The sequence below is a fragment of the Phyllostomus hastatus genome, unplaced genomic scaffold (genome assembly GCF_019186645.2).
Source record: "Phyllostomus hastatus isolate PE091 unplaced genomic scaffold, TTU_PhHast_1.1 phas_contig_113, whole genome shotgun sequence".
Taxonomy (NCBI): Eukaryota; Metazoa; Chordata; class Mammalia; order Chiroptera; family Phyllostomidae; genus Phyllostomus; species Phyllostomus hastatus.
In genome coordinates this window covers 7,111,581-7,183,669 of record NW_025333530.1, presented here as the reverse complement: position 1 = coordinate 7,183,669, position 72,089 = coordinate 7,111,581, and the positions used below count along the sequence as shown (strand labels likewise).

Sequence of the window (72,089 nt, the reverse complement as noted above, 5' to 3'; positions counted from 1 at the left end):
GATATAATACTCCTTGTCCTAACATTTAGTCTAGAAGTCTAGTATTTTCATTCTACGCTCTATCACTCATACAGGAGCCAGAGTTTTCAGGACAGCCCTACTTCAGAAGTTTTCTATCCTGGTGTCTCTATCTCACCCATGCCCTTGTCAGGCCACTCATCCTAAGTCTTGGTTAGGGAAATATGGTCATGAGTCACATCCTTTCCTTACAGCTTGATATTCATATAGGGCTGCTTATGGGGGAACTGTCAGAGAGCAGGAGGTGAGCCTGCTGCCTGCCTCCTAGCAGAGCTGTGTGTCCCCAGACAAATGCTGGGGGCGGGGGAACACCGAGAGTATGTGTCTTTTGTGATGTGACAGCTCTGTCATTTTGTTGCCATTTTCTACTGAGCCAACTCAGGAAGGGCCCGGGAGCAAGTGCCTGCAAAAAGTAAGAGAAACCAGCTACCTGCATTCAGGGCCCACACCTGACCCCCACAGCTGGTGGGTGACATTGGTTTGGGGTCCCTGAGTTGCCAGGGTATCCCTCTGAGGACTCCCTTCAAACCTCCCCTCAGACACAGTTACCAAACATGTTTTTCATCTTTATTAATCTGCTCCTCTTCTCATATTTCTCATGTCACAGCTGCATTGTTATCTGATGGGCTTGATGCCAGCTCTGTGAAGCCTGACAGTTACAAAGGGTGGATTAGCTGCAGAAGATTATTTATTAGGAAAAATCCTTTTTTATTCTTCTGTCCTTTTATGTGGAGTTAGCCATATCTTGCCTGGGTGAGATAAGAGAACTTTGTGAGCTGTGAGCAGAGGTCCAGTGTCTGGGTGATGGCAGTGCGGGGGCTGGCGACGATTCTCCCTGCCCGCTCTCGACCACCTCTCTTCCGGCCTCTCTTGGAGGATCCTGCTCAGTTTCACAGCTCAGAGAGGTTGTAACGTGGCTGCATGTCTCCAGAAAGAGAAGAATCTGTGTAGAGAAGTCATCATTTATAATTATTTTTCAATTTAGTACCTCCACTTTTCTGGGCTTTGTTTAACGTCATTAGAAGAGAAAAGACACGTTCCCTATGAAGAAGCTGCCAGTGAGGGAATTCTAGGTCTCCAAGGAAATCAACCCATTTTTGAGAAATCAATTTTGATTCTGCTTTTGAGATTTTGGTGGTAGGATTGCAAGTCAAAGTGTTTGTATTTGGCTACTGCAAGCCAGAGAAATGGGCTGATTGTGCCACACAGAGTCCCTGTGAGGTCCCAGAGGACATGCTCTGTTAGGGACATGCACTTTGAGTAAACTTGGAGGAAATGTCACTCTCATCCCAGCCTGGGAGCTGCCATGCCCGAGCTGCCTGAGCCTGCCAGCTCTGATGTAGCACGACGTGAGGCAGAGGGGTAGGGAAAAGGCCCTGGGCACTGGCCAAGAGGGTGACTGCTGATGGCAGTCATGGTCATCATCTGGAATTGGGCCAGCCTGGGCTCAGGGGGTAATGGGATAACTGACCAGTCAGGGTCTCCAGACCAAGAGTTGGGGTCCTTGGGATGTGGAGGGAAAATCACTGTCGGGACAGAAACCAAAGTATGAGACATTGGAGAAGAAGAGCCCCTGTCCACTCACCACCACTAGGAATCCAAGTCACCCGCTACGTCCTCACGACATTTGTCACACACGCTTCTGCTGAACTCTGTTGCGTGGTCTCCTGAGGTCTGGTGTGATTTTCAGAAGGGAAAGTGTCCTTTTAAAAATTTATTTTATTTTTTCATTTTTATTATTTTTTAATTTTAATTGTTGTTCAAGTACAGTTTTCTGCCTTTTACTCCCATCCCAGCCCATCCTCCCAGCCCTCCCCACCTCCCTCCTGCTTTTCTACCCCCACCCCTAGTTTTTGTCCATGTGTCCTTTATACTTGTTCCTGCAAACCCCTCCCCTTTCCCCCTGAAATTCCCTCCCCTCTCCCCTCTGGTCACTGTCAGCCTGTTCTCTATTTCAGTGTCTTTGGTTATATTTTGCTTGTTTGTTTGTTCTGTTGATTAGGTTCCTGTTAAAGGTGAGATCATATGGTGTTTGTCTTTCACTGCCTGGCTAGCTCCTACCCTTTGCAACAGCATGGATGGAACTGGAAAGTATCCTTTCAAAGAGAACAATAGGAGCTAGGATCTTGAGGAGATGTAACTGCTCACTATTTAGCCCTCCTTTAACATTTTTTAATTTCCCTTCCCTTCCCACTGGCCCTCTCTTCATGGTTTCTTGGCTATTTTCATTTGAACAGAACACCCCTTCCCTCTTTGGTGGGCTAGACAGTGGGCAAACCCTGCCTTAACTTACCTTCTTTCCCATCCCAGTGTGTTCCTCTTGACTTCCTGGTTTTGGAAAATGGCCCCTGACATTCTGTAAGTCACACAGGCTCCAGAGCCCAGATCAGTCTGACACTTTTCTTGCCCTACCTTCTGCACCCAGCTAGTTCACAAAATGAGTGTAGTTTACCTAGGTAGTACTTCTTCCATTTATACCTTACTTTTACTTCCCTGGGTTTTGGTCATCATCTTTCATCTAGGATACTACAGTAGCTTCCTGACTAGACTTTCCATGTTTTCCCCTTTCTTCTTAAGTTTGTCTTATAATCTGGGGTCAGATTAATCTTCCAAAAGGCTGTGATCATAACCTTTCAGTATTAAAATCTGTCACTAGCCACTATGCCAACCTGAAAATCCTCAAACTACTTAGAAGGGCAGAATTGGGGGTTCTCCAGTCTTCCTCTTCAGCCTTATTCTTGGAGGGACTGCAGGCTCCTCGCGGTGAGGGGCTTTGTATGTTTTGCTCACTGGTTTATCCTGTGATCAGCATAGAATCTGAATATAGCACATAGAAACTACCAACACACAGTGATGCCACTACTCCCTGCACACAAATGCTGCTGCTTTCTGTTAGGAATCCTTACTGCCTCCAAAAATGACCCTTCATTCTTCCTACCTCCACCACTGTACATGTTTTCCCTTGAATGCATATCCCATCATCTCTGTCTATTGTACTTCTACCAATGTTTTAAGGTCCAGCTCAAATTTTACCTCCTTCATGAAGCCCTCTGGGGTTTCCCAGAGGGACATGACCATCCTCTCTCTATACTGGTAGTCATGGCAGTTTGTATCCTCATACGGCACTCACCATAGTTTGTCTTTGTTGGAGGCCTTCTGATTTCTGGCTCTACTAAAGGGACCTTTTTTTATTCAGCTTTTTAAGCACCTACTGCAGTGTCTTTCTCTGGAAATACTAAGTAAATATTATTGAATTAATAAATGAATTCAAATGAATAAATGAATACCTACATGAGTGGTAATAAATATTTTATCTGTAAGCCAGGTTCATTAGTAACCACACAGCCTTACAGTTTAATGATGATGAATAACTCTGAGGCCAATTAGCTTTCATTTGAGCTGCTGCTGCTACTGGACTGATGAATGAACTCTCATAAATGTGAACAAATTAGCATTTGTTGTCTTACAGCAAAAATTACCTGAAGATGAATACAATGCCACGTGGTGAGGGCACTGGATTGTACAAACTTGGGCTGTGATGGGAGATGCTGTGAATTGGAACTGATGAAGACCTCCAGCATTCCCCCAGCTGACTGCTCTCCTGGATCCTCAGAGGATGCATTGCACAGTGGAAGGAGAGAAAGTTCTTTTTTTTTGGCAGGATCTCAGGCCTCAGAGGCTTCCTGGTTCCCAGGGTCCTTCCTCCTTAGGGTTTTAGCTCATAGCTCTGTCAGGTTACCTCATCCCTCTATGCCTCAGTTTCCTCCTCTGCTTAATGGGGGGTTGTAGTTGAGGATTAAATGGGATGACCAATGTCATGCACTTTGAAGACCAAGTATATTATATTGTTACTCATCTCGTATGAGGGACATCAACAGGTCCCTCAGAAGCTGTAGGCTTGTTCTCAGTTGCCTGAGGTGTGAGTGGTGGGCAAAGTGTCTAAGAATTCCTTTGTGATGGGGTAGGCCAGCTCTCTCGGGGGGGAAGTCAGCATGGGCATTTATTTGAGTTGCCTGGCACACATGATTCTTTGAGCTTGGTGCAGCAAGAACATTGGAACACCCCCAACAGTCTGGGCCAGTGCTGGTTGGAAGGCCTGGCCTGGGTGTCAGAACCTCAGGCAGAAGTTCTGTGGTTTCTGAGGAGCCCTGGCACTAATATAAAGGGATTTTCTTCAGAAGATCTTCCTGATAAAGCCTTCTTTATTTAGGAGTGGTGGATTGAGGGGAGCTGGAAGGTATTCATGGAACCTCGTTTCACAGATGGGTGACTAGAACAGAGACTCACCCACCCAGCAAAGCCTTCCTGGGCTTGCTGCCACAGCGAGCTGTCAGCAGGGGGAGCTCTGTCACTACAGTGCCTCCTCTTGCTGTACCTAGGGTGAGGGTCTGGGGGCGTGAAGACAGGTTTGAGCGGTGTCCAAAGGGGACTTTCTTCCATAGGTATACACTGAAGAGTAGCCAGGTCAAGGGTCAAGGACTGCAGGAGCCTCATTTGGAAAAGAAGTGGAAATCCACTGTGGCTGATGCTCAGGGTTTGGAAGTGTGCTCAGGTTAAGCCCACAAAGAAAATTCACAAATGTCCTCACTTAGTGTGTCTTGGTTAGGAAGAAAGGGATGAAGGGGTGTGATCTCCCTAAGACTAAAGCTGCCATAGCATCTACCTACTAGATTTGCCCTCCCTTCCTCCCTCACACAGTGCTTCCCTTGGGGGCTGGCTGCAATGGAGTCCCAACACGGAACCCGGAGTTCCCAAGTATGTCTTGTGCGAGTGCTTCATGCCCATGCCCACTGAGCAGCCCTTGAGGAGTTTCTCCCTTGGCCTGGCCCATCTGCTGCAGCCAAAGGCAGAAAGGTTCTAAATGAGAGTGTTTGCAAGTGGTAACAGGTTCTTCTGGACTCAGTTTTACTATCTTGCCATGCATCCGACCCCAGCCTCGGACTGGGAAGAGATGAGGATAAGAGGAAGGGCGACATCCCTCCATTCTAGAGTTTGTGGTGACATGTGGGCATTTAGGGAGAGAGATGTGTGTATGATGTGTGTCCCCAGGACTCTCTGGGTAGGGGCATGGGGTGAGCAGCATGAACGTTCATCTCCTGCAGGTCTTAGGTTCAGATGGGCCTGGTGTTTTTTTTCTTAGGAAGTCGCAGGGCTACTTCTTCCCCATCTGTTTCATGCTGGATGAAGTCCTGCACAGCCTGCGGACAGAATATTAAGATTGTAGTCAGTCCTACCTGTGTGAGAGTTGAGACTGCATGATGTGAGTCTAGGCTTTGGAGCTGGGGGAGGCAGGAGTGTGAGAGGCCGGGGCCAGAGCCATTGCTTGTGGGAAGGTAGGGAAGAAGCCGGGTGAAATGGGGACTGTGTGGTATGGTCTTGTCCCAACGCACTGTATCCTTACTGGTGACTTCTGAGACAAATCTCTGTGCCGTGGGCAGTAACACTGATATTGAAAATAGGCTACAGGAAGGGTGGTTGGCTCGGAGGTGAGGGAATGATTTGCTGGAGCTCTTTCTGAAGGTCTCTGGGACCAGGAGGACCCTCTCTGCCTCCTTCCTCTTTGGGGTCAGAGAAGAGACTTTCTGGCTAGGAGCAGCTTAGGAGAATCCTGGCAGATGGGGTTGGTGGTGGGGGGTAATTAGAGATGCCCTTTTGGTGAATGGAGAAGGGGCCGCCTTCCTGTTTGTGATGAAATTTTCAGTGAATCACAGAGTTTCAGAGATGGAGAAGGCTGACCCTCCTTCAGTAATTTTGTGTTCTGTAGTCCCATGAGGTTGACCTCACAGGTGCCAAGAAAAATCACTGCAACCTGCCACAGCTCCTCACCTTTTGTAGGCCTCAGAGTGTAGCAATGCTGCTGAAGCCAGCCTCACTTTCTCTCTCCTGCAGCCTAGGCAGTCTGGACCCTTTGCTGTGCAGACTCTATTTAATGTGTGGCTCAGCGGGAGCCCATGGGGTCGTCCTGCCCTTCTGCACACCCAAGTGCAAACCTAAACTTTATCTTTGCAAATCTCTTGGCTAGCTCTGCTCACTAGAGATAAAATAACCCTTGAGGTTAGAGTTTTCAGATCATGATGGACCCAGAAACAAGGTCAAGTCTCCCCACCTGCACCTGGGGAACATTAGGTAAGGGGGGCCTGAATGCTCAGGTTGTCATACCTAGTTATGTCATGTCTTCCTTTTCTGAGCCTTCCTATGACTTCCTACTGCTTGTACATAGAGCTTGAAACCCTTTAGAAAGTCTACAAGGCCCCACATAATATGGCCTCCTAACCTGACGAAAGATACTCTTCAGACTCATCTCACATCATGCTCTGAATTCCAGCTACTAGGGTTCTTTCAGTTTCTTGATTCTGTCATGCTCTTTTCAAACTCAAGGCTTTTGCATTTGTTGCTTCTTTTTCCTGGCTTGCTCTCTCCTCTCCATCCCATTCTTTTATCTATATAATTCCCACTCCTCCTTCAGAGGCCAACCTGGGTGTCACTTCTAAGGTAGCCTTCCCAGACCTCCCAGACTAGGTCCTATCATATGCTCTCAAAACCCATGAAAGCATTTACCACAATTATAAATACATTGAAATGTATAATTTGATTATTTTCTCTTTTCTCCCTAGAATGTGGGCTTTATGAGGCTAGGACTTATGAGTTTATCTTGTTCACCTCCCAGCATAGTGCCTACTAGAAATTAGATACTCAACAAATATGTGCTAAATGAGTGAGTGAATGAATGGGATCATCAGTTTGCCAGTGGAATCCCTCCCAACTTCCAGCAGACAGACTCAGATTGTGTTGGTGCTATTTTATGTTCTTACCCATCAAAGGGGAGAGTTGGGCTAAGGAGTTCTATATGCAGTACCTGTGATTTTTGAGGCTCAGCTCTTGTAAGATGCTTTCATCTTCTGTTTTATGTCCCCCTATAAAGGTAGGGTCCATTCCCTAACTATGTCTATTGCCTCCTTCCTCCCAATTCTTATCCTTCTGGTATTTGTGTGAAAAATGTGGCTTTCTCCAGGTAAAGCCCAGAATGCTACCTGGTCCAGGAAAGGCTGTTGGCTAATATCTCCTCAGTGACAATGCCAGAGCTAGGCTTCTTAGTTCGGCTTATGCTGCTACAGATGCAGTTTTAGAATGAAATTGAGGAGCAGCTCATTCGGACTGATTAGATGATTTGGGACAAAGCTTTAATATCTCCTTGGAGAAGTCAGCATCTGGTTTCTGCAAGTCCTCTGGGTCTTTGCACCTTGAGACCTGGCGTGGGGGTAGCAGACACACCTGCCTGTGAACTTGCCTTCCTCTAGAGACCTGGATGGCAGCTTACTGGCTGAGCTCTGTGTACCTCTAGGCCACTCCAGTTATCTGTGGTGGGTGCACTCCACTCCTAGCCACTCCTTCACCTGCCTGTCCTTGGGGTCCCCTTGCTGAGTCAGCAACATCCCCCTGCTGTCTTGGCATTGTGTAGCCAAGCAAAGCCAAGTCTGTTACAGTGAGTTGGTTGATTTGGAAGCTCACATCCTGTACTCTTTTCCAATGTGAAATCTAGCCAACTGGCACCCATTAATGAAGAACAACCCTGGGGATTGAGGCTGGTGAGGGCTCATGTCCCTGCACAAGCCAACAGCAGGGGCCATGCTGAAGGGAAGGCTGTCCTGCTGACAGGCTGCACTCTCTGCTCCATCTTGGTTCCTGTCTAGCAGCACATGGCTCTGGCTGGCAGTCAGCAATCCACTGCTGGTGCTTGTTAGTGGCTTGGCTCTCCTCCACCTCACCAGGGTATTTGAATCTTTTTCCTATGTTCTGCTTATAGGCTTGGGAAGCAAGCCAGTAGTTCCCTTGGAAATTGCCTTCATTGATGTTATTTACCATCCTAGTCCCAAGGGAGGCATGATTCTTTTTTTTTTCCACATTGACACTTTCTCTTGCTCTTGATTCAACTGCAGAAACCTCAGGTCATACCAGTTCTGTGGGGAGGGGAAGGGATGAAGGGGCACATACAAGAAATGGGGTTGGGTTGGTAACCAGTGCTGAAATCTCCAGACTTATAAGTCAGCCAGTAGGGAGATATCACAGGCCTTTCTTGGAACCTGGGTTGATTGGCTGTGGCTTATATCAGGAACCCTCTGGTGCTTCTGTGAGCACCCATGTTGATGACTTCTATTATGGGCAGAATTGTGTCTCTTTGCTCTCCCCACACTTCAGTTTATATGTTGAAAACCTAACCCCAGTACCTCAGAGTATGACTGCACTTAGAGATAGAGTCTTAAAAAAGGTAATTAAGGTAAAATGAGGTCATGAGAGGGCCTTAATCCAATATGACTGGTGTTCTTATGAGAAGAGGAGATTAAAGAAAAGATGGAGTGAAGGCACAGGGAGAAGGCAGGTATCTGCATGCCAATGAGAGGGGTCCTCAGAAGAAGCCAGTCCTACTGATCTTGATCTTAGACTTCCAGTCCCCAGAATTGCAAGATAATAATTATCTGTTGTTAAACAATCCAGTCTTTGTTATGGCCATTATAGCATGTGAATACTATCTTCTCCAGACATAGCAAAGGTTTGCAGAAAGGCCAAGAGAGCAGTAGCTGAGATGATCCCATTTTGACTGGTTTCAGGGGGTCTCAAGATTGGCAATATCCCTTTGGCTTCTCTAGTACTCTCCCCTTCCAGCAGCCACCAACTTCATCTTGTCTGTGTGTTTATCCAAATATCTACCATTATTGGGGGCTAATTAATAAAGTATTTCTGCTCTTATTTTATTTCCCCTTTGTGAAAACCTTATGATATAAGCTGCAGAATCTCACTGTCACCCAGCATGGTGAGGAAGAAAGACACTAAGCTTATTTCATGTCAACATGTAGGTGCCATGATAGGGGCCAGCAGAGGGATATAGGACCACAGAGAAAAACAGCCTGAGCCTGCCCGAGGAGGTCATGGAAGGCTTCTTGGGGATGATAGCACAGCTGGAAACCTGTTGCTTCTACAGGCAGAAACTTGGTCTTGTCACCTTCCTTCACCCATGGATTCTGACACAGTACTTTGCAAACAGTGAGTGTTCATGTAGTTTGTTGGGCAAATGACTCTCTCAAAGTAACTTCGAGCTTTATGATTCCATGATTCTGTAACCTCAGAGGCCCACAGCAGTCAGACACTGGAAGGTGCTACTGGCAGACGGTGTGAAGATGAACAGATATGAGGTTTGTAGTATGCAAAGTCATTTATGAGCAATTGAATTGGAAGTGAGGGAGGAGAGCATAATGAGCTTCCCTTCTTAGCGTTTCTGGGAGAATCCTCGGTATAACGATAGGAACCCAGCCAGTGCACCTGCCCCGTGTGCATGACCAGAGGCAACATCTCATTCTCCACAAAGCAAAGGTTGGTCAAGCTCCTCACAGCTGTTCCCCGTAGAGAGGAAAGCCCCTAAGTTCCCAGGCAGTGTAAACTGACCGTGTGTTTATAAAATATGCCCTGTGGCCCAAGAACATGAACAAGCCTCAGAAGCACAAACTGGCAGCTGCTCAGCAGGGATTCAAGATGCTTGAGAGCAGGGAGGAGTGTGGGAGCAAGAATGGTTGAATGCCAAATCAGTGTGGCTCTTGTCTGGAGAACACCCAAACGGATGTAAAACTGAAATTCAAAAAATAATAAACATACAAGCCTTTTGAAAACAAATTATGCCAGACATCTTTTAAAGCTGAGTGGTCGACCCCCAGAGAACACTATGAGGGAGTTGGTGCTGACCACCCAGCACCCAAAGAACTAGGGATGGCTTGTGTTCTCTGTCGGAAGGCTCCAAGGGTTTAGATGAAAACCCTTTCTGCCTGGCTGTTGAAAGATGGAACCGAAAGAGCCACTTGTGAGAGGACAAGAGATTGAGGAGGGCTGTCCCCTCCCTCTACAGACGGTGTGGGGCCTTCAGATGAGCTGTTTGTTTCACGCTGAGCTGAGCTCACCTGGGCAATGACCATGTGACAAGAATACCAACCTTGGTCCAGATCAGCAAAGAGCGGGCAGGAAGAGGAAGAGGAAGAGGAAGAGAAGCCAAGGCAGCCATGCGAAGCAGTGACTGGCAGAAATCTGGTCAGAACGGCTGGTTAATATTATGTTTAGTCCTTCAATTAGACTTGATAAAACTTTGACAAGGACAAGTTCTTGTAGTTAATCTCTTGGTCTGTAAAAAAAAAAAAGCTGACATAAGACAGAGTTGTTGGAATCACCAAAGTCTGTCCAAAATGTAGGCCCACCCTCCAGCTGCATGGGGACCTGAACCTCAGGTTAAATTAGCATATGGGAAATCATGTATACGCTGAAGTCCTCAAGAGCTTCCTGGGATTTGGGAAAGGCTGGGGGGCTAGTTTCCTTGAAAATCTACAGAAGAGAATTCACTGCAGGTCCAGTGAGGTTACTGATCAGGGGAAAACAATGACAATAGGAATAAAAATATTAATGACTAGTTATTGAGCACTTGATCTGCTCAGACACTGTGTTAGGCACACACAATATCTCATTTAATCCTATCAAGGAACATTATTATCCCTTTCTACATGTGAGAAAACGAGGTGCAGAAAAGTCAAATGACTTTGTCAAGTTCACAGAGTACATGGTGGAGCCAGAATACAAATCCAGGAGCTCTGAACCCAAAACCTGTGGTCACAGTGTCCTGCCATGGCAGACATCTTCTGTGCTTCTTGGGAGGTTCAGGGTGTGCTGGGATCTTGAACTAGAGCCAGAGTGTGTGCTCTGGATCTCCCTGAAGTACCCCCAGTTTATTCTATTCCATCGGCATGACTGATGGCTTCTCAAATCTGTTCTTCTGACCTGAACTCAGAAGCCAGAGTCCCCTAAGATCTGAGGGCCTTAAGTGAGGCACACATTACCTAGGACTAAATGTACTACTATATTCAGGTCAGAAAGAGAGATAGAGAGATAGAGATATATATATATATAGAGAGAGAGAGAACGCCTCAGTTCTTTCTATCTAGGGGCTTGGAAAGGAACCAACAGAATCCCTGTAGACTAAGTCTATACAACCTCATTTTTATGCCATCAGCAATACACAAACCTCTCCCTTCTCACACTCCCCAAGTCCTCGTGCCTTAATAGCTAGATATCCTAGGTTTCCCAGGATGGAAAATACCCTGAAGCTTAATAACAATGGAGACACCATACTTCATTGTATTTCTAACTTCTTGGCTTTTGGCTCCTCTATACCCTCTGCCCCCACCTCTGGACTGTACATCGATTCCTTCCAACTCTGGGGCCAGGTGCACTTTCATTCTGAAAGCCAGATTGGATGTATCTTGGGAGGCTGTTGGGCTGGCCATTTAGAGAGGCCATCCCTAGGTCACATGAGGCTAGAAGCCATACCTGTCTCCTTGTCTCACTATTTTTCACACCAGGGAAAGTGTAAAGAATCTCAATATTTCTCTCCTTTTCCTCTCCCTTTCCCTCCCTGCAACTCAGCCTGACCTCCGGGGCCTAACCTAAAGCCAGAAGGGCCTGATTCATGTTAAATGAAAAGAAAAATCTCTATTTTTAAATCCTCTGCCTTCTCAAGCCCTGCACACAGTGCTATCTTTTATACTTACTCTCTTTCACTTCTCAGTAAACATTAGCATCAAGGTGACTGGTTAAACCCCAATGAATAAAATGAGGGAGTCTGAAGAGGAATGAAGGAGAAGGCTTGGAGGGGTAAGGAGTGATCAGAATTAGGTTTCCCTCTTCTGGGGCTGGCAGAACACACTGTGAATCAGCAGACCAGTCACAGGGTTTCACTGAGTGGGGCTAATTCTGCACTCTGCACTGAAGGTGAGTCAGGTGGTTACCACCTCCAATTCAAGCTGAGTTCCGAAGGAGTTAGTCCATGTTGAGGCCACCTTGAAACTGTAGGCTGATTCAGAGCCAGGTAGGAAGCAGGTTTGTGTGCATAGCTGTTTATACCTTTTAGTTATTTCTGTCTCTCAAAGGATATATGACTTTATATTCTTTTGTCTTTCCAGGGCAGTCTGCTCCTTTCTCCCTAGGCCCCCAAATGACCCCCAGAGTTAGTTCTCTTTTAGTGCTCATCTCCCCTCATCCCCTAGGGCTGGTAAAAGTGGCAGCATCTTCTGCAACCTCAGGCTTGAGTCTCCCTCTGTGAGGTTCTGAATGCAGCCCATGCAGATCAGTTTTTCCTGGAGATCTTCTGAGAAGAAAGGGAAGCTCAGAGGCATTGATCTTTCCTGCATTCTGGGAAATAGCATTTTTTCTTTATTGCTGCTTTTAAGTGACCCATATCTCATTATAGATACTGACATGGGGTGAAATTCTGAGGAGACCCCTGAGAAATGGGAACTTGGTTGCTTGTTGCCTGTGAGGGTCAGTAGGAGAGAACCACAAGCCTGTCTACATCTTATCTCCTCAGGAAGGGGCAGGAAAACAACACAGCGAAACGGCTGCCCAGGCGAGAACCCCACCTTGTATCTTCACACCACACACCCACGTGTGGGGATATTGCCGTTTCTTATGAAGATGAAAGTGGAGGGTGAGGCACATCAGGGATTCCCTGAGCCCCCAGATGGGGAGGTTCACTGGGACAGTCTGGCCAGCCCATGGGGTAGCCCCACTTAGCAATTAGGACTGGTCACCTCCACCCTGACTGCTCTGCCTGGACAGGGCTTGAGGGGCCTGGGAAAAGCTGGGCTGCCCTCACACTCTGGAAGAGGCTACCCGTCATCAAAACCTGTTAAACGCATACTGTGTGTCTTCCTTGTGCTCTGGGGAGTCCAATTAAATACAAGATACTCCTGGGTCACATGGAACTTCAGAAAAACTGTGTGGAGAGGCCAACCACAAAAAAAGGAAAAGTTGAATAACACACAATACACACATATCACACACAAGAGCTGTTACAAGTGGTACCTGACTAATTGGCACATGAAAGATGAGTTCACTCTCATTTGCCCCCACACTGACATTTTGCTGAACAAATAGAGCAGAAGGATGGCACACTGCAGCTAGCTGAGCTGGGGGAGGGCTGGGGCCAGGGTGCTCAGAGTAGGCAGCATGTCATGGTGGGAACTGCCTCCACTTGTTCTCTGTAATAGAATCAGAAGGACTTGTTTCTGAAATGGATTCAGGGCAGACTTTGCCATGCTCCCAGAAGACCCTGGTTATATCTTCCTACAAGACATCAATTATACCTGCTCACAGCTGCCCCCTTTCTTTCCATCCCTACTGCAGGAGCTTCCTCCATTGTTCACTACGGCACACTTGGATGCATGCCAGCAGCGGCTTCTGTGTTAACGTCCAGGCCAGGCCACTCCTTTCTCGGGCCCTCAGGATGGATTTGCACTGAATTATCAACAAGCATTAAATTGGAAGCAAATTGGTTTGGGAACGAAGTCCCAGCTCTGTTGTGCGACTGTGACCATAGGCCTCAATTTTCTCATCTGTAATATGACTACAAAAAGGATATCTTTGAAGATTTTTTTAAATCCTCACTGGAGGATATACTGAGGTATAGAGAGAGAGAGAGAGAGGGGGAGAGATTGGTTGTGTCTTGTAAGTGTCCATACCAAAGATAGAACCCATGACCTAGGAACGTGCCCTGACCAGGGATCAAACCCACAATCTTTTGGTGTGTGGGACAACACTCAATCAACTTAACCACTTGGCCAGAGCAAGGATATTTTTATTGTAAGACTATGATGAGGATCCAAAGGGATTGTGAATGTGATGTGCCTGGTTTGTGCCTGGAGTCTACCACTGTGTGAAAATTCACCAAAGTCTATGTTAAAGCAGTCCTTCTTGAACGTGCATGTATATTCAAATCACCTGAGGATCTGGTTTAAAAATGCAGATTCAGATTCAGTAGAACTGGGAGTACCTGAAATTCTCTATTTCTGGCAAGTTCCCAGCTGATGCAGACGTATCTTGTCCAAGGACCACATTTTGAGTAGCAAGGTACCGAAGGACTTTATGATCAGTATCCCGCATTTCCCAGACTTTCTCTGGTGCCAGCCCTACTGTGTTTCTATTCCTTACTCTTGCCTTCTCTGTGTTTCAAACCTCCTGCCTTGTCTTTCTGGTCTCTATTTTGCCCACTCCTGTTGACTTTTTTGGCACTTTGGTCTACTTTCCCCCCTTACCTCTGACTCGACTCTTCTCTGTTACTGCCCTCTAGAGTAGCATCATTGCTCACACTGACTACTCCCTGCCCTCTTTGATGTTTCTGGCTAAGTCTCACAAGCTTTCTCATGAAAAGCTTGTGAGACTTTTCTTAAATTTCTTACAATTTGCCCGTGATCACCTTTGGTTAAAACCCATCACAATGTCTTTTTCCTCTGGGCTGCTAGGAAGCTCATCATTAAGTTTTGTGTTGAGTTTTAGCAGTAGTGTCTTCCCAAGTTTTCTGATCATATTAGTTTGCATGGGCCATCCTTTCCTCCTTTAATGACTTGGTTCTCAAAGAACTTATTTTTTGTTTTATTGTATATGTTGCCATTTGCTAGTTGAGTGATCTTGGATTTAAGCTCCCTGGGATTTAGCGTTATCCCCTGTGAAGTGGGGATAGTAATGGCAGCTACCTCATAAGATTTTGGGGAGGGTTAAATGAGTAAATATCTGTAAAGTCCTTGGAACAGTTTGCACATGGCAAGGACAACATGTCCAACATGAGTGTTATTTATTGTTGTTACTTTATAAAATGCCTCAAATCCTTTCTGAAATCGGCAAAACCATGTTGATGTTAATGTGGCAGACAATACATCATGAAACTATTGTATTACACTGGAATACTTGAATTATGGGATACCTGATAAGTTAGAAGTAAATTTAGAACAAACTAAACCAAATGCAGTGAATGGTAAACATTAGAGTATATGTTGCCTATATTCTAAAATTAGATACTTCCAAGATGGGTTGAAATGAAATGGAATTTTTCCTTTCTGACTCTGTGCCTTTAAACCAGAGCAGTCCACTGATGCATCACAAATGTGCTTATGCTGTCATGACTACAGCAATTTTCTTGAAACTTCTCACTTCTCTTTTGCCTTTGCTTGGCTTTCCAGTCCATTACAGTCCCTGACTCTTGGACCTCACCTCTCATAGCTGGCCCGACTCACTTCTTGAATCTAAAGATTAAGTTCAGCTGAACTGATTTAATACCTTCTCTGGCTTGTTGCATTTCGGTCTGCTTCAGGAAATCATCCCACTGGATTTCACTTCAACTCCTAGAACTTCATAAGATGGCTTTCTGGGGTTCTTGCCATTCCTACTCTATACACATGATTCACTCATTCATTCATTCACTCAATGGAATTTATTTTATATCTATTCTGGGCCAATCAGTGATATAAGGGCTAGGGAATACAGGAGTAAACAAAGTCCTGGCCCTCATGGAGCTTACATTTTATTTCATTTTTTATTTGCTTTTTAAAAATATGTTTTATTGATTATGCTATTACAGTTATCCCATTCCCCCTGCTTTTTTCCCTTCTGCCCTGCACACCCCCTCCCATCTGCATCCCCCCTCTTTAGTTCATGTCCATGGGTCTTACATACAAGATCTTTGGCTTCTATATTTCCTATACTATTCTTAAACTTCTCCTATTTTGTACCTACCATTTATGCTTTTCATTCTCTGTACCTTTTCCTCCTCTCCCCCCTCCCACTCCCCCACTGACAACCCTCCATGTGATCTCCATTTCTGTGATTCTGTCCCTGGTCTAATTGTTTGCTTAGTTTGTTTTTGTTTTTAAGATTCAGTTGTTAATAGGTTATTGTTCATATACTTGGTTATAGGTTATTGTTCTTTTACTGTTCATATTTTTTATCTTTTTTTTCTTAGATAAAGTCCATTTAACCTTTCATATAGTAAGGGCTGGGTAATGATGAACTCCTTTAACTTGACCTTATCTGGGAAGGACTTTATCTGCCCTTCCATTCTAAATGAAAGCTTTGTTGGATAGAGCAATATTGGATGTAGCTAGTCCTTGCCTTTCATGACTTGGAATACTTCTATCCAGCCTCTTCTTGCCTGCAAGTTTTCTTCTGAGAAAGCAGCCGATAGTCTTATGGGAACTCTTTTGTAGGTAACTGTCTTTTCTCTTGCTGCTTTTAAGATCCTCTCCTTATCTTTAATCTTGGCTAATGTAATTATGATGTGCCTTGGTGTGTTCTTCCTTGGGTTCAACCCCTTTGGGACTCTCTGGGCTTCTTGGACTTCCTGGAAGTCTATTTCCTTTGCCAGGCTGGGGAAGTTCTCCTTCTTTATTTATTCAAATATTTTTTCAATTTTTTGGTCTTGCTCTTCTCCTTCTGGCATCCCTATGATTCAGATGTTGGAATGTTTAAAGATGTCCTGGGGGTTCCTAGGCCTCTCTTCATTTTTCTGAATTCTTGTTTCGTCATTCTTTTCTGGTTGAATGTTTCTTCCTTCTCTTCCAAATCGTTGATTTGAGTCCTGGTTTCCTTCCTGTCACTGTTGGTTCCTTGTAGATTTTTCTTTATTTCACATAATTCGACTTTCATTGCTGCCTGGGTCTTTTTTTATGCTGTTGAAGTACCCAGTGAGTTCCTGGAGCATCCTGATAACCAGTGTTTTGAACTCTGCATCTGATAGGTGGCCTATCTCTTTGTCACTTAGTTGTATTTTTTCTGGAGCTTTGAACTGTTCTTTCATTTGGGCCATTTTTTTTTTTTTTGTCTTGAGGCGCCTATTATGTAGTAAAGGGTGGAGCCTTAGGTGTTCACCAGGGCAGGGCAATGCACGTTGCTACGTTGTGACACTGTATGTGGGGGAGGGGTCCAAGAGGGAACAATGCCACTTGTTCAGCTCTCTGCTGGTTTTCAGCCACTTCCCTGGCTACCCACAATCAAACTGGGCCATTTCTGGTGCTGATTCCTGGGTGAGTGAGTTTGTGTACATTCTAGGACCCTGTGGGTCTCTCCAATGAACTCTCCTGTGAGCCTGGGAGTTTCTCCTGCTGACTCAATCCATACAGATGTTTTCAGTCAGAGGCTGTGAGGCTTTTTTCCCTGTATTGGAACCCTGGGTTGTGCTGTCTGTCTTGCTCCCCAATTGTTCCTCCCGGTTTATCTGCATGCGAATGTGGTAACACCCGGCCTGCCAGCTGCAGCCTTGCCATGAGTCCTCTCCACCTGGCTGCCTGTCTCCACTCCTCCTACAGGTCTGGATGAATATTTCTTTAACTCCTTGGTTGTCACACTTCCATACAGTTCAGTTTTCTGTTAGTACTGGTTGTTTTTGTTTCTAAATTGTTGTGTCCTTATTTTGGTTGTGCAAGGAGACACAGTGTGTCTACCTATGCCTCCATCTTGGCTGGAAGTAAAAGGGGTACTTTTAAAATGTTTCTCTCTCCCACCATGTCTTTCATAACTCTTAGAAGAAATACTGCCTGATGAATGCCTTTATTTCCTATAACTCCAGCTGAAAAACATTTATGTAAATGCTTCTCTTTCTGCATTGGCATTATCCTGTCTCTTCTCTTGGTCAACTCTAATTCCCAGTTATTTTTCATAGCTCAACTCAGATGTCGCTGCATCTCATCCTGTCTACCTCCCTTGGCTATTGGGTGTCTCTCTTCTGTTCTTCCATAGTACCTATGTGTCCTCTATTGAGCAGGAATCCCATTGTCTTCCATATTTGTTTACTGGAAGGCCTCCCTCTCTAGAATGTAGGGATTCTATTTATTTCTAGTTATCTATATGTGCCCATGGCATGTAGTGTGTTCTCAGTAAATGTTTTTTTGAGAAATGAATGCATGCATGATGCCTACTTAGTTTGCCCTGAAGATGATATTGTTAGCTTCTGTTCCATCATTTCTGGTAGGGAAGAGTCTCCAGGTTGACTAGGCTGCCTTTGCACCTCCCAGCCTCAGGCAGGAAAGAACAAAAGCAGAGCTACTCTATTCTGAAATCCTCTCTCAGCTGGTGCAGGTGAGGTGTTGAGGATGGCTTCTGGAGGATGCAGGCCTGGCCTGGCCAGTCACAGGAGCTCCTGGTTTTCCTAGCAGCAAGCTTGCTCAACCACTCAGTCCTGCTTGGAACCTTCCCTGAGAGGCTCAGCAGCCTTTGCCCTCAGAATCTTTCCCCAGCAACAGTGAGTCAGGCACATGGGACTCTGAGTATGTTGTGATAGTTTGTATTTCAGCAGTGAAGATACCAAAGGAAGTAGGAGAATATAAGAGAGAGATGAGAAGAAGGGGGATGATTTCTTGCCTACTATCACTCCATCAGTCAGGTGTGGTCCAAGCTCCGGAGACATTGCACAATGATGTCATCCAGGACACCCATCTGGTCTACAACGTGAGTTTGGAGGCTTAAGACGTGTAAGGCTAAGTGTTATGTGAGCCTGGCATCCATCTCAGTGGGGGGCTTCAGCATTCATTCTCTTGCTCTGACAGAGCTTCTTGACTTAAGCACTGCTTTCCTGGCTGTAGAGGCCTCTGTGCCCCTCCCCATGCTAATTCCCACACACTTCACTTTTCCTGCCTTTCTGATCTGCATCAAAAGCCATGTGTCCTGAAGAATAAGGCACAGTGGTTAAAAATTGGTACCCTGCAGACAATCTGATCTGGGTGCAAATTCTGGCCCCACCATGAACTGCTGTGCAAGTTACTTATCCCCTCTGAGGATTTGTTTTCTCATCTAAAATGTGGCAAATATTATCCATTCATGGGGTTTTGTGAGGATTACATTAGATCAGTGATTTTCAACTGTTGTGCCACAAGAATTTTTAAAGCATGCAATACATAACTATTTAGTCAGGGGCACTGACTTTTTTTTTTACCTTAGATTGTCAAATAAAAAATTGACAACAGCCAACACAAAAATAGCATCTGGTGTGAATTATACCTTTTTTGTCAGATTAGCAAAAAATATATTTTTGTATGCTGCAGAATTTTAGTAATTAGTTTATGTGTGCTGTGAGATGAAAAAGGTTGAAAATTGCTGTTAGATAGTGCTTATAAAGGGGTTAGCATATTTTGAGTTTTCAACAAGTAGTGATTCTTACATTATTTTATAACTATATCTTTCTTGGACCAACCTTGTCAGAAATAATCACTGTCTCTTTGGTATTGCTATGGAATGTTTAATAATTATATAGTTATGTTATAATAACTATATGTAGTTATTTTATATAGTTATTATAAAATAAATATAATAAATATAGTTATTTTAATAATAGTATATATAATATGCTATGTATAAGCTATATGCTATATATGCATATTATATACTTATATATGGTATACTATATGTAGTGTGTATACTATATAGTATATGTATAGTATATACATATATAGTATATGTGTAGTATACTAGATGTAGTATATATTAATACTATGTTTAATATATATGAAATATATAATATAACAATTAAAATAGTAACAATAACTTTTATTAAAAGCTTATCCCATATAGACTTTGTTCCATGAGTTTTATATGTATTATTTCACTGAATCCTGACTATCCAAGGTATAATCATTATCCAAGTTCTACAGATGAAAAACTGAGGCGCAACAAAGTTAAGCACTTGCCTAAAGATATGAAATTAGTAAGAGGAAGAGCAGCATTTGAAATGAGGTAAGCTGACTCCAGTATTAAGAGTTATCTCTGTGTGGGCTTTTCAACCTTCCCTGGGCTGTGAGTCTCATGGTGCATTGCCTGTGTCTGATTCAACCTTGTAACCTCCCCGGAGCCTTGCTCCAGGTTTGCAGTGGTCTTAGAAAGCCTGTACAAAGCAGATGCCTTCAGAAAACATACCAGCTCTTGAGTAGCTAACAGTCTGGGAGGAAGGGTGCCAACTTCCTTGTCCCCAGCCCAGGGGTCCAGTTCCCAAAGCTCTGATCCCCTGCTTATTTCTGGTCCAACTCAATAGGCTATATTGGAGTCTGGCAGCAGATGGCAGATTTTCTTCCCCCCAGGAAAAAAGCACTTAGGGTATACAAGGCAAGCTATACTGAGACAAAATGATCACCAAGCTGATTAGAATAAGAGAAATAAAGGTTCATTTTGCAGCTAGGGACTGTATTTGAGGAGTGAGCAGAGGTAAGACACGGGCACAAGCATGGCATTAATGTTGTGGTGGTCAGCCAACAAAGCAGGATGATACCCAGGATACTATTTAAGAAAACAACCTATTTGAGCCAGTAGGGCCCTGCTGAGCCACCTGCCCTTGCCCCACACCAAGCATGGCAGGACCTGACTGTCCCCTGAAGATCACTATCTGCACCATCACCAAGAGATAAGAATGGTGTAGCAAAGTGAGCAAAAGAGTGTTAACAAACACTTAAGTCTTCTGATCTTAATTTTTCCCTTATCTAAAGTGAAGATAATAATACAACTCATCTCATGAATTTGTTGGGAGAAAGTGAAATATCATTCATTGTGGAGAGTGGTAAAGACACCTTATATCTGAAGAATGCTTTAATAATAAATAAATAAATAAATAAATAAATAAATAAATAACAATAATAGCAAAAATAACATCTAACCTACATATAGCATTTGCTATATGCCAGGAACTCTTCTAAGTGCTTTACGTATATTTAATCCTCATAAGAAGATTATGATAGGTAGTATTATGTCCATTTTATAGATGGAAAACTGAGACACAGAATGGTTAAATAAATTGTTCAAAGTCATGGAGCTAGTTACTAACACAGGAGGCATTCAAATGTAGACAATCTGGCTCCAAGTCTGTGCTCTTAAACACCAAGTGGTTAAAATGAATGTTAGCATGTGTATTTGTAAAGCATACCCACATCCATTGTTTTAAGTAATCCTCCCTGCTGGCCGAACAGGAGAGCTCCTTGGCACAGGGGAAATTGGGCCATTCTTCACTTTCAGCTGGGTCTGCCTCTTGAGGAAGTGCCTTGACTCTATTATAGATCCCAAACATTAGGAAATCTTGCCTGATGCTTACAGAAAACTATCAAGAGGATCATCTTTGTTTTATAGTTCAGATGGATAATCTCTTCAAACTCTCTGGATTTTCACTGTTCTGATGTCTCAGTGTTCATCAGAGTCCCCAGTAGCTGACCCTGACTGCCGTGGAGGTGCCTCAATAAATCAGATTATAGCCCTGGCCGGTGTGGCTCAGTTTGTTGGGCATCTTTCTGCAAACTGAATGGTTGCAGGTTCAATTTCCAGTAGGGGCACATGCCTAGATTGTGAGTTTGGTCCCAATTTGGGGAGTATGCAAGAGGTGACTAATTCATGTTTCTCTCTCCATTGATGTTTCTTTCCCTCCCTGTATAGAATCAATACAAGAAAAGAAAAATAAATAAATCAGACTATAAATATTTATTAGGCACCTACAACATGCCCAGTACTGTGCAGGGGCATGGGGAGAGGATGAATTAAAGAAGCAGTGGAAGCAAGGCGGGGAGGTGGGTTTGGCTGTGGGGGGAGTGGTGGGGAGAAAATGCAAACAATTGTAATTGAACAACAATAGAGTAATTAAAAAAAAAAGAAGCAGGATTATGGCGCCCATCCATAAAGAGTTAGAAGTGACTCGCTAAAAATTAATGCTGACAACTTTATTACCTGTGGTAGGAGACAAAGGAGGTTAGTTTTGATTGGATGGAATGTTGGGTGCTTCTCAAATTGCCTCCTCTGCAGCTGTTGGGTCTGTCCCAGAGTTAAATTCTCCACTGAGCTCTCTCCATTTTTCCCATGAATAACATTGGTAACAATGCAGGTAAAGGAGACTTTAGCCCACTAAAATCATTTCCCCTTTCCCCGTTAATGATAGGGCCATGGTGAAGAGAAAATGCTTCATTTCAGTTTTAGTCCATAATAATAGGAGTGCCTGGTAGAGAATAGTAGAAAATTTTGAGGTTGTGATTCTAAAGCATAAAAAGAGCAGAGTTAATTACCTTTGGCTTCCCAGACAGATTTCTATGTACACACTTGTGTTTCATCTTTGTAACTCGAGACTAGACTTTGAGAGTTTCTGAAGCAGGGAAATTATTCACACTGTGTTCAGAATCATGCTCCAATTAAAAGCTCATAGGAAGATGGACAGCAATACTGCTTGGGGATCCCACAAGAGAAGCCCTTCTCTGGACAGATGTTTATTTGGTAATTCAGAAGAGTAAAGGGATTCATTCTAAAATTTTTGCTTGGGGCTCTTAGGTCAAGTTCCACTCTACAGAGGGGCATTCAATTCCGTTAAATTTCTTCACCAAGTCAACACAAATTTCAATGTGGAAATGAGTATGTGGAGACATTTCCGTTGTGGTGTTTTTCTTTTTGTCGTTGGATAAAAACACAGTCAGACCTTTGTGCCTGGTGTGGATTCTGGAAGGCCATGGGAGGCAGAGTGGGAGGATCTCTAAGGCATCTCAGGTGAACATTTAGCACAAACACAGTGCATGCCAACTTGCCTTCAGGCTGGGAGACTGAGTTTCTCTGCAGCAGCCCTGCTCTTCCCACACAACTCGCCTGAAAGGAACTGGAAGGCATCCCCTTGGCTTATACATGAAGCTGATTCATTTATCCATTGAACAAATATTTGTTGGGTGTCAGCTAATGCCAAACCTACTGTAGGCACTGAGGATATGGCAGTGAACAAAAATAGGCAAAAATTCCTACCAATGTAAATTCATTTTCCCCCAGATTCACTTAATATTTTTATTGTGCTCTCTCTGGTTTTATGTATATATATTTTATATACATAGTCTGAGATTTTAAATATTGATCTTAGATTTCTCAGATTTATATATAATGATACATACTAAAATATAAATTTGATTTATAAAATATATAAGTATATCTTATTAGATTATAAAATCCAAAAATCAGGGACTGAGTTTATCTAATTATCTGTGGGCAAAGCCCAGAATAGCATCATTCATTCATTCATTCACTCATTCACTTAACACATACTCATACTGAATTAAGTGATAGGGATACAGTTATGAGCAAGACAGAAAATAGAAATTATAATGTAATTTAGTGAATATGAAGACAAAGATAGTGATGCCATGGTTTTTTGACATTTAATTCAGGTTTAATGATGTATGCATTTTAAAACTTACATTTGAAAAAATACATTCAAAGAGTAATGCCATGTTCATTACGAGGTGACACATTTTCACCATTAATGACTTTGTTCACCCTATGTACAGTTCTTTATCTTTTAGCCTTTTATTTTGAAGTAATTTTAGATTTATGAAAGTGTTGCAAAAATAAAGTACACTGGATAAAATAAAATAAAGTTTCTGCCATGGCTGGCGTAGCTCAGTGGATTGAGCTCGGGCTGTGAACCAAAGCATTGCAGGTTCGATTCCTAGTCAGAGCACATGCCTGGGTTGCAGGCCACAGCCCCCAGCAACTGCACATTGATGTTTCTTTCTCTCTCTTTCTCCCCCCTTCCCTCTCTAAAAATAAATAAAAATAAAATCTTAAAAATAAATAAAGTTCCTGGATACCTTTCACCCAGCTTCTCTTTATGTTAAGATCTTATATAACTATAGTACCTTTATCAAAGCTAAGAAAAACATTGGTATAATACTATTAACCAGATTATAGACTTCATTTGGATTTCACCAGTTTTTTTTCCATTAGTGTCTTTTTTCTGTTCCAAGATCCTATACAAGATACCCAGTTGCATGCAGCTATCATACTTCAGCTTCCTCCTATCTGTGACAAGTTCTCATTCTTTCCTTGTTTTGTTAACTTTGACAACTCAGAAGAGTATGAGTTAGGTGTTTTGTAGAATGTCCCTGAATTTGGGTTCGATGGCTTTTTATTGTTATTACACTGGGGCTTCGGATTTTGAGGAAAGAATGTCACAGAGGTGGAGTGCCCTTCTCATAGTTTTATATCAGGAATGTGTGACATTACATGATTTCTCACTGGTCATGTTGACCTTGGTCTCTAGGTTAAGGTGTCTGACAGGATTCTCTACTACAGTCATTTTCCCCCTTTATATGCTCTGTGTGACAGAAGTTAGTTACTGAATTTACACTCAAGGGGAGGATGGATTCAATTCTACCTCCTGGAAGAAGGCTTCCTTTGTTCTTGATTTTTTCCTCACTTATATATAACATATGAGTATTCGGGATTAAGGGCTTTATGGATCATATATAATTTCCCCTTTAAGTGATGTTAAAGTTATGTGAAAATTCATAAATTTAATCTGCTTGTACAGTACCTTATTCAGAAAACCTTCATCATTTAACATGAATGAGAGAGAGGGGCAGAGAGAGAGAGGGAGAGAGGGAGAGAGAAAGAGATTGATTTCTTTGGAGGGTTCTGAAGTTCTTGGAACTTGTAAATTAAATCCAGTACCACAGATGAAATAACCTTTTAAGTTTAACACAGTTGTAACAACTGCTTACTTTCTGCGTGTAAAGTAAGTGACTCAATAACAGTTCAAATCACGTAACTATGGAATCATAGGTAAAACATAAGAATTATTTGGTGCAGCCTCCTCAGTTTATACATGAGGAAATTGAGGCCCAGAGAGGAGGTGCTACTTTTCTGAGGTTGCTCAGGCAGTTACAGGGAGCCCAGGCCTCCTGCTTCTCAGGGCTCTTTTTGTGCAATTACCTCTGTCTCGTCTTCCCAGCAGCTGAGGGCATCTGTACTATCTCTCCCCTGCCCCCTCCCAGCTCTTTCCACAGTGCAAGGCCTTCTATCCTTTCTGCAGGTCAGGAAGAAGGTCTGTGTTCAGCCTTCCTCAGGACACCACAGGATTAAGGGAAGCACATTTTACAAACACCCTCATGCCCCACTCCCACCCAGCTCTCATCTGCAACTGGGGAGCAAGAGGACCTGGTATCCTCCAGCCTCTTCCTCAGCTGATGGCTGGAGGCCTCACTCTCAGTTTAGCCAGGCTCTACTTTGGGCCACAGATGCTACAATTTGAAAGTGGAAACTCTATTAAATGTAGAGTTAAGTCTTAGAGCCTACTGTGCCAGGGACAACAAGAGCAATTCCTTAGAAGACTGGGCTGGCTTCAAGCTATGAAAGAGCTAAGCTAAGCTATTCTCAAGAGGCAGTCAGAACTATATAAAAGTTGGCATTGGGAGAAGAAACTAGAGAAACGTTGTCCTCTCCACCCACCACTCACTTCAACTGGGGTTAAAAGGCAGTGTGATAAATGCGTGACTGAATATGCTCAGCTAAAGAGATATGTCATTTCTTCCTGTAAAGTAAGTGGAATTTAAAGTCCCACTCACATCCTATGCACAAGGGGAATGCTGAGAACCAAATCCATGTGGAAGTGCTCTCTCTCCAGTATCTCTGTGGACAATGAGGTGCATGTGAGGTCAGGGATCTAGGTCTCAGTCAGACAACCTGACCAGCTCTGTTTCCATGTTGTCTATTTTGACGGTCTTGGCCACAGTCAATGAGACTTAGAAGCAGAACCAAAGGGAGTGAGAGCCCGAGGAAGTGGCTGCAATTGTAGCAGCAAGGTCTCCTCCTGCAAAAGGCTTTCACCCTCTCCTTGGTAAGGCGAGTAAAGATGGTTTTGACTGCTTCAGTTTCCCTCCCCTTGGTGTGTCTCCTCCATATACGTCCCTTTGTCTAGAGTTTTCAGTACCTATACCTTTTCCCTCCACTAGAATCTCTCAGAAAAGCTTGGGAACTCATTCATACTAGCATGTAAATCATTGATTTCACTTCAGAGTGTCAGCCTTTAGAAGGACCATTGCTTGTAAACAGGCATAAACACCTGTACGTGGTTCTCAGCCTTCCCCATGCATCAGCGTCACGGTGGTACACTGATGAGTATGGAAGCCCAGCACGCACTCAAACTCTGCACTGTTCAAAAGCTCCACAACTCTGAATGTGACTCTCAGGCATGAGCAGGGCTGAAATCCATTTCTAGTTTAAGTGAGAGTCTCTAAGTGTGTGGTCCCTGGGGCCAGCAGCATCAACATTGCCTGGGAACTCAGGAATGCAAATTTTGGGGCCCTGAATCAGACCTAAATGAAAATCTTGGGGGGTGGGGCCCAGCAATCTGTGTTTATTGTTTTCCAGTGGACTCTGATGCACACTTCAGTTTGAGAACCACTGCTTTCAACAAAAGGAGCAAGGTCTAATGGGAACATTTTGGTTGGGAGGTATGTAAGTGCGGATGGAGGGTAGGGGTGCCCTCTGAAACCACACTCCATAAACAGTTGGCTAGTCTATACCCACTAAAACCATCTCTGGCCACTTGTAGGTTGACCAAAGCTGTCTCAGATCCACAGACCATCAGCAGTGTCAGAACCTCTTCTTCCAGTAGGAAGGGTAGGTTTTCCTCAAGTGGCCATAATGTACCGGGTAATAATACTGATTGGTGGTGGTTATGTTGGTGGTCATAACTCCCCCCTTCCTTCCTCTTCTGTCCCACAAGCCACAGACCACAAGTGAGGCTGGTGGACAGGGCAGGGGCACAGAATAAGGTTGTGGTAGGGGAAGTGATTTGATTTGTTGAGTTGAATTAGACTAAATTAGAGGCCATGGAACTGTTCTGCACAATATTTCTTTACTTTTTAAAATTAAATTTATTGGGGTGACATTTGTTAATAATAATATATAAGTTTCAGGTGTTCATCTTTATAATACAGCATCTGGATATGCTATCGTGTTCTTTAATTGTAAATTTTATCTCAAAACAGTAGTCTCAAAGCACTCACTTGAAGGGTAATATCTTCATGGCCTGAAGCATTGCAGGTGGGAAAGATGTCCTGATCATAGGCTGAAATGTGGGGACATTTCAGTTCTATCCAGCTAGCATTATTCTTGGTACTGGGGATGCATCAGTGAACAAGAGGGACACTGCCCCCAACCTCAGGATCTCAGAGAGGACAGAAACAGGTGAGAATGCCATTAGTGAAGAGGAGACATAGAAAGGATGCTGTGGAGTTTCCCTGCTCTTACCTCTGGGGATCAGGTAAGCCCTCTCAGGGTGAGTGGTTTAATCTGAAAACTAACAGTTGAATTGGAATGAGCCAGGTGAAGGGATGCAGAGGGGGAAGAAAGAGTGGGAAGAACATTCTAGACAGAGAAAGAGCTTATGTGAGTCCTGGAGTTGAGAGATAGCCTGGTATAGAAGTTTTAAGAACTGCAAATTGAGTATGTGAGAACCTAGAGAGTGAAGGGGACATGATGAGGTTAGAGAGGCAGCAAATCTGGATCCCCCAGCACCAAGGAAGTTAGATATAGAATTTGGACCAGGGCCTAAGGGCAATTGGAAGCCTCTGAAGGGTTTAAAACAGTGAAAGAAAATGACGGATTTGCATTTTGGAAAGTGCATTGGAGAGGGGAAGGGTGGGTATTGAGAGACAGAAGATGTGTGTTTATATAGACTAAACTTATGAATGTTTGCTTAGGAAAAAATATTAAATAAACTAAAAAATTATGAGACTAAAATGTGTGTTTCTCTTTCTCAGCCCTAGTTTTGTTTCTTTGGATGAAACAGATCTGTAACAGCAATATTCAAAGAGTGCCTGTGTATTTGACAGACATGTGGAATACTGGCCAGTGGCATAAGTCAACTGATGCTAATCGAACACTAGCTATTTGCAAATCACAGAATAAAGCATGACACTGGACACCATGGGGGAATTCTAGGAAGGTTTGGTCCTGCCTATAGGAAACTAACGATGAAATTACAGAAATAAACAAAAACACTGAAGTGTTCATTGAAAATTCGAGCAGAATGTGATTAATTATCAAAAAATGAGGATGGAATCATCAACATTCTGACAGGAGTAGTAGAAGAATTAGCTTCATTGAAGATGTGGGTCTTGGGTAAGGCTTTGAAGGATCCTGGGAAGTGGGTAGACAAACAAGTGTGGGGAGGACAATGTGTGGGGCGGGGCAGAGCCTGAGCAGTGGGCATTGTGGTGGGATCCACATTTGTGGTTTGCATTTGTCTTGATTTTCAGGGAAAGTCAACTGAACCTCAGATGTAATTAAAATGCACAGTAGCTTTTAGCAAAGGATAAGGGAGCAGTAAGTTTTCCCATCTTAATTAGTGGTCACTTTTCTGCCACACCTGCTGGAACTGCAGCAAAATAGGAGCATGTGAGTAGACTTGGCTAGAAAGGCATGGGGGGGGTTGATTTGGAAGACACCTGGGAGGGCGGAGGGGGCCCTGGCACTGCCTCAGGGGAGTTCAGTGGGTCTTCTGTAACTACTGGTCACCCCAGAATTCAGCATGCTCTGGTTTTTAGAACATCATCTAGTGCCGAGGCAGCTTTAAGAAGTTACACATAACAGAAGGGGCCATTTCTAAAGTCACATTTACCAGAAGCCCCAACTCTGCCCCTTGCCGCTACGACAATCTGCTTGTGCAGAAGTTCAACTCTTTTGAAGGATAGACTTGGCTCTGAATTGCTCTCAAGTCCTAGGTAGAAGTTGCCACTTGAAGGCCACCTGCCACCACCCTGGGCAGCAGGTGGGGAGGGAGGTGAAGGGCAGAGTGACTGAAACTGGACCCTGTAACAGCAGCCTTCTGGACCCCTCTAACTGGACCCTTCTCATCAGGTCTGAGCCAGACTGAGAGAAGACAGGCATAGTCTGGCTAGAAAGCAGTAGTCTGCAAGTTGAATTGAACTGGGAATGTCATGGGCAGAGTATTTCTAACCATGGGGATTGTCTGGAGAAGTTCATGGGGCTGCCTGGATAGAGGGCCAGAGACTTTAAAGACAGCCTGTGTGCCCTGCCCTGTTTTCACTGGAGTGGGTCCTCTTCTATCTGTTCTATGTTTTGGGGGATCTACTTAATAATTAATTTTTTAAAAAAGGATTCTGATGACAGAAATGAGTTGAAAATCTTTGTTAATAGAATGTCCTTTCCACAACATGCTGTGTTGGTCCCTGCTTGAAGGAATATCCCCAAAATAGGGAAGGGACTTGTTGAGCATCCTGACTCTGGCACCCACTGGGGTGGCAGCACTGAGCCCCAGGACCTCAGTATGTGCACACCAGGTGAGGGAGGCTCTGTGGGGGTTGCTGGGGGCAGGGATAGGGAGCAAGAGCTCCAGCGGTGCTAGTGCCAGCCCAAGAGGAACCATGGACTAGTGTGTGCTGCCTGATGGGCCCAGCGGAGCTGACAGTGCACCAGGGCTGCAGGGCGTGTTTGTCCAGGCTGGAAGTCACTGTGGATCTCAAGCCACCCTCCCCTGGCACACATCCTGATTGTGCCTGCAGTGGAGCCATGGGCCCCTGGAAGATGGCAGGAGTGGTTGCTGGGAACCCTGTCCCAAACTGCCTGGCCAGGCCAGTTCTTTCCTTATTTCCTGGTTGTGTTTGAGGACTGTCTTCCCTCCCCCGCCGCCACACACATGGCTCCTGGAAAGATTCTTCATTGTGTCTGGGTTGCTCAGCCTTCTCTCTTAGGCATTCATGGCCTCACTGTCTAGACATTCCCTGAACTGGGGCGATTGAGAACTATTGAAACAGCTTCCAGAAGGAAGGGTCCAATGGGGACCAGGTACCTCACAGGCCCTCATTGACATTTTTGTGAAATGAATAATTTTATGAATGTGCCTCTTTCTGCAATGCTGCCCAGCTGTCCCCCAAAGATGGGAATGACTAATGAGGAAATTCTTCTAAGAGTCTGATGGTGCATCCAAGATTTAGGGCTAAAGTAGAAGATCCCCAGATATACAGTTCTCTAGGTGGCCAGTGTCCAGGGACCCAGACTCAGGTACTTCTTGGTTTTAGCATGTACTTCTCAGGAATCCTTGGGGACTGAGATTCACAGTTAGCTGCTGATGTTGCCTGGAGGCTTTTGAAGGGCTGGACTGGAGCAGGTGTTCAAAAGTTGGAGCTCTGTTATTTGCTTCGGTCAATCTAATCAGTCCAAGCTGGCATTACAGCCTCTGACAGGTGGGAGCATACAGCTGCCTAGATTAGATTATGTGACTCACTGTCATTTATAAACTATGATTTATTAACCTGGTTCCTGAGAAATAACAGGAGAGTGCCATGATAACGTGGACTTGGAGGAATCCTGGAGAGATCAAGGTAGTGCCTGCCCATAGCCATCCCTCTGTTCTAGCAATCTGTGTACTCATTTATACCTCTAGGTGACTATATCATGTAATCTGTCAGCACTCTGTTACCTGTCCTCATGCCTCTCTGGTCCAGGCAGTACCACAGGACTTCCCTGAGGTACAGGCACGAGCCCTGTGATATTGTAATAGTACAAGCTATCCCTTTTAGATGCTTACTATTTTCTGGTACTGTCTTAGTATTTAGTATATATTAACAAATCTAATCTTTACAAAAATTTTATAATATATCAACCCAGATTAGATAAATAACTTGTCCAAAGTTGATTGAGGCAGGATCAAACCCAGGCATTGTTGATCAGTCACCCAGCTATATAACATTACATAAGCTGGAGTAGGCTGAAGTACTTATTCTCCCCAAATTTCAGCGCCTAGCAATGGGGGATAAAAGAGTCAGGCCAGGCTCTGCTTCCTGAAAATGAAGGCCAGGTGTGGTAGGGGGAGAAATGGATAAGGCAGGCATTCTCAAATGTGATTCCTGGACCAGTGGTATCTGCATCACCTCAGAATGTGTTAGACATGCAGATTCTCCAGCCCCAGCCCAGACCTACCAACTCAGAAATTCTGGGAGTACTAATTCTGATATGTGATAAAGCTTGTACATCACTGGAACAGGGAGTCAGGGGGCTAGGTTCTAAGCCTGTCTGTGTCCTGGCCAGCTAGATGACCATGCACAGGTAATTATATCTGTCTGATCCTGGTTTCCTATCTCTAAAATGAAGGGCTCACTCAGACTCATTCACTTTTCCTTAACCCAACAAATGTTTCTTGAGTACTTACCATGTGACACATTCTGAGAATAAAAAGTTACTATGCCTTCTTAATGGAACACAATAATAGCCAGGTGGCTTGATCATCTATGGTCACCACTTGAGGTTCAACCCTAGTTAATTCTTACTGGGACAATTGTTAGAAAGACTCTCTCTCTACCTCCTCTTTCTCCTAACTCCAATATAGCTTCACGCTGTTGCCAAAGCCACGTTTAAGGGAAGCATGACTCTGATGTTAGTGCTCCTCAGTTAAAATGTTCCAATGACTCCCTGTTGTGTATGTTTTTCAAATGGAATACAATGAAGGCTCAGCCTGCTTCTGATCCTTGGAAACATTGGAGGCCTCAGACACAACTCTACTCGCAGGCCTGTAGGATGGTTGGAAGGGAGGAGTTGTGGCCCGCAGAAGCCCTAGATTCTACAGAACATGAATCCAGTGGCTGAGAAAAGAAAAGAGAGTAAGATTCTTGTGCAACATTTGGCAAAATTCTGCTCTTCCTTGGGGCTCATGTGACATTTCCCTGGAAAACCTAGTTAAATTTCCTGCCTGTATTTCGAAACCTACAAAAAGTCTGAACCAACAGAAAATGGATGTTATTCATTATTAATAATGATAATGATAACAACAATAATGTCTACCACTTATAGAGTCTTTACTATGTACTATATACTTGGGCATTGTATATTTTGGTGGCTAAGTCATTGCCTAGACCAGGAGATCACGGGTACTCAGGTGCTGACTGACTGTTAGTATCTGACTTTGTCTCTGGGCTCACTGAGGCCAGCCATAGCTTACTAGTCTCTCTCTGGTGTTACTGTGGTCACATATATGTCACATAGATTTACTGCTTGATTGAATTAACTGCTTTGTCTTTGGAGGCAGATCTTTTTTTTCTTTGAACCTTTCAACATGTCTAAAATTATGAAAGGTCTTTCTCCCTTTCTTGCCCCTTTCTTCATCCTCCACTTATATTTCAATCTCCTTTTCATCTTCTCCATCTCCTCACTCATTCATTCAAGTTGCTCTCCCACTAAATTGGAGAAGTGGCAGTTCAAAAAACCAGCACAGCTGTTCACCCAGCAGCTCCACCCGTGACTGCAAGCTGCCCAGGAGCATGGCACACATGCAAATAGACTTGTCTTGACATGCTAGAGCCTTTCCCATTTTGCAGTAAACTAAACCTTTGATTAATAAGGAAATGGACGTTGACTTTATTGAAATTCCTATTTCCATAGTGTTTGGAAAATCATGCACTACACCTGGTGAAAATCCTGAGTCACTGAGGGCTTCATGTTTCAGGGAGAGGAAGAGGAGGAGGCTCTTGTATTTTCAGAAGGAAGGATGATTGACATGAATCACCTCAATCTTCGGACAAACTCCCTTCACTTTATTCCTTAGAGCCTGTAGCTCAAGTAGAATAGAGGCCAACAGCATCCCTGACTGATATCTATTGTTGGCTCTGGTCTCTTGAGGGTCTTTTAATGCTACACAGAGAAGCACTGAGGCTGAATGGTCTGAGTCATGGGCATGCAGAGTGGGTGTGAGGTCACAGACTCCCCTGATCACTATTCCTTGGCTGGGGCATGGAGAGGGGAGACTACTGGAAAAGGATTGTCTCTGGGTGCAGATCATTCATGGTGACAAGCTCCCTCCTGTGTGTGGGAGAAAATGGTTATGTGCTTATCTAGACAAAAGGCCTTCCATGCTACACTTAACCTGGAGATTATTTTTCTTCTTAATCATGGTTTTCTAGGGGCATTCCAATGGATACAAGTTTAAAGAGTATAAATAGAAAATGGGATACTGAGAAAAAAGGGATGACAAGTTTTTGATTTCTTAGGTTAGTTCTTTGTGAACCTCAAAGTGATGTCACCTGAATTTTTTCTTTTTCTAAATTTTTTACTAAAAATAACCAACCAAGTCATTGATTATTCAGACCTACTGATTCAGATGTTTTAAGAATAAGATTAAGGAATATCTCTTTATAATAATTATCTTGTGTAATATGAATGGGAACTACTCTCTAGAAATTCCTATGGGACTTTCCATTAATAAACAAAATCAGATTTTTCATACCAGGATTGTGTCTTCCTCACCTCAGGATCCCTAACATTTAAGTTAATTCCCAGCACAGAGCATTTGTAGCTGCATCATGGAATATACTTGTCAAAGGTGACCATCAACTGTGCAGGCTGTGGGGGAAGCTGCTATTGGTGGCATGAAGGTTAACTATCAAATTAAGACTATTATTCAGGGTGTGGCGCCAAATAATGGGCAAGCAAAAAATAAAAATTAAAAAACAAGTAACAAAAAAAACTTAAAACCCTCTTTGTCTCTTTGCCATAGAAGGACCACATGGTGAGTAAATAGCCTAGAGACATTTTCTTTGGCAAAGGCTGTTTTCCAAAGCTCCATGGTGACAAGGGCGTCAAAGGTCACTATGGCCACTAAGTTTTTTTTTAAACTGTTTTCCAGAATTATTTATGGCAGTTTTAGGCCATAGATAATAATTAAAGACACCTGGTCGTTGGTCTTCTCATTAGCCAAATGGGGGCAGGATGCTTTCCAGCTGCCTATGTTGAAGAGAGGTGGTCAGCGGGACTAGACTTTGTCTAGTATCGAGCAGCACTCAAAGGTTGCCATAAAGAGAGCTGGGCATCCTCCTGCTGGCCACAGAAGCTAGGCTGGTCCACACAGTAAAGCCCTAGCTTCTGAACACTGATACCCATCCAGGCCACTGTGGCTTGAGTCTGTGCAATCTCTATTTCGTCAGAATAAAGGTGACTTCCTTCTAATTGTTCTTAGTCGTGACCTCTACGGAAGGTACAATAAAGCTGGAAATCCCAACCATTAGGCTTACTTCTAGATTAGGACCTGCCATGCAGCTGTTAGCCATATTCACAGATGGTGGTCGGGACCTGGGGATGATAAGTCATGGTCAGGATCCTATACTTCTTTGACATGGGCATTGAGACCTACACTTCTCTTGGAAAAGTACGAACTGACAAAGCTTGAAGGGATAGGGACCCTTGTGCATGAATTTTGAGAACAAAAACATGAAAGGGAATTTAGTTATGTAGTTTCTTGATTGGAATGAAACAACGAAAATTAGTGTATATAGAAGACTCTATACTAGACTATTGCAACAATTTATTATTATTATTATTATTATTTTGATTTGGAAAAGGAGGAAACTGAAACTAGAAGAGTTTAAACAACTTACCCAAGATCACAGTGTTAGCAGTGCAGCCAGATTCCAAATCAGGTTCTCCGACTCTAAGTAATCTCTTCACTATGCCCTGCTGCCTTGTCCAGAGGCAAATTCTATAGAAGACTGAAATGATATGCATTTGCTGGAGAGATGAGAAATGGGCTTAGATGACATAGTGTGTGAAGGAAACATGGGAGACTGCCTGTAGGCAGCAATAGAGTTTGATATTCTACCCACATCACTGGAGGCCCATTATTGTTCTAGCTGTAAGCATTTGTAAACATCTTATATAACCTATAAAAATTTGATATGATAATATTTCTCCCAAGTAAACAGTGTTTCTTAACCTTGGAAGTCTCATGAACTCTGTGGACCATCCGTCAGGAAAATATATGTGCACATAGGATACCCCTTTAAAATGATCCCAGTTTCTCCTTCCTCCTACCCTACCTCTCTGGCCAAGAATCTTTCTCTAGATATTTGACTTTACAAATTGCTCTGAATTTCTGAGCCAGAGATAATCTTCATAGTCAAGTGGTTGTTCAATCTGTAGGCCATCTATTTTTCTATGCTCTAGTCTGTCCATATCTGCATTTATGATAAATCATTCATTGAAAGGTCCTATAGATTTTGTTATCTACCCAACATCAATATTTGGCTATCTAATGCTAACACTTTCGGGGTTTGTTTACTGCTGTATCCCTAAAGTCTAGGACAGAACTTCACACAACTACATGATATAACCTATATGCTTTATTTTTTTGTGTTTAATATATGTTTCTGAAAATTATTGTGTCAAAAATGTTTAGAAATTAATCGCACAAATCCAATAGTACAACTTGTTCTTACAGGGAACTTAGCTATAATTTCTCCATTATATATATCACTATAGATTTTTGGTATGTAAATTTTACCAAGCTAGAAAGTTTTCTTCTAGTCCTCTGATTTTCTAAGGGGTATTTTTTAAAATTACAAATAGATGTTGGACTTTACCAAGTGTTTAGGCATTCCTTGAGGTAATTTCATAATTTCTCTCTTACAGTTGAATTCAGTGAATTGATAAAACTTCTAAGAATAAACCATATTTTAATTTCTGAGTTCAATCTTACTTTATTGTAATATATTATCATTGTTATTATTATTATAGCATCAGACATTATTTTTAATACACCATTGAATTCAGCAAACTAATATTTTCTTTAGGATTTTTGAATTTATGTTCACAAATTAGATGGGCCTAAATTTTTCTTTACTTATATTGACCTTATGTAGTTTTGAAATCAAGAATTATATTAGTCAGTCATTTGAAAACTACCTGAGGGTTTTTTGTTTCTTTTAACTATATCTAAGAGTCAACATATTGTTGGATCTTTTTAAAAATTTAAATTCAATCCAGGAATCTGTGTCTCTTAATTTATAAATTTAATCTTTTTATATTCATTATAGTTACTGTACTATTAAAACTTATCCAGTTACCTCACTTCTATTTTCCTTTCATTATATATTTTTTACTACATCTTTCCTGTTACTCCATAAAAAAATTCAGGTTTCTTCAGCCGGTTTAAAAATTAAACATTCTATTTCAGTTCTTATTCTAAGAACTAAGTGGCAGTTGCCCCCTACCTCATTCTTACATTCATTTTTCCCTATGGAGTTCTTAAATTTATCAGCAGCTACATTTCCCCTTTATAAAACAAAAACATCACTATATTTTAATTTTCTTTTGATTTTTTGGGGGGCCACCCATTACATGTCTGCACAAATAAAATAAAATAAAATATGAATGGTGTCCTCTGGATTATGTGATCAATATTGATATTTTCTATACATTTTGTAATTGGTTCTTATGGATATATTTTCTCTTTTTTCAGCTTTAAGAAAATTCCTATAAGAAACTTTATCCAGGTATCTGGCCACCTTTTGTTCCTACATTTTTGTAACATCCTCCCTGATTGCCTTTCTACTTGAGTGCTTCCTTCAAGAGCAATTCTATTGTGAGACAGCGTATGCCTGAGAATACTTTTGTTATGTTACAATATTTAAGTGACAGTTTGGCTTTGCTTAAAATTATAGGTTCAATGTTTTTTACTTCAATGGTTTAAAAATATTTCATTGTCTGTTTGCACGAACTTTTGCTATTAAGAAGTATATTGTCAATATGATTCTGTTCCTCAGCTATTAATATACTATTTTCCTTAGTAAAGTTTTAGAATTTCCTTTTTGTATTAGTTGTTATTAAATTGCATTCTAATGTGTCCAGGTGTTTTTCTTTACCTCTGTTGTTTGACTGCTCATGAGCAGTTTTAATCTTACATATTTCATATTTTTAAAAAATCTAGGTATTTATCTTCATCATATCTTCAAGACAAGGACAAGACAAAATAACCACTATCACCATTGCAGGTGACTGGGCAAAACTGTAAGGAAAATAAAGAAATGGAGATGTAAGTATGGAAGGGAAAAAATAAAACTGCCATTGTTTTCTGAAGAGATGATCATCTACCTAGAAAGACCATTATACTCAACAGACAAACCACTAGAACTAATAAGAGAGTCCAACAAGTTTTCCAAAAACAAGATAAACTCACATATGTTGGAAGTGTTCTATGCTAACAATAACCAACTAGAAAATACAATAAAAATTGAGGTGCTATTTACAATGTCAAAAGAAACTCTAAAGTAAATAAGTCTTAATTTATCTAAGAATATACTAGACTTCTGTGGAGAAAATTTTAAAACTCATAATAAAGAAATAGAATATCATCTCAATAGATGGGGAGCTATCCCATGCTTAGATGGGCCAAATTACTCTTATGATGATATCAACCCTCCTTAAAGCAATCAATAAGTTAAATAAAAACCAATTAAAATTTTGGTTGGATATTTTTGAAGGACCTGATAAATTTATTCTAAGATTTTAAGATACACTGTAATAAATAATAATGAAACCTCTAAGGTGTTAGTACAAGAACAGACAATGAGACCAATGAAGTAAAATAGGGTTCAAAGGCAGGCCCATATATATAGCGTACATATATCTATTAAAAAAAGATACCATGAGTCAAGTTAACAGATGACAGATTAGGAGAAGAAATTTGCATTGAGTAAAACTGATACTATGTAGAATTTTACACGTAGACTATACAAAAATTCCTGCTAACCAGTAAGAAAAACACAGCAACCCCAGTAGAGAAATTGGCAGAGGAATGAACAGGAATTTTAGAAAAGAGGAAATCCAGAAGGTTAGTAAGCATATGAAGAGATGATCAAGTTTATTACTACTAGTAATGTAAAATAAAACCACAGTGAACTATTACTACATCTTCTAGGTTGGCAAAAATTAGAAAGCTGAATGATGCAAAGCCTGGTGGTGAGGGCAGCCTCATGAACTGCTGCAGGGAGCCTGGAGAGCAACCTGGTTGTACTTAGGCAATTCAGATATATACCTCTGTGCATATAACCCCAAGAAATTTTCACATGCCTCTGTACAAGTATACATATCAGAATGTTTAGATGCTTGTTTGTGAAGGGAGAGTTGGAAACAATCTGGTTAAGTAAAAGGCAGTGCTTCCCTTCCATGAAATACTTTCAAGTTCCACATCTTGGTGATTGTAAATAACGCTGTAATGAATATAGTGATGCCTATGCAGCCCAAGTGTCCATCAATAGATGAGTGGATAAAATAACTATGGAACATTTACATAATGGAATACTACTTGGGCATAAAAAGGAAAATTTTACCCTTTGCAAGAGTATGGATGGACCTGGAGAACATTATGCTAAGTGAAATAAGCCAGTCAGAGAAAGATAAATACCATATGATTTCATGCATATGTGGAATCTAATGAACAAACTGAACTAACAAGGAAAATAGGGACAAACTCATAGATGGAGAGCAGGATGACAGCTAGTGAGGGGGATGTTAGGGCGTGGAGGGATTGAGCAAAAACGGAAAAGGACTCATAGACATGGACAACAGTGAGGTGATTGCTGGGGCAAGGGTGTAAGGGGGCTGAAAGGTAATGTAAAAAATATAATAAAAAAAGAAAAAATACTTTCAAGCCTTTAGAAATGACAGATGAAATGTATACATAACAATGTGGATGGATCTTACAACACAGTGAAGAGATAAACAGTATGAGCTCTCTAATACTATACCATTTACAACAATTAAAAATCCATGTGTGCAAAACAATACACATTTTACAAGAATGGACTACAGAAGTGTTTTATTTACAAAGAAGGGGGTCAACATCAACCAGATGAGAGCAGTTGCTTTAATTGGAGCTAGGTGACTGTTGGAGGTGAGTGGAGATAGGAAAAAGAGTATGCATGGAAGGTGGGGAGGAAAGTGAGTGAATGAATAAATGATAAATGAACAAAGAATAAATGAATAAATAGGTAAGAGAGGGAATTTTTGTGGACCAATGGTGATAAAGTGCCATGAATAAAGAATCAATACCCAAATGAAAAGGGAAAAATAAGGACTAATTTAGCTGATAACACATAATGAGTACTTAGTAAACATTGTTGAGTGAAGGAAGAAAGGAATTCTGTGGTGAATCCTTTTTGCAAAGCTAAGAGTTCTTTTGGGAATATGGATCAGTGCTCTTTACTGAATTATTTTAGGAGCTTTAATTTTGGTACATAAAATGTTTTAAAAATGTGATCACAACTATATTTGGAAACATCTATATGGCATTAACAAAATCCTTTTTTTCTTCCTCTGCTTCTTGAGGTATTGCAAAAACATGGACACCTTGTCCTCTTTTGAACTATGCTATGTAGTTCCACTTTTGATTCTGAGTCACAGAAAATGTTTTTTTCAGCAAATATTTGCCATTTTGATCAAGTCTTGTTTCCTAAATATCTGTCCATAAGTGGTCATTGAAATCCAGGGTCGTTGTTGGAAGCACTGAGCTGAAATCTGCTTACTGAGCTTTGAGGTTGTCAGAAGCAGCAGGGTTTATAGATGTAAAGATGTATAGATGTATAGATGTATAGATGTAAAGGTGTAGTTATTTAAAGGTCTGGCTCTAGTCATATGAACTTGGGCCTGACATTCAGCCGGCCTGTGTCACTGGGTAAATCAAGTTTCCTAAACATATGTTTTTTTCTCTGAACTATAAGGATAGAAATTTCCTCCGAGTTGTGTGACTAGATGATATAGTTAAGGCTTAACATGGAGTTTGGTGTGTAGTAAGTAGTTATTAGTACTTCATGGAAATCATTATGCTAGCTAGGCCTGTGAAGAGAAACAAAGATGAACTTTAAAAAGTTCTTAACTTTATGGAACTTGGGGAGAACAAGACAGATGCCAAAAATACGGAGCAATGTGAGGGGACTCATGAGGTCACATATCCTTCTAAGAACCTGGTAAAACATTCTGAGAATTGCTTCTTCATTTCATAAACAAGGAAACTGAGACTCAGAAGAGTTACCTGGCTTGGTTAAGGGGCCACAGTCAGTGAGTGGCAGAGCCTTGATGGGGACTAACATCTCTTATGACTGAACCAGGCCTGAAGGACATGTCTGCTTCCAGTGGAACCTTCTCAGTATGGCACTAGGCCTGATGACACTGCTACCTGCCAGGCTGCTGTCAGCATGGGGCCCTCCATGTCCCCAAGTACAGAGGCTTTAGGGTGAGGGCTCAGAACTGAGCCAGGAGATAGGCTTCTCTGTTTTTGAGTGAGTCATATATGTGGTCAACATTTCTCAAGACCTGCCTTCAAACCAACCCATTAGCAACGGTAATTTATTAAATCCATTACTTCATTAAATGAACATTTATTGAAGGACGCATATGCTCTAGGTCCTGTGTGAGGTGCTGGGGAGACAGGTGAGACCTCCTTGAGGAACATGCAGAGTCATGCAACAATTTGTTGTCAAATAATGAACAGAGGGCTCCAAAAGCTAAGAAAAGAGGGATTAATCTTTTCTGGGCCAGGTGGTTTGGTGGGCCAGAACATTTTTCACCAAAAAAGTGGCTATTTGAGCTGGATCTTGGAAAATGAAAAGGTGATTTTCAGGTGAGGAACCGGGGGATGAAGGAACCTGGCAAGAGAGGATAGCAAGGTCAAAGGTGGGGAATTGCATGGGGGGTGTGCAGAGTGGAGCTTAGAAGTCATTGGAGACCACTTGTAGGGATGGAGGGTGATGGTATTGGGGGATAGGGTTGGAAAGATAGACAAGAGCTAGATTGTGAGGAGCCCTATGTGCCTCCAGCTGTGTGGGTGAAGGGAGTAGGTGAAAGCTTTTTAAACTGGAGAATGGCATTATTCAATCTAGGTTGTGTTAGATGGCTCTGAGGCACCTGTGAGACAGAGCAGCAAGGCCTGCCCTAGGGGGTCCTCACCAGGTGGTCTTGATCCCAAACTGTGGGTCACTGGGGCCCGAGCATGTGGAATTCACATACACAGTGGCAGAAAGCTTCCAAACTGGAAAGAAGCCCATAGCCTAACACCCTAAACACTATCGGATGATGAACCCCATTACTTTCCCTTGAGAAGCTTCATGCTAACAGGTGGGTGGGCACTGGGAAAGAGACCCTGTTCATATGTGCCTGCAAGTTCCTTCTGAGTAACCAGCTCCAGTTAAAGAGCATGGGTGTCTTGTCCTTTCTCTCCTGAGTGAGTTGGCCTTTCTCCGTGGGCAGGTGGATGGTCAGAAGCAGTGTCCCCCATATTTAAGCATGATTAAACCTTACCGTTTGGGTGGTGGCTGGGGGCAAGGGGAGGGGTTATTGTGTTTTAAAATGGAATAAACAGAAAAGCAATATTTAAAAAAATGAGGAGGTTGCTTAGTGAGGCTTGAAGAGACTACAGGTGTTTCCTCCTGCAAATGAGAACCAGTGACCCCTGGGAATAGCATTTCCCGTTGAGCAGGGCCCATGGCGGACTGAGTCCTGCTGACATCCTGGTGGTGCAGAACCTGAACCAGGACTACAGAAAACCTGGTTTTCCACAGGGCCTTTTGGGCCCATCATTTGTGTGGGGAGGGAAAAGACTTGACATACATGCTCACACAGTTCCCACTCAGACACACTTTCACACTCACCCTACATCACATCACACTCTGTGGCCACGTCTGAAAGACCACGGCTTTGTGTGCTGTGTTGTTGTTCAGATCCAGCTGACTGGCTCCTGGAGTGAAGTGGTCTGTAGCCGCTGGGCCTCTGAGGGTGTGCACGCTGGGTGATAGGCAGCCTGCTGAAGACCAAGTGCACGGGTGCCTGAGGTGGGAGGATGTGACGACGCTGTGCCCCTGCGCAGCGGGAACTTGGGCCTTTAAAAAGCTGAGGAAACTGCCTCTGAGCAAGCGGTGGCTACACTGGAGGCAAGCACACCCAGGTCTCACATTAAAGAAGCCAAACTGTCTGCTTCAAAGAAAAAAGGCAACATCCTGTCACAGGCCATGCTCTGGCAAAAATGTAAGTGGTTTGGCTGTGGCTGTCAGAGCCGTATCAGCACGGGTAGGGGCTGGGAGCTCTCCAGTGAGCCTGTTGTTGAAGAGGTGGTGGTGGTGAAGGGGGCCACAGCAGTCTGTGTTCCCCGGGGCAGGAGAGCAGGGAGGAGTGAGGTGGGTGAGACAGAGCCTGGTGGAGAAAGCAGCCTGTCAGAGGTGATGCTGATTTTCCAGGTTGGAGGGGAATGAACTACCGTTCCAAGGTGGGACAGCTCACTGTAACTTCACTGCTGTGCATGAATCACTGTGGTGAAGAAAGGGCAATTTATGATTCACAAACAATAGCCAAATGTGATATTGGTTTGGGGTGGGGAGGGGAAAGCCATGCAGTTCTTTACTTTATTTTATAAACAGCTACTTTTCAGCCCGTGGTTCCATTCCATGGGCCTATTTCTCTCTGAGTAACTGAGCTTTCTTTTTTCTTTCTTTCTTTCTTCTTTTTCTTCTTCTTTTTTTTATTCTCACCTGAGGACATGGTCATTGATTTTAGACAGAGGGAGGAGAAGAGAGGGAGAGGGGGAAAGAAACATGAACGTGAGAGAGAAATAGTGATCGGTTGCCTCTTGTACACAACCCTGATCAGGGACCAAACCCGCAACTTAGGCATGTGCCCTGACTGGGAAAGGAGCTACAACCTTTCGGTTTATGGGATGATGCTCCAACCAATGGAGCCACACTGGCCAGGGCTGAGTTACTGAGCTTTCTGCCTGCCAAAGATGTGATTTGTTTCAGATGGGACGATTTGGAAAGTTGGCTTTGTCAAGCATGCCTTTACCCGCTTCTCTGTCTTGCCTCTTGTCAATCTTCTCACTCTGTGGTGAGAAGACGTGTGTATCAGTGCAAAAGGGCAGCAGGTTTATCTTGAATCTTAATGTTTATTCCTGGAGTTGGATGGAACAACTGAGAACTTTATTTTCCATTATGTGGGACTGAACAGAGACTCATGTTATTAATAACTGAAATCATACAGAGATTATCTATAACATTCCTTTCTTGAAATAACAAAGTCAACTCAATGGCTTCATGATTGTTGAAGCTTATTGGGGCTCAGTTCTGTACTTCCTCAAGAAAGAAATATTACCCAAAAATTGCTCTATTGGTTTTTTTTAAAGGTGCTTAGGTCTTTAAAATGTCCTTTAATGAGTTCAGGTATGCTTTACCTCAAGCAAACTTAATATAAGGTCCTTTGATATTAAGTTTCATTAATATTAAGGTCATTAAAATGTCCTTTAATGAGTTCAGGTATGCCCTACCTCAAGCAAACTTAATATGTTTCTTTTTCTGTAAATCTTTTACAGATTTACAGAAAAAGATAAACTAGGGAGTGTATTTATTTTACAAAAGATATTTTATTGGAGCCCTTAAAGTTCTGAAAATATACTTTCATTGATTAAAACATAACTTACAGTCACTTTATCACCAATTCATTGTTTCTTTATTTCTTGTGTAAACTCTCTGGAATTGAGCTGGTTAATGTGTAATGTGAGGGGTGATTTCAAAATTTCTCAGGCTGTGAAGTTGCATCATATCAGCAAGATGTGATTTTTTAAAAAATAAAAAAATGAATTCTAATTTGGATCTGAGAGTTATGGAATCCTTCCAAGATAATTAGGGACATTCTAGTGTGGGTGGTGCACAACTGCTACCTGAAGGAGCATCGAGCAGGTTCCTAGTTTTCGGGGACAATGGCACCCAGCCCCATGGGAGTGCCATGTGGCTGAAGGCAGGTGGGCATCAATGTCTTTGCTGGGACCTGCTATGTGTCCTTATGCCATTACACTTAGCACTGAATCAGTGGGTTTTATGTGAGCCCCTGGAGGGACTTCTGCTTTCTATCTACTTAGAGGGGTTTCTATCTACTCAGAGCAAGTCACTCTCCTTTTACTCCTAATTTTAATGTTTCTCACATGTAAAATGGGGTAAAATAATACCAGTTGTGCAGAGCTGTCCTCAGTAAGCTGAGATACCACCGAAATAATGTTGATTGCTCTGGTTGTGCTTCAGTGTCTGAGATAGGAGTTGCTTCCCTGTGTTCATATTCTCCCTCTTGGTTACACACTACATTTTCCTTCTTTAATTCTGCCTAAGAGACTAGAAATTTTATAAAAGGGGATGCTGGAGGAATGTTCCCTGCTCATACCCTGGAAGTCAAATCAGGGGCCACAAAACTCCATCCTTAGGAAGACTGCAGTGAAAGTTTGTCAGTGGAATAACTGTGTGAACATTCTCAGTGTTAGATGCACACAATTAAAATGCTCCTTAACTGTCCTTTGGCACCTTAAAGGAACTTAGGAAGGGCCCTGGGCACTGGACCCCTTCCTCTTACCCTGAATCCAAGCAAGGCCCTTGTCTAGGGTACCAAGGGCACCAAGGGCATCTGGGTGACTAAACCCTGTGTGAAAACCAGTAAAAACAGGGCAACATTTGTCAGCCCACTTAGAATCACCTGATGGAAGGGCAGGGTTTGAAATCAGACACCAAGAGTGCTGAAAGGGCACTTTCTTTTTTCAGAAAACACCCTCAAGTCATGAGCTGAAATGACTGTACTATGAGGTTCTGGAAAGGGTTAAGAAAACATTCACTTTGTAATTGTTGCCTCCTCCCCATGTGACCCATGACCTTCCTTTATGGAGTAAATGTGAACATGGGCTTTTGGTTCACATCAGCTCAGAAGTGCTGGCACACAGAAGTGGAAATCTTCAAGCCCCATCCATGGGCTCAAGATTTGCTTGGCTGATCAATTAGTCAAAGAAGTCACTCTACTTGCAATTCTTCCCCTGGCTTCTGCATTTGGTCCTACAGGTCTCTCATGGATGTGAAGCGTAACATCCACCCCAACAAGAACCCCTCATTAAGGCCATCTACAGACAGTGCAGCAGAGACAGTAGGAGTGATGGAGAGGGACGAGTCTGGGTTTGAAAGCTGGCTCTGCAACTGAATTATTTAACCTTATATTCTTAAAAACCTAGAAAATGGTGTGTGTGGGGGGGATCTATTCCCCGCCTTACAAGTTTTTTGTCAGAGCTAAATTAGATAATGTAGAATGTGTTGTCAATCTCCTGATAAGTAATAACAGTAATGAGAGAGGCCCCATCCTCCTGCACACCTCCCATGGTCCCACCTTGAGTGATCAGGGTTATGACAAATTCCCTCATGTATATCATCTTCCACACTTTGATTAGAATAGTTAAAAGTCACAGTCAGCATATTCTTGAATGATAGGCTCTTACAAACTGTTTTCCAAGGGTCTATCTAAGTCAGGGGTCAGCAAGCAGTGGTTGGGGTGCCAAATCAGTCTGGACACCTGGTCTTGTAAATACAATTTTACAGGAGCACAGATGCATCTCATTGGTTTCATATTGTCTGGGGCTGTTTTTGCTACAACAGGAGAGAAGTTGCCACAGATACCCTATGGCCTGCAAAGCCTAAAATACTTATTATAGGCTCTTTACAGAAATAGTTTGTGGAGCTGGGGTCTACATTGATGTGGGTAGTGGCTTTGGTATTCATTTTCTTAGGGAACTCAGTGTCCCCGGATTGCGCAATGCCAACACCAATGCAGGCAAAGCTTGTAGTCAACTGAGTAAATGATTTGCACCATGCCTAAATCAGATTTGGTTGACTTCCTCTTTAAAATCAATGAAATTGTATATAATGTACTCAATCCCACCCATTAGAAAATGAAGGAACAACTGTTTTTTCTTGTTGTTACTTGCATTAGGGAAAGGTCTATGTGATGACAAACGGGAGGCCTGACTGATTTTCTCTGAATTGGCTGGTTGTCTTTAATGTCATACTCTGAGCCTTGGCATTTCTTTGGCGTAGTGCCCAAGGAAGCACCTTAGGAACAGGGAATAGTTAACATCAAATTATGTATGTATGGATGTGCCTTTGTTTTCACATAGCTTGCACAGGGTAGAGGTTCCCCAGGCAGATAAATTAGAGTCTCAAAATTCTCATCAACACACACCTCTGGATTTACCCCAGAGTTCCATGAAATAGCCAACTAGTTCAAGGCAGATAAAAATGAAGTTAAAGATAAGGAAAACCTGTAATATGTATACAATTTTGGAAACTTGATCTCCTGCATAAATTCAGGCAAACTTACCAAAAGAAGTAATTTAGGTTTGTGAAGTGCTGCTTAATATTTCTATTCTGTTACCACCTTTGCTTACTTAAGAAGCCTAGTAAACACCTTTATTTCTTACCAAGTATATTTATTGATTCAGTGATTTTTGTTGATAAGGAAAAGTAGGATCCAAAAGACACACAGGGATTCCCAGGCACAGAAGGAGGTGAAATAAGTGACACAAATCTATTAAGCACACAGATTAATTGGTAAAGGAGCAGATGATTTTCAAAGTGGGTACTTTACTTCCTTCTCCCTATATTTACTAAAGAAAAATGCCATCTTTGTCTCCCTCTACACCCAGAAAGTTCCTGAGTCACGGATTTTGAAATCTCTCAAATCTCTTAAGTTCAAAGCTGCAAATCTGTTCTATTGTGAGGAACAAAAAGAACCAAGGTCATCTACAACTGTTAGCTAAATATCTGAACATTTAATTAACATCATCAGAAGTCCTGTGAAGTATTGCTTTTAAACTTTTTCAAAGTAAAGGTATTAGGTTTTATTTTTTCCCTCTGACTTATATATAAAATTTATGTTCCCATAAAATAAGGATGCCCATCAATTTTTTACTTTGAGCCAACCAAACCAAAGTTGGCCAATTTATGATGATCATTAACATAATTTTCACCTTTATGAAATATTTAGTAACACTCCAGTTTTCTCGTTCTTGTTCAATTAACTGCTTGAGAAGAGAGGGCCTGTCTGGGATGGGGAGGCCTTCTTTGAAACCCTGTGGGCCTGTTGTATGAGGCCATGAACAAAGAGAGCCCATGGATTGTACCTTCCAGTCCTGTGGTCCTTAGGCAAGTCACCTAATGGCTCAGGGTCTCAAGTGCCCAGCAGTAAAATGGGACTTGCCTTTTCCGGGCTCAGGGCAAGGAGACTGAACTTCACTGAACTCCTTTTCCAACTCAACTTACTGAGCTTTCATGAGTGATCATACAACATAAATACACATTTTCAAACACGAGTCCTTAGCCTGACAGGAGCAATTCTTGCATCTGCTTAGAGCACTGCTTTTCAAGCTTGGCTACATGTTGGAATGCTCTGGGACATTTAAGAAATGCTGATGCCTAGTTCCCAACCCAGAGGGTCTCTTTAAATTCCTTTGGGCATTAAGTTTGCAAATGCTTCCCAGGTGATTCTACAGTGTAGTCAATGTGAGAACTACTGACCTGGAGGTTGAAAGAGACGGCTTCTAACACACTTTTGAACATTGAGCTACTGTGAGCAGGAAATGTTCAATTCTCTTCATAGGGATGAATATCAGCAATGGGGCATTGAGTACTTATTTGATGCTGTGCAGTGTAGCAAATATTCTTTTGGATCAGTCTGGATTATATTTGGTTGCTAGTGAAGAGACCAGAAACAACATGGATTTAAATAAGATAGTGATATACATTCTCTCACAAAAAGAAGCTTGTAGTAGGCTGTGCGGGACTGTAAGGAGTCTCTATAGTGCCCACAATGTCCCAGGCTACTTCTGTCCTTGGCATGTGGCTTTTGTCTTCAAGGTTGCCTCATAGTTGCCACTATAGCTCCAGCCATCACGTCTGTGTTTTGGACAACAAAGAAGAAGACAAGGGGAAGGCGAAAAGACCATGTCTCTCCATCATTGCCTCTCCCCCCAATATGATACTTCTGCTGGCATTTAATGGTCAGTTCTATCTGTAAGGGAGAATAGTGTAATTTTTTAGCTGGGTACATTGCCACCCTCTGCATTGCAGGGGTTGTTATTAAGGAAGGAGAAGGCTGATGTTGGGTATAGCAACTGTTGGTTTTTGCCACACTTTGAATGTATTATCTCATTTAAATGTAATAAAAACTATGAGGTATGTTCTGTTTTAAGATCCATTTCATACATGAGAAAACTGAAGCTTAAAAACTGGGCTAGTAATTCACTCATACAATAAAAATACTTTAATAATAAAAACATTTAACTACAGCCCTGGCTGGCATAGCTCAGTGGATTGAGCGCAGGCTGCAAACCAAAGCATCGCAAGTTCGATTCCCAGTTAGGGCACATGCCTGGGTTGCAGGCCACGGCCCCCAGCAACCACACATTGATGTCTCTCTCTCTCTTTCTCCCTCCCTTCCCTCTCTAAAAATAAGTAAATACAATCTTAAAAAAAACATTTAACTACAACTACCTGTAAAAAAATAAATGAATCCAATTTTGAGTCAAATAATGCAAACATAAGAATTATTTACTGGTTTATTCTCTTTACATAAAATTTTAAAAAATCAAAAAACCAATAGACAATGTCAGAAGCCATACTACTTGTAAACTTTGGAGAGGGGAAGAAATGTTTGAGAGGGAACGTAAGGGAAACTTCTGGGGTTTTCATGTTATGTTCCTTGAATTATTTAGTAAATTAATAATAATTTATTGAACTCATATATATTTTAATGTACTTTTTGTGTATATATTTATATTAATAAGATAAAAATGTAAAAGGATATTTGTGTGTGGAGGTTCGGGTGTGGAAAGCAAGGTATAGAGAGTAGGGTTTAATTTTAAATTAGAGAGTGACATCTCCATTATTTCTTTGCCCTTAGTGATTTAAAGTGAGCCCCTGGGATAGGCAGACCTGAGTTTGAATCCTAGACTTATGCCTCACTGGTTGTATGGTGCTGGCAAGTCCACTAGCCTTGCTCTGCTGCCATTTCTTTATACATACAATGAGAATGTGGTTCTTCATAGGGTTGTGGTAGGTGTTCACAGCAGTGCTTGGCGTTAAGCCAATACTCAATAAATGTTAATTACTATTGTTATTTTCTCATTTTCTCTTACTCTTACCTCTGAGGACAAAGGTTATGCAGCTAACTCTAGATTTTGACTTGTGTGGCCTCTGAGTTCTGCGTTTTTTGTGAAATAACAGGATACATATTTCCAGTCTTGTAATTTATGGTAAGGCTAGTGATCAGGGCTCATGCTGACAGTTCAGCTGGCCATTCTCTTACTGAACTTGGAACTTGGGCCACAGTTTCCCATCAGCTTCATAAGGAGTGATGGCAGAAGGCTTGTACTGACTGGCAAACTTGTATTTGTTTTTTTATTTTACAATATTTAACTGAGGTGTTTATAGTCTACCTGTAAGGAGTATGACACTTGAGTATGCAAAAAATAGCACAGATGATACCGAAAACTGAAACAGCAATGTGCTGGCTCTTTTCTTAGTAATGGTTTCATTAGTATCACTTTCTGGGAAGAGCAAGTAGCCAAAACATTATAAACCAGAGTCATTCTCAGACCAGGTGTTGGGACCGGAAAGGATTTGACCACAATGAAGAAAAGCTGAATTACTTTTTAATCCTCTGGAAAGAATCATAAATTTAATTGGAAGAGGCAAAGAGTCCAAAGTTATAGCTTTCTAGAACTGAGAAGTCCTGGGGAGAGGGAAAAGAAAGGCAAGAAGATTAAAAATAGGAGCAAGTTTGAATGCCGAATGAAAGCAGCACCAATTCAAGAAAGAAAGATGTACAAGGAAAATCAGCCATCTATTTATCATCCTATGCACACATGCACCCATCCAGTGACAGAATTATCTGCAACAGGAGAGAAGCAAAGATGGAATTAAGGAAGGTGTCATGGAGCATATGGCATTGAATATGAAACCTCAGGAGTAAATGATAATCAGACTCTGTGCATAGGTACTGGGAGTGAAGAGACATCTTAGGACATAAATATGAGTGTTTGGAAGAAAATACAAGGATACCTAGGTTGACATCTACAACATTTTTGTCATAAATTGCTTTATTCAAACAAAATCTACTGCAGAGCTCCAACACAAAAATAAAAATGGAGCAGTTTTGAGGGGATATCAGAGCTCAGGTTGTTCATTCACTCCTCTGCTTCCTTCTCTTTATTGACAGCTGTAGGCACCTTTGCTGTATCCTGGGTTCTTTAACAAACTATAGAAATGATCCCTGAAAGTATAGTCTTGCCAGGTTCTTTAGATTATACAGAATGACAGCCCTGACCTGGACCAATCCTCCATTCCTTCAGCAAGATCCCTAACAGCTGGTCAGAGGTCCTTTGTTACTTCCAGGGTAAGGATCTCATTCCTAGAGCAAAGCGAGTCACTGTGAAGCATGTTAAATTGGTCTCCACAGAGCTTTGAGGCTGTGATCATGCTTTCTGTCCTTATGGGTATCTTGTGAATTAGAAGGGGGACATATTTCTTAAAGACTGAGCCCAGGCTTCATATTCAAACAACTTCTCCAGGCTTCATATTCAAACAACTTCTTTCCCAGGCTTCATATTCAAACAACTTCTCCAGTGTCTTTCACAAGGGAATCCTCTTCCCCTACATGATGGAGCCATTGGTTAGTAAACCGAAGACCTAGCAAAATGTTCATTTTGACTGGTAGTTATATCTCACATCAGGAACAAACAATCAGGGTTACTTCCACTTACATTGGCTGTACCCCAGGCTAACATGAACCTTGGGACTTGGGTAAGTAGGTCAGACCCAAAACGCATAGTTGATGCTGAGTTTAAAGATTTTTTCCTTTGAGGAAGTGATCCATGTCTGAGGGTCTAGGGAAAAGTTTATTTCTTTTGTAAAAATCTCTTTGGTCTTGAAAATTCCAAACTAGGTGTTATTTTAATTAAGGAACAAGCAATTAAATTTCCTCTCCTCTAGCTGCCTAACCATAGGTTTTTCCTGTTCTATATCAGACTGGCAATACTAGATTCAGGACACAGGTCTTGATCTAATAAGGAAAGAAGTATCAGTCTCCTCTGTTCCACCTCCTCACTTAGATATTGCCTTGCTATAGAATTTGGGTGGGCACCTGGGTTTGGTTCACCCCCTGATATGGTCTTATGCTCTCAGTGTAGGCCCCTTGTTCCCTTTTTTCATCCCTGCTGCTGTTAATAAAACTGAGACAATGCTGGATATGTCAGCCAGAAGTCTGCCTTGCCCTGATAGGTGAGAAAAGTCCCCTTTCTGACCACTGAAGAGTCCTTTGAAGAAGTATCTATGACTATGGTTTTAATCTTGGCTACATCCCTATCTTTTTGTAGGTACATACAGGTTCTTTGAGGGGCCACACCTAATGTCAGGACAAGGGCATGCCACCTTACTTTGTTTGCCACTCAAAAATCTCCAACATGCTCCTTGTTGGGGTCATCCTTTAAAAAGGCAAATCTGCCATAAACCTAATCCTCTGGTGGCTTCTGAAGAAAGAAGCCCTACTGCTTAGCTTATGGTATCTTTACAAGAGACCAGTGACAGGATTTTGACTACTCCTGTCCAGGCTTGTTCTGTTTGCAAGTGAGGTCTTTGACTAGTCTCTCTGCAGCATCATTGGATTCCTTGTGTCCTAAACAGGGCTATCCTGCTACTTGGGGAAACCAGCCCCAGGTATCTGAGGGATGACCTCTAGAACAATGCAGGCAGGTTGAGACAGGGCTGGCTGGAAACAGAGGGCCCTGAGTGTATCGAGGAGAGAGACATTCAGTATCAGGATGTAGCAGGACAGAGAAAAGTTAGGGCCACTGTCACAGCTACTTCTCTGACGAATGAAAGGCCAAGGATTTTTGTCTGAGATCAAAGGAGAATCAGCTACTTGTTGAGCAGCTATTATGTACTGGGTGTTTAACTGTGTTAATGTTATACTGTCCTCATGATAATCCAATGAGATGGATATTACCTCATTTTACAAATAGGAAAACTGAGACACATACAGGTTAAGTGATTTGCCAAGAATCACACAGTGATAAGCTATGTAGTAGCTATTTCAAATGAGGTCTGCTTGAGTCCTAAATGATACCATATCACTTCTCAATACCAAGAATTTTAGGGTTGCTTTAAATGCTTCTTTCCCTCCCAATTGAAATACATCCACCCTTAGAGGGAGGTGGGCTCTGATTTTATTGAGGGTAATCTGAGTCAAAAGTCCCTGAAAATTTGAATTCCAGAATATTTTATTTGAGACTCAGTATAGAACCTCTGGAGCCAGCTGATTTTCATCTTAGAATCTGAGTTCCTAGGACTGGCCTTCTCCAGTGGGCTAATCAGCCAGGAGGGGATAGGGCCAGCTGGTGAATACATCTTTGGGTTTATTCAGGACCCCTGGGCTAGGGAAGGACTCTGGACATCTGGGGTTATTTTGTGTATCCTGATGTGGGCTGAGCCTGGCCCCAGAGCAGTCTCTCTGCATTGGGACAGAACGATCATGGCTCTTTTCTCTTTGCACAGCTCCTATAGACTGGGGCATGCAGCTTGCTGATCATGCAAACCCTATTGAAGCAAGTGTAGGTGGAAACCAGCCAGATGTACCAAACAAGCCAGAACATTTCAACTCTGAGGCAGATGCAGCTCTGTTACAGTTTGTGATTTTAGGCTTGTTTGTGCAATTATTTGATTAGGCCTTTATACCCCACCAGACTAGACAATAAGCTCCATGACAGAAAGGACATGGTTTAGTCTGCTCAGCAAGTACTTGTTCAATGAATGCTCTGCCAGGGGTCTCCTGGTCTTGCTCCTACCCTGGAGCATGATGCATCTGAGATGGGACCCCTTTCTGCTCTGGTGACCCAAGTTTCTGTAAAAGGCAGGCAGATGCAGCTGCTTTCTCAGGTGGACCTATCCACTGTCATTTCAGTCGAAAATACCAAAAATAAAACTTTGCGGGGAATTGTTTAGGTCTCTCAGTTCTCGTCACTCCTCATGTGAGCAGACTGCTGGTAAGCTTCTCATGGACTTTTCTCTTTTGGTTTCTCAACACCATTTCTTGGGGGAATTGGCCATAAATGCAGACTGAATCAGGGTGGTCAAAGCCCAGACTCCAATAGGAGGAAAGAGGGTTAGAATAGGACAGTGGACCATTCTACAGCTGACCTACATTGTTACCTAGAGAAATAAACGTGACTTGCCTGGGTGGGGAGAAAACAGGCAGTGAAGCAGAAATGGACTGTGCTTGGAATGCATTGGTCCTGGCTTTAGTTGATCACTGCTATTTACAAGCACAGTCCTTGGACAAGTCACTTAACATCTCTGAGCATCACTTTCCTCATCAGTGAAAAAGAGGGTAAGAGGAAGAGCTCCCTGGCTTATTTCAGAAGTTGTGGTGACGCCTCACATGAAATTATTTGTGTCAAAACCTATTTGAGGCACAGAGCATTGCAAAGGTGAGTGTGGTTATTTCTGAGTTCCTGGGAGTTAAGGTAATAAGTGAAGAAACACAGGGATCCTTGGCGTGCATTCATTCAACATACTTGAGTCTCCACACAGAAGAGATTTTATGCTGACACTGTCTCTGGGAGTAAAGAGCAGAATGCAACAGCCTTCTCTGTCTTTCTGGACTGCAGGAGGTTTAGAAGGAAGATGGGTGAGTGGTCTGAAAGGTGCTGAGAGCTCCCTGGAGGATGGATGCCTCAGCAGCAGTGCCTGTGAGGAATCTGAAGGCTCTGGGACTACAGGTCTTTTGACTGATGCTGCCCAAGGTCATGTATGGGGTGGGACATTCAGAACATTTGGGACAATCCGTGTAATTCTGAGACTGCAGAGCAGGGACATCATAGGCAGGAGCTTGGTGCATGAGAGTGGCCTGTGGGTTAAGCCTAAAAGAGTTTGAGAGGAGTACAATCACTGTGGATGTCCATTCCAGGCTGGCTGTGGCTTCTTTTTTTATAGGGATAACTTGGCTTCTAGATCCTTTTGGTCTGGGGCTCTCTGGTTCTAAAACTGAACAATCCTCTGCAGTCATCCTAAACGTACTTTAGGAACATCTCCTGGCTCCTGTTTCTCAGGGTTTCCCTACAGGTCCTTTATACTTGTTTAAAGTTCTGGGAAATTCTCAGGGCCAATGGCCCTCCTTAGTCTTTCCCAGTGACCTATGGTTGATGAGTGAGCTCTGTGAGGGCTGATGGGAATATGTCTCATAAAATGGGGATGCAGGGAGGGCGCATGCCCTTTCTTTCTCCAATCAGACCAGAGAAATGGAATCAGCCACCGTCTTTGATCTTTGAGATCTTTAGACAGAAATATCAAGACGTCAAGATTTAACTCCTCTTGGGCTGTCCCGGCAGTCTTACAAGCAAGATCAAACTGTAATTCAGTAGAGGTTCCGCTTTCTCATATCTTTGAAACACTTTCTTTAAAACCACCTTTCCCCCTCTGCCCTGGGCTTTATCCAGATTACTAGAGTATATAGTGTTGGTATTTCCTGGCTGCAGGGGCCTTTCTGTTCAAACATCGGTGAACAGAAGGCCTACATTGACATGCACATGCATTCTGTTTGTTGGCCCACATTAAAAAAAAATTTAACTACAATCTAGTGTAAATTGGTCGGGAAAACCTTTTTGTAGTGTGTCAAATCCAATTTTGGCCAAAGCCCAAGTTCTTTCTTCCTGTTTGGAAAAAAATCAGCCATTGTCCATGAATGGAAAGAACAAATTTGAAAACTTAGAAACTCAGACCTTGAAAACTATAGACCTCAGACTATAGGAAGAACACTCGCATTAGTGTTTAAATTAAAGATCTCAATAATCCTTTAGCCAACCTGAGCTAAACTTTCCCAGGAGGCCTCAGCGATCATAGGCCTAGAACACAAACAAACTTCTTTACGTTAAAGGGAAAAGTGTCAGCTACTTTTTTTTTTTTTTTTCAGTTAGAAGCTAGGGCAAGTTTGTTGGCCCTAGGCTTAAATTCCTATTGTTCAATTATTTGTTTTTGGTTTTGCTACAAGTAAAGAGAAAATTATTTGTATTTCTTCTTAATGGGTCTTTTTATAAAAATAATACTGAAGATTCAGCATCAAGAGAGAAAAATATTTACTGTGGTTACTTGGAATGATTAATAGTGAATCACGTGTCCTTCTGGGTAGGGAGGGTTTTGTCTTTCAAAATGGCCCTGTTCAGTGGCCTTGAGGTTTAACAGTCAGTTGTAAATGGAAACCGGTTTCAGAGCTAGACAGTCAAGAAGGGTGGGAGAGGTTCATCTTCCTGGTTTCCTGGTGAGGAAAATGTGGGCTTATTCTGAATCCCACCTAGCCCCTACAGCAGCTGGCCCAACTGGTGTCCAGATTATTGCCTGGCTACGGTGGCTCTTTGGAAATCTGTAGCAGGACATTGTTTGGGAGGAGAGTGTTCTTTCAAGAGCATCTTAATAGCTGTTCTAGTTAGGAATACCTGTCTGGAGAGGGCTCTCTTACAGCCTGCCAGAGCAGAACTTCCAGTGAGCAATGTCTGGGTGTCAGCTCTGCTAGGAAAGCAGCTTCCTCACTTTGGCATGAATGTGGTTTGCATGGGGTCACTAAATAAACAACTGCTGACAATTTTGCATATTTCCTCAGTGATACTTAGCATGCCTTCATCAAGGCACTGGAGGGCCATGTTTATTTAAATCAGTAGAATCCACACATTCCCTAAGCTTGGTGAAAAACAAGCACAGTGCCTACATATAGCCAGAGCACTGTCTGAGGTGACCAGTCGACTGGCTTGTAGCCGTCATGGTCTATGCTCTCCAGCAGAGCAGCAGCTGCAGGACTCTTATTTTTGTGATGTGGAGCATGTCCTGGTGTGTGGCAGGGGGAACCGAAATGTCTTCTGCTGACTTTTTATACCTTTAGGTTTTCTCGTTGCTCTTTTTGGAAAAGGGAAGCCCTTACTGGGGCTGAATTAATAGGTTTTTCTGTAAATGAGCTTTCCCCCACCCCAGACTCCACTGGTGTCTGATTTCCAGTGGTGGAAAGGCAATATGGCAGAAGTTCTCTGCCTGAAAAATGAGATTCTCAGTGAGGGCCAAGAAGCTTGTGTTTAGGTGAAAAGTTTTTTCTCAGTGATGGATGCTTGGATGCCCACAGGAGACTTACAGAGCCTTCAGAACACAGGATAAATGGTGAGAAAGCTTCAGGCCTTGAGGGGGGTTACTACCCAGAGCTGCAATTTGATAAAGGGGCTTTTAAATTCTCTGGTCAACTCTACTTTGGGAAATTGGATTTTTGTCTTCTGATATTATTTAAATCTCCTGTTTTATTTTTCTCTGGCTCTTCTTTTATTATTATTATTTTAAGAAATCATTTAATAATCTTAAATTTTTCCTTTTATATATTCTAATTTATTTCTTTTGAAGCTAGCTCAGTGCAAGGATCCAGAAGCTCCACGGCAAAGCAATCATGATTTCAGACAACCTTTTCTTTTCCAAAGTTGTCTTTGTGGGCTCATTTCTCATGCCAGTGGCAGTGGGGACTACAGAGTTTATTGTAGAATTAGAAATGTTTATTGTTGCTTTACAAAGGCTGGTGTGAAATGCACCAAGCTCAAGTTTTCATCTTGCAAACACATTTGGCCATTGGGCTCCTGTGGGAATTGTCTTGAACTTCAGATTCTGATATTTCCCAGTCATTTTGCAAAGCTACAGTCTGAAGCACCCTCCCTGTTGCTCACTCACTGGAGTAAGTTACAAGATTCTGTGACAGTTGGTGGTGGACTCATGGGTGGGCAGTCAGGACATCCTGGGGAGCTGTAGGAATTCTGTGACTGCAATAGGTACTGCTTTCCATATGGTGGTTGTGCCAGGGCACACCTGTTGACACTGTGGGTTTCAAGGAACTCCAGACATCAGAGGGTGATGGCCTCTGCTATAGCACCTCCCCAAACCCTGTTTGTTCATTGATTCCAAAACAACAGGAGGCAGGAAGCCTTTGCTTGACAAGGTCCTGGAAATGCCCAGCTGACCACTTAGCAGCCAAGTATTAGAAGTGTCTATTCCTGGGAGGGAGCGGGATCAGGCATGCTCTCAGTCCTTCCCCAGAAATGTACATGCAAATCGGGCAGGGGTAGGGGGTTAGCTACACACTTTTCTCTGATCTGGTCTGAGATGTGTGCATGTGAGATTGAGCCTTTCTTGTCCCCAACTGAATTAAGATTGTGACCACAGTGCTCGGACCCCCAGAATAACTCTGTGCCCCAAGTTTCCTGAGTGCAGAATGTCTCAGGCTATACTTTGTGCCTAAGAACAGCTGGAAACCCAACTGGAGACAAGTTTGGGTGAGTGATATGGGTTTGAACAAAGCTGAAGTGGCCATGGGCGACTGAGGATGAGGAAGCAGAGTGTGGGAGGGCAGGTGTCCCTGTTCTCTGCCATGTCAGGCCACACCTGGGGTCTGTGGTCAGCACTGGGCATCACCCATCGTAAGGGGAAGTGGTAAGTGGAGCTTGTGCAGGAGTGATGTATGTAGAAGGAAGGCCGAAGGGATTCAACATGTGTCATTAAGAAATAGCTGAAGGAAAGTGATATTCTTTCAGACTCTACAGGGGACCTGGTCTCCATCAACAGATGCTGGAAAGGGCTGCTAGTATTATTGCTAGTAACGAATATACAGGGTGGGGGGAAAGTGGGTTTACAGTTGTGAGTATGGAAAATAATACAATAATTAGTAAATAATAATACAAGAATAAACTCTGTGTTTTGTATACTTACAACTGTAAACCTACTTTTCCCCCACCCTGTATTAGCTCACATTGATTTGATGCTTACTCAGTGCAAGCTCTATCCTAAGTATTTACATGTAATTCTCAAATTACCCTACAAGGTACACACCACAATGATCATCTTTTTATAGATGAGGAAACTACTAATAGATCATGAATTATGAGTTTCATTGGTAGGTAATGCAAGGGAAAGTGGTGCTTTGTTACCATGAGGCAGGTATGGTAGAGAATGAGATATTGCAGCTTTCCAGGCAGGGTCGGAGTGGGTGGAGGGAGGGGAAGAAAAATAATGTGTATTGAACATCTACCATATGCTGGACTTGGCTTGGGAGCTTCCCATGTATTGTTTTAGTTAATTCTCACAACTATTGTGTGAGACAGGAATTATTATCTCCATTTCACAGATGAGAAAATTGAGGCCCAGGGATGTTAAATAAATCCTCTGAATACAGGTATTTTTGGCTCTCAAGTCCATTGTCACTGCTACTTTGAACAAAGGTGATGTGCACAGGTGGTCCTGGGGCACAGGCAGCAACAGGCTGGCTCTCTCTGCTGTATACTCCCGTTTAAGCCTGAATTCACAAGTTGCAAATGTTTTATTTTATGCTGGTCTCTCCCATGGGATTGCAAGGTACTTGTGGGTGGGCACCACACCTATTTTGTTCAGCAATGTATTCTTAATGCTGAAGGATATCTGAAAGAATGAATGAATGCTAGTAGAGGTCCCTCGTTATGACAGGGGATATTAAAAAGAGGAAATTAATCTCCTATTAGATGTTGAAGAAAGTTTCTTGTGTTAGATTAGGGATGAATTATTAGTGGTTCTCATCTTAGCACAGATTCCAAATCACCTGAAGGATTTTTATAAAATCCTGGGATTCCTAGGCCCACATTGGGCCCCTAGAATCAGACTTTCTAGGTGCAGGGCCTGGGTCTCTGTATCTTGTATTGCTACTTGGCCAGGTTAAGAAGCCCTCATGAATGCATCTGAGTTTGGGGTTCTCTGACTTCACACCAGGTGTTCCTGGAGCTCTTGGACGCCTCTTGCCGTGTCCTGCCACCTTCTCTGCCTGCTGAGTTTTGGGGCCAGGCTGTGAGTGTGCCTGGAGCACAGATGGAGGCCTGGTGCTGAGTCAGGCATAGGATCTTATCAGCTGGGTATTTACCAAGCAAAGTTCAGCCAGGGCAGTGCTGCAGATCCGGGTTTTATAGATACCCAGGCTTCCGGGCCCTTATCAGTAGATGATAATGAATTCCCACATGTGAGTACTAAAGGCCAGTGCTACATGCCACTCCAGGCTGTGGACTGTCTGGGTAGGCAGATTATCACTGCCCAGTGACGTCTGCTTTTGTCTTGCTCTGCCAGGATAGAAAGAACCCTATGGTCCAGCTCCATACTTTGGTTTCCTGGCTTTAATGACAAAAGGCAAGGGGAACAAGTCTGGATGCCTGAGGGTACATGGATCACCATTGGGTATTTGTCATGTGTCCTGGAAGCTATGGAGAATGTGGAAACCATTTACTCTAGCCCATGCAAAGGTCCAGGAGATGTGAAGGAAAGAGGAATGGCAGATAGAACATTTTAACTTCTCACCCAATCAATTAATCAACAAGTAACTTACTAAGCTTATTATGAACATACTACTTGAGAAGGTATAGAGAAATAAAGTACAATATCTGACCTTGAGGAATTTATAATCTAGTTATAAATTTAACAGTTATAATTATAAATTATAATTATAATTTACAATAATATAATTATAATTTATATAATTATATAAATAATATTATATAAATAATATTAATAGTCTGCTATTTAATTATAGCAGACTATTGGCTTTCTATAGTCTGCTATTATAGAAATTTATAATTCTATAAATTTCTTATAGGATTTATAATTATAAATAATAATTTATATAATTATTCATATATTCATAAATATAAATATTATTCATATAATTTTAAATTAATATTATATAAATATTAATAATAATACAATAAAACATTGATTTTATTTAGATATTATACTATTAATAATATTATAATATTAATATATTAATATTAATTTAAAATTATAGGAATAATATTTATATTTGTTTATATTTATATGAATGATTATAGTTATATTTATAACTATAGAATTTATAGAATTATAAATTCTATAGTTATAAATTCTATAAGAAATTTATACCAAAAAAGATAACATTATTAAATACCAGACTAAAAATTAATTGAATGCTTACTCTGTATCTGATTTTATACTAAGCATATACTAGGCTACCCAATAACTGTCAATGACTCCTTATAACATTCCTTTAATAAGACACTTCAGATTAGGAGGCACAGAGAAGTATAGTAACTTCGCCAGGATCTCACAGCTACTGTGTCTCAGGGGAAGGTTTAGAGGTCTGTGCAATCTGACTCAGAGTTCCTGCTCTGACTCTCGCCCTCTACTGCCCCCTATGGTGAATACTAACCAGGTCTGGCAACATTTGAGAGACAGGAGGATAAAACAGAGCTCTGTGGGCTGCGGGGGTGGTCCAGGAAGGTTGCACTAGTCTGAGTTTAGGAAGAATTAAGGGGTTACGAAAAGTGAGAGGAAATCCTGACCATGGGAAAACCCAACTAAAGATGAGGAGGTGAGACAGGCAAAGAACATGTAGAGAAGTCTAGATAGGCCTTCAGTTTGGAGTCAGGGTTCCTGTCATAGTGTGCAATGTGTTTGGAAAAATGGGTTGAGATCACCCTGTGGGGCACATTCAATTCTAGACTAAGGAGCTTGGCCTTAATGGCCTGGGTAGAGGGAAGCCATAGAGGGTTGGGGGTAGGAGAAATACTGGAAGAGATATTCTAGAAAGTTTCATGTGCTCCTCTGCACTGAGACACGACTTAGGTGAGCAGGCAGTCCCTTGAGGAAAGCAGGCACTCTGAGGTGGGGACTTGTCTGAGAGGGCAGATGAGCCCCAGTGACACTGCTTTCCACAGCCACAACTCCAGAACAAGCCCCGGCCCCACCCCGGCCGTACCAGGGCGTCCGTGTGAAGGAACCAGTGAAAGAACTGCTGAGGAGGAAACGCGGCCATGCCAGCAGCGGGGCGGCGGTCACACCTACAGCGGTGAGGGGTCCACTCTGGCCACAGAGAAAGTGTGTGTATGGGGAGGGTGTTGGGCAGGAATGCACTTCCCCACCCCATGGAACACTCACTGGGGCACAAAGGCCATGTGTTGCCATGGTAATGGCTGTTGCAGAATGGACTTAAGGTAAAACAAATTGGTGATTCCTTGAAGTGGGATGAGGGATGTAGGCTAGCGTGGCCCACTGAGCAAAGCCATTGCTTGTGTGAGTGAATGACTTGCGAATCCGGGTGTGAGTTAGAAACCCCTTGAAAGAGGACAATAGCAGTCCCCTAAGTGCACAGCCTTCTTAGCCTTCTTAAGTGGAAACAGGAATCCCTCAAAAGTGGAAGTGGTGGTGGTTAGAATGGGGGTGGGTGTTTTGTTCTAACAAGGCTGATTCCCCCCATCCTCTCTTGCTCTGGGGACCTCTGAGCACATTTCCCGTGGGGGGCTAGTTGGAGAAGGCTGAACACTGACCCTGGTCTTCTTCTCCCCTCCAGGTGGTGCTGCCCCATCAGCCTCTGGCCACATACACCGCAGTGGGTAAGAGCTCCCCACAACCCTGGGCTCCTCCGGGACTCTCTCCTGGCTGGTGCCTACAGCTCTGCAATCTCCTTCTTTCTACAGGTCCTTCCTGCCTTGACATGGAGGTCTCTGCCTCCACGGTGACGGAGGAGGGGGCCCTGTGTGCTGGCTGGCTCTCTCAGCCTGCCCCTGCCACCCTCCAGCCCCTGGCCCCGTGGACACCCTACACTGAGTATATGTCCCATGAAGCTGTCAGCTGCCCTTACTCGGCTGACATGTATGTGCAGCCAGTGTGCCCCAGCTACACAGTTGTGGGGCCCTCCTCCGTGCTGACCTACGCCTCCCAGCCACTGATCACTAATGTCACGGTATGTCATACAAGGCAGAGCTGCACCAACTCATGCCAGGATACCCTTTTAGAACATGGGCTGGCTTCCTGACTCCCAATCTTCCTTGCTCTTGATTGCCAGGATAATTAGGTTATCTAAGCTCACCTTGTCCTTCTGGAAGGCCTGCTGTTATTCCCATTGACCTAAAATACCTTCCACAAAGAAGGCTTATGGCCTCCCTTGCCATGCCTAATGCTCCTTGGGGTTGGGGCGTTCTGCTTCTCTGTCCTGAAGCATCCATGCTGCCCTGTGAGCAGTGAATCTGGGTTACAGGTCTAAGTTTTTAGTAAATGGCATACCATGTGAGATCTCAGGGGGTCTCCTGCCAGAGCTAGACTTTTCTTTCTATTCAAATAAATTAATGGGTGATCATTCACTTAACAATGGGATTTACCAGAGACTTCCAGGCTGAGCAACAGGTGATACACAATTTCAGAAAACTGTACTTTTGATGGAGTCTGACTCACATGCAGGGTTATTTTTGAGTTATGCCTCTAGTATCAGATTGCTCAGATTCAAATCTTTGCCTCTTCACTTACTGGCTGTGTGACCCTGGGCTAAGTGACTTAATTTCTCTGAGCCTTGTTGTCATTATCTATAAAATGGGACTACTAACAGGAGAGTTGATATCAGGATCCATGGAATGATGCATATAGAGGTCTCAGCATGGTTTATGGTACAGAGAAAGCACTCAATAAGTGCTAGTTGTTATAATTATCTCAAATCAACTAACAGTTTTAACCAAGGGCTGACTTCAAGTGCCAAATAGGAGAGGAATGGCCTGCTTCCCCAGGAATGAGGAAGGAACAGAAATAGTTTAATGTGAATGGTACCTATTTGATTAAAAAAATGGGAATTCCTCGAGTGTTCAGAGGACAAGAGGCCTATGGTTATAGCTGTGTCTGCTTTAGTCCAAGGAAAACTGGGAAGTGGACTTGGGGCCTCATGAGCAGTTGCAGAGCCTGGCTTTGATGGTGGAGCTTGCTTTGGTTCTCTAAGACCCCTTCCTTTACCTCAAGGACTCAGTGTTATCCTGATGTTCCCCCGCCCTTTGAGCATCATCTAGACATGGCCTGTTGGAACACTCCCACCCCATGCCTATCTGGCCACCCAGCATACAGGGGCCTGTATGATGCTGGACAGAAAAGAGTTAATTCAAAACCTTTTCAGGCAGCTAACTCATTTCCATAACAGGGGGCCTGGCCTGGGGGTGGGGGTGGTGGACTTAATGGCTCCCAACCATTTCATGACCAAGGATTCCTTTCATTATTTATCTTTTCATCATTCCCACCTCCTGCTTTGAAAGTTTTGTGTATCAAACAAACTATATTTACCAAGTAATAATTTATTTGTTTTGCCATTTTGTAAATTGACTCATCAAAGCTGGTAAGAGCTACTCTGTGGGCACTCCTGATCAGCAGGAGGTAAGACGAATCAGGGCCCTGGGTTGGTGTAATTCTATCCCTGAGCAAAGAAACCTGCAGTTGCAATTGACCTACACAGGTGTAAAACTAAAAAATTATGGGTTTCCATTTGGATTTTTGAAATATTGGAAATAATAAGGCATTGTTAGGAAGCTGAAAGGCCTCTGAGACACTTTCCAGCTCCCTCATTCCGTAGGAAAAAACCCTTTAGCTTTGCTACTTAATCTGTGGTCTCTGGACCAGCCACATTGGCATCATCTGAGATCTGATTACACATGTAGAATCCAGGCCCCGCCCCTGACCTCCTGTACTGGAATCTTTGTTGTAACAAGGTCCCCAGGTCATTGAAATAAACTCTTCCTAAATAACTAATAGTTTAGTCTCAGGACATGGTGGCAACTGGAGAGAAATATGACAGGGAAGGTAGAGGTGGTAGGGGCACACTTGGGCCCCTGATGCATCATTCCATGCAGAGAATTTCCTCTTCTATCTGCTTCCTCAACAGTGGGAGGTAGTAAGTGTGTGGGCCCCATCTTTCTTGAAGGCTTGACCTGGGGTTTGCAGGGTGGTCGCTATGCAGCTGAGAGGCATTGTTTTAGAGTACCTGGGAGCATGGCCCTGACCTTTGTAGGTCCCTGCAGTGGCCATAGGGGCCCAGCTCAGAGACAGAGGATGCTGAGGCCATGGAAGGTAAGTGGAGCTATGTTGGCCCAAGGGGCCCTCAGAGTGCTGAAGCTGCTGTGTGTAGCCAAGATCGTCTTTATCTCTGGGCAGGACTGTGGCCGCCTTTGTGACACAGCTGCTGTGCTATGTGATAGTCTTATTGTTAATATTTTCATTGATTTTAAGATGTACATCCCCATTCTTAGCATTTTAATATCTCTGAAATTGGGATGAATTTTATATTCAGTGAAATTAGCTTCAGATGTGGAAGTGGCATGAGCAAAGATGTAGAGCTGGTGAGTCACAGAGTCAGGGACACCGAAGTGTACCTGGCTTCTCCTTTCAGGGAGACCTTGAGTAGGTGGAGATGGACCCCCCCTGGAGTGAGACAACAAGAAAGAGCCTAGTTAGGGGAAATAGAGATCCTCTAGAGGACAAGGGTGGGCAATGAATACTTCAGGGCTGCTAACCCTTAGTCTTGTGTCTGCCCCATCACAGACGAGAAGCGCCACCACACCCACAGTGGGGCCCCAGCTGGAGGGCCCAGAGCACCAGGCACCTCTCACCTACTTCCCATGGCCTCAGCCCCTGTCCACGCTGCCCACGTCCACTCTGCAGTACCAGCCTCCGGCCCCAGCTCTGTCTGGGCCCCAGTTTGTCCAGCTCCCCATCTCGATCCCTGAGCCAGTCCTTCAGGACATGGAAGACCCCAGGAGAGCCATCAGTTCCCTGACCATCGACAAGCTGCTTTTGGAGGAAGAGGATGGTGACGGGTACGCGCTTAACCACACACTCTCCGTGGAAGGCTTTTAGGGCTGGTCCCACCTTAGAATCCTGGTTCCTGAAACTGGGATTGAACCTCAGATCTATGTCTGTATGGAGAAAAACCACATTTTTTACGTGAAACTAGAATTGTAGACTGACATCCTTCCTTCCTTCTTTGCACCCTTCTCCCTTCTTTCCCCTCCTTCCCTCCTTTGTTTCTTCCCTTCCTTCCTTTCTCTCTGCCTCTCCCTTTCTCATCCCCCCGACCATTTATGTTCCTTTTGGGAAAGGAGCTATAGAGATTTTAGAGATAATATTGGATGGCAAGTGTTGCATATCTATGGTTCAGGTGCTTTCATTTCTGCTATGTTTCATTCCTGGGGAAGGCCCCTTCTCTGGAGCTCCCCCTGCTTCACTGGAGCAGCAGCCCTGCTGAGCTGTCTTCATCTGAGCCAGTGATGCCCTGCCCTCTGTCGTTTTGAGATGTATGGTGGTGTCCTGTGGGAAAACTGGCCCTTCCAGCACCTTCAAGGGCCGACTCAATGCCACAGTTCTTGAGCTGTCAGTTCTCAAGTGTTGCTCCTTTGTTTGCCATTCTCACTGTTGTCCCAATTTATAGCCTAGGCGGCAGAGTCTCAAGGCCTGGGGCTCAGGGGAGTGGGAAAGAAAAAGGAACACCAGAGTGGGTTGGGGCATGGTCAAAGGGACAGGGGAGGGATGGTACATGGTGTGTGTATATGGGGTGTGTTTATATGGTAGAAGGGGGACTATACAGGGAGGGGAAGGTTGGATTTTATAGGATAGTAGGAAAGTGGAGTAATGATTTAGCTCCATATTAGTTGATTATTAAGGAGAATAAACCTAAGAAAAATTGCCCTAGTAGGTGGTGGTTTTGCTACTCTGTTTGACAATACTTGTAAAGAAAGCTCAGCTCTAAAAAGAGGATGAGGGATGTGTTTGCTGTTTCTTCCCATGTCCAGAAGACCCTCTGTGGTGCCGTGTGGAGGCCAAGACCCACTGAAGCTCCCTGTGCCTGGCTCCTTGGTCAATGGTGTCACATGTGTTTCTGTCATGTTTTAAAATCCTTCATAAGCCACCATTAGGTGGAGCCAAGTCTTCTTCCCCGAGCACCATACTTCCTAGGAGCCTTAGGAGCCTCAGCTAGAAGTACAATTTGATTTCTTTTCCTTCCTTGCTTCCTGCCTTCCTTTCTTCCTCCCCTCTCCCTCCCTCCCTCCATCCCTCCCTTTGTCCCTCCCTTCTTTTCTTTTTCTTTCTTTTTTTTTTCTGGAGGAATATAAAATTTGTAGGGGTCTGGGAATAGTTGTCACTGGGTGTGCTTAGCTCCTGAGAGTGGCTATGTGCTTTGGGAATTGGCCTATGGGTCTGCTAATGATGTCATTATTAAGCAGACACACTAGTTGGTGAAATATGTGTAGAAGTAATGGCCTTTTCTGGGAAATGATGGTTCCTTTGACACTTTTTTTTTTTGCTTTTTAAAATAAAAACTGTAGAGAAAGTTGCCTTAAAAATTTTTTTCTGGTTTGGATTTATTTTGACCCAAATTTTTCAGTATCAGATTAAAATCCCAATATAAATATCTTGAATTATTTTTATTCAGACTTAATTTTTAAATGTAAAAACTTAAAACAGCATTTTAGATAAATTATTTCCATCTTTGTTGCTAGTGATGGTGAGTAGGCCCTGGTGATGACTGAAAGCCCTGGATTCATTCTGGCAGGGTTGGTCAGTTGGTTGGAGCATTGTCCCATATACCAATAGGATTTGGGTTTGATTCCCCATCAGGGCACATATATAGGTTGTACATTTGACCACTGTTTGAATGTGTACAGGAGGCAACTGACCAAACGATGTTTCTCTGTCACATCAGTGTTTCTCTCTGTTTCTTTCTTCTTCTCTCTCTAAAATCGATAAACATATCCTCTGGTGAAGATTTAAAAAAACAAAACAAAATCCTTGTTTCTTATAAAAAACACTATGTAAATTTCTCACCTTACTGTTTGAAGATTTGATAGGACTCAAAAGCAATCTCCATAACAACATGTAAATTGGCAAGAACTGGCAAAGCAATAAAGGATTCTACATATTTACTAATATTTAAATGGTGTCTTTTTTCTTGTTATCTTGAAGTAAAATGTTTTGGTTGCATTAGTCACCTAGGTTTCTTCCTGTTTTGTTTTGTTTTTCTAAGATGGGAATACTTTCAGTAAAGACTTGGTCAGACTTTTCTGTCCTGAAGTGTCTTATTATCAAATTAACCCTCCTTAGCTTGCAGTTCCATGTCTGACAGCATCATTATAGGAAGGAATTTACAGCAGTCTTGTTGATTTTGCAACTAGATCTGCTGCAAGGGAAGATAACATCAACCTTATTGTTCCTTTAGTTCCTTTTTCTCAAGCAGAATGGATGAGGCCGGTCTCCAGGAGAGCAGGGGTCTAAGGAGAGGAAAGAAAATTTTTAACCTTATTGCTCTTCCTGTTAGTCATGTACATGGGGGACTTCTCATGATCCCAGGTGTCCCAGAATAAGTTCAACCATTGACATTTCCACAGTAGGATCAAATAGCCTATTCATCAGAACCTAAGGGCCTATGACAGGATGCAGACACTATGTCCAAAGGAAGCCATCTCTTAGGGCCAGACATCACATGACATGGAAATTCAAGAAGCCAACCAGTCCTCTTTAACACCAATACTTGGACTGAATAATGATTTGGAGGGGCCTCCTTTCCTGCTGATTTTTACTAAGAGCTTCTGTGTTCACTGCCTTCATTGTTAATCTTTACTAGGTAATTATTATTATTATTAAAATCCATCTTATTCTTCTATAGCTCTTGTTTTCAGATTTTTGGGAATAATATTACATCTAGTTATTTAACTCACTTTAGATGATCAGAATTGTCTTTTTTTGCTTATTCTCCATGTTGATCATAATCCAGAAAAAAGAGATTGGAAGAAAAGGGATTTGAGATTCCTGCCCCCTCAGCTTTATTGAGGCTCACCTGTAAGACCTTTTAAAAATGTGAAGGAAGTGCAAATCACTTGATGAGCAACATGAGGAGAGTGACCAGTTTGGCATAGATTGTTGCTTTGCCAGACTCTGGTCCCTGAATCTGTCCATTTCCAGCATGAAATAGGGGAGCAAGAGGGAGATGAGCATGTAGTGAGATGAAGAAGCTGGACATCTACTGAAGAATGAAATCACACCAAGTGACCCAAATTCTCTGAACATTAGTCTGCACCCATTTCCAAGTGGAGATCATGTTGAGCTAAAGCTCAACATGATTTTTTTGGAATCATAATTCATAGATAACATTTCATATTAATGTACTTCAATTGTAGGCCAAACATGAGGCACTCAATAACTCTTCATTGAATTTATTTAAGAGGGTCTCTATTATATTCCATTTAGGAAACACTGATATGGATGATTACAATTGATTACAGTGATGTCTCCTTTACTAGACTTATAGATATATGATGCTTTTTAGAAGGTTTTTTTTTCCCTTGAATGTTTGTTCAGGTAGAAAACTTTAATAAACGGATGTTCTTAGTTTACTTGTCAGTTCTTTCATCTACAGCTATGGCTGCTGTGTAAGAGCTTAAATTTTTTTAATTAAAAATTTTTTAAAATGAAAATTATTTAAAAGGTAAGAACACAAGATATTTATCTTCTTAACACATTTTAAATGTACAATATAGTATTTTTCTCTATAGGCACAGTGTTGTACATCAGATTTCTAAAACTTGCTCATCTTGCATAACTGAAATTTTATACCTGTGGCCTAGTACCCCTTACCCCCAGCCTCCAGTCACCACCATTCTATTCTTTGCTTCAGTGAGTCTATTTCAGATGCCTCATATAATTAGAATCATGTAGTTTTTGTCCTTCTGTGAATAGCTTATTTCTTTTTTTAAATATATTTTATTGATTATGCTATTACAGTTGTCCTGTTTTTCCCCCTTCACTCCCCTCCACCCCCTTCCACCCTGCACACCCCCTCCCACCCACATTCACCCCCTCTAGTTCATGTCCATGTGTCATAAGTTCTTTGGCTTCTACTTTTCCCATACTATTCTTACCCTCCCCATGTTTATTTTCTACCTACCATCTATGGTACTTATTCCCTGTACCTTTTCCTCTTCTCTCCTCCTCCCACTCCCCTGTTGCTAACCCTCCATGTGATCTCCATTTCTGTGGTTCTGTTCCTGTTCTAGTCATTCGCTTAGTTTGCTTATGTTTCAGGTGTGGTGGTTAATAATTGTGAATTTGCTGTCATTTTACTGTACATATTTTTTATCTTCTTAGATAAATCCCTTTAACATTTCGTATAATAAAGGCTTGGTGATGATGAACTCCTTTAACTTGACCTTCTCTGAGAAGCACTTTATCTGCACTTCCATTCTAAATGAAAGCTTTGCTGGATACAGCAGTCTTGGATGTAAGTCCTTGCCTTTCATGACTTGAAATACTTCTTTCCAGCCCCTTCTTGCCTGTAACATCTCTTTTGAGAAATCAGCTGACAGTCTGATGGGAACTCCTTTGTAGGTAACTGTCTCATTTTCTCTTGCTGCTTCTAAGATTCTCTCCTTATTTTTAGTCTTGGGTAATGTAATTATGATGTGCCTTGGTGTGTTCCTCCTTGGGTCCAACTTCTTTGGGACTCTCTGAGCTTGCTGGACTTCCTGGAAGTCTATTTCCTTTGCCAGATTGGGGAAGTTCTCCTTCGTTATTTGTTCAAATAATTTTTCAATTTTTTGGTCTTCTCCTTCTGGCACCCCTATAATTCAGATGTTGGAACATTTAAAGATGTCCTGGAGGTTCCTTAGGCACTCTTGTTTCTTCATTCTTTTCTGGTTGGATATTTCTTCCTTCTTGCCCACACCATTGATTTGAGTCGCAGTTTCCTTTCCATCACTGTTGGTTCCCTGTACATTTTCCTTTATTTCACTTAGCATAGCCTTCATTTTTTTCATCTGATTTGCAACCAAATTCAACCAATTCTGTGAGCATCCTGATCACCAGTGCTTTGAACTGTGCATCACTAGGTTGGCTACCTCTTCATTGCTTAGTTGTATTTTTTCTGGAGCTTTGATCTACTCTTTGGTTTGGGCCTTTTTTTTTTTTGTCTTGACGTGCCTGTTACTAGTGAGGGGTGGAGTCTTAGGTATTCACCAGGGTGGGGTAACCCATGTTGCTGTGTTGTACCACTGTATGTGGGGGAAGGGTCCAAGAGTGAACAACGGCATTTGCTCCTCTCTCTGCCAGATTTCAGTCACTTTCCCCGCTTCCCACAAGCAAATTGGGCCCTTCTGGTGCTGATTCCTGTGTGGGTGGGTTTATGTACACTCTAGGACCCTGTGGGTCTCTCCAAGGAACTTTCCTGGGAGGCTGGGAGTTCCTGCTCCCCCTTTGTTTTGCCTGGTTTATCTGTGTGAATGTGGGACCGCCCGGTGTGCTGGCCACAGCCTTTCATGCCCTGTTCCACAATATGCTGGCTCACTGGGTCTGCCAGCTGCTGCCTTGCCCAAGCCCTCTCTGCTCTGGCTGCCTTACTCCACCCCTCCTACCAGTCTGGATGGATGTGTCCTCTTTAACTCCTTGGTTGTCAGACTTTCATACAGTTCAATTTTCTGTCAGTTCTGGTGGTTTTTTGTCTTTTAAATTGTTGTTGTCCTTCTTTTGGTTGTGCGAGGAGGCACAGTGTGTCTACCTACACCTCCATCTTGGCCAGAAGTCTCTGAATAGCTTATTTCACAGAATTGTCCTCAGTGCATACAGAAGAATATGGTATCTGAATACAATGAAATATTATTCAGCCTTAATAAAGGAAATTTTTCAATATGTGACAGCATCTATGAATCTTGAGAAGAAGTTCATTTATTCATTGAACACATATTATTGAGCACCAACTCTGGGCTAGAAAGGCATCAGGAATCATTACAGATTTCTGCTTTAGAATAGTTTTCTGTCTCAATGACCTTTGTTTTTAGTATGTGTTAAGTCTTACATGTGTATACTTATTTACTTATAAATTATATTCCTGAACTTCTCTATGAATAAAATATCCATTATAAAACAGTCACAATAATAGAAATTTAAAACCATGAAGTATAAAATAGATAATATTTTAACTATTTCATTTATTAATGATAGAAAAATCCTTTGACTTTATTATCTATAAGTAATATTTAGAAGGAAGAAAGTTATCAAATACATCTAATTGCTTAAAAAATATACCAATTTGAAGATTTGGGTTTAAGCTCAATTGATATTAGTACTCTAAATGGTTGTTGAAAAAAAGGCAACCCAAAACCATTTAGATCCAAATAAAAATAGTGTGTCATTGGTTGTGTTAAATATTATAAGAATCATTTAAAAATATCTTCCATCAATTATGCAAAGGTTGTATTTTAAAATTTGGCTAATAAATTTGCATTTTAGCTGATGTCAACTATTCTTGCTGTCAACTGATTGTATTCTTGATGTCAACTGATTGAGTGTGTTGCCTTTTTATGTTTTTAACACATTGAGTTAAAGGCATTCAAATGATTTATTTGGAAAAATTTTATGCTGAAAAAGTATTCTACTACTTTTTAAGAAAACAGTGTGAAGATATGAAAGTTTTTATACGTCACCTACACCTATATTGTTTTCAGCAAAAATATCACAGAATGACAGAAACATTCCCAAACATCCACTGAACTTCTACTTTTTAAATGTTTTCTTCATTGCATGGGTTTCTAAAAGTATCATTAAAATGTTGTCTTTATCTTGATGAGCCAGATTAAATGCAAATTGTGTTTATTATTTTAAAACTATCTGGAGCCTTCCCTGATGGCTGTGGCTCAGTTGGTTGAGTGTCACTGTGTAATGCTAAACGTTGCTGATTTGATTCCCTAACAGGGCACATGCCTGGGTTGTGAGTTTGGTCAGGGACAGGGGGCAAGGCACATACAAGAGGCAACAGATTGATATTCCTCTCTCTCATTGACATTTCTCTCTCTTTCTTCCTCCTTTCCCCTCTCTCTAAAAACAGACAAACAAACAAACAAACAAACAAATAAAAACTATAAAAAATATCTGGAGCCCTGGCCAGGTGGCTTGGTTGGAGCATTGTCCTGTACACCAAGAGAGTATCAGGTTTGACCCCTGATCATGGCATGTACAGGAGGCAGCTGACAGGTGTTTCTGTGTGTGTGTGTGTCTCTCCCTCTCTTTCAACCTCCTTCCTCTCTCTCTAAAATCAATAAACAAATGAACATATCCTCAGGGAAGGATTTAAAATATATACCTGGAGGTAACATTTTTGGATAGTCAACTTATAAAACAAAAAAGATCGGCAAATGTAATATGATATTTGTGTTTTTAAAAAGTACATAATTTATATTTAAGTTTGATAGTTCTTTGAGGTCTTTTACCATGAGAAAGTCAATGATTCTCTTAGCACTATAAAGATGGTATCCTTTTAAAGTATGGTGCCTATACAATTAATCACACTTATAATCATCCTGTAAACCTCAGTATGTTGGAAGTCAATGAATTGACAGAGTACATCACCATCCTCATCCCTCCTCCTGTGAATAACTTTTCTCTTGTCCCTGGGGACACTCCTGGAACCACGGATTATATGTGGCCAAGTTAGTCCACATTAGTGTGATGGATTAGTCCTGATTTACCTGGGACTTTCCTGGATTTGACATTAAAAGTCCTGCATTCCAGGAAATCCTTCAGTCAGGGCCCAACTAGTAGCATGGCATACACAGTCACTATATGCCTTCTTAGAATTAAAGTCAAGTTTTCATAAATGGTTTTCTTTCTCCAACCTGGTCCTAAAAGGACACCTATATTAATATGATAATGTGAATTCATCTGGGAAAATCTTAAGGGAAAGTAAATACAGTTTTTTATTTTATATATATTTTTAGCTATACTGAGATATAATTGGCATATTTTCTTTTTTTGAGAAGGGAAATTTCATTTATTTTTTAGTTGAAGTGTAGTTGGTATACAATATTATGTTTTATTAGTTTCAGGTATACAATAGAGTGATTTGCTATTTTTATAGCTTACAGTGTCATCACCCACTAATTCTAGTAATCATCTGTCTTTGTGCAAACTTAC

General features: G+C 42.4%; 1 protein-coding gene across 1 annotated transcript; it reads left to right on the top strand.

The window, feature by feature from the left end:
* The first annotated feature begins 41,239 nt into the window (after positions 1-41,239).
* Positions 41,240-66,061, top strand: POU2AF1 (POU class 2 homeobox associating factor 1). Its single transcript, XM_045836413.1, has 5 exons — positions 41,240-41,451; positions 60,047-60,177; positions 60,679-60,721; positions 60,806-61,071; positions 63,678-66,061. Exons 1-5 carry the CDS (start codon positions 41,436-41,438, stop codon positions 63,990-63,992), a joined length of 771 nt encoding a protein of 256 aa, XP_045692369.1. The 5' UTR covers positions 41,240-41,435; the 3' UTR covers positions 63,993-66,061.
* The last annotated feature ends 6,028 nt before the right edge of the window (positions 66,062-72,089 follow it).

Coding starts and splice junctions, on each gene's coding strand:
- POU2AF1 (XM_045836413.1), top strand. Junction 60,722..60,805: donor GGCCACATACACCGCAGTGG/GTAAGAGCTCCC, acceptor TTCTTTCTACAG/GTCCTTCCTGCCTTGACATG. Junction 61,072..63,677: donor CACTGATCACTAATGTCACG/GTATGTCATACA, acceptor GCCCCATCACAG/ACGAGAAGCGCCACCACACC.